This window comes from Numida meleagris, chromosome 10 (genome assembly GCF_002078875.1).
Source record: "Numida meleagris isolate 19003 breed g44 Domestic line chromosome 10, NumMel1.0, whole genome shotgun sequence".
Lineage (NCBI taxonomy): Eukaryota > Metazoa > Chordata > Aves > Galliformes > Numididae > Numida > Numida meleagris.
This window is the reverse complement of record NC_034418.1, coordinates 14,645,466-14,717,554: the sequence shown is the minus strand read 5'-3', so window position 1 is coordinate 14,717,554 and position 72,089 is coordinate 14,645,466. Positions and strand designations below refer to the sequence as shown.

Genomic DNA, 72,089 nt, shown 5'->3' with positions numbered 1-72,089 from the left:
AATGCACAACTAGTGCTTTGACATGCTGCAGAAGAGAATTTGTTGGACACGGTAATACCGATAGAAAAATGTTCTCTCTATTTGGATGTCATGACTATTTTCTTTTTCAAGTGAAAATTCTAGTGTCACATACAAATGTTACCTTTTCCCCTGATTATCTTGTACAAAGCTAATAGTTTTGGAATAGATACAGATTTTTAATGCAATGCTATGGTTCTGGTTTATAGAAAAATGGATCAATTACCAAGGCAGGCTTCAAAGAGGGAGACTGCCCTAAGTTATAAATGGCTCAGTCCCTTAATTCTGTCATAATCCTATTTGATATATAGTTCTCAGTGCTGCTGAATCCTTTTAGGGCTCTTTGATCAAGTGAGTACTTTCAAATGTGATGCCTCCTGTCATCTAACCCCCTAAAAATAACACAACTTGCCATTTAATTTCTGGAAACATTCGTTTTCCCTACTCCTTTTTTTTTTTTTTTTTAAGTAGAGAAGACAAAAAGCCACACTTTCATATCGGCTGATTTGAGAGAAAAGACTGCTGGAAACAACACTTCTTTCTCTGTTTGTTAAATCAAAGGCCCACTCTAATATTTCTGCTTTGGTTGATGGCCTGAGCTCTACCAGGGTCAGGAGCAGACCATTGCTACCTGTGCATCAACCATTAGATGCTGATTTTCTGGGCTTCACTGAGGAGCTAAATCATGGAGAGCATTAGATGTGAGAGAGGTGCCAGAACACCACAGAAAGCCTCTGTTTCTGGAAGCAGCAAATGATTTAGCACATACATCTTATTGAATGTCTTGAAACTCAACCCCAAGGAGCAGATCTCAGATATGGCTTTTTTCAGCATCTTTGGAGTCTTTTCCAGATCAGGTTGTGGGACTCACTAGCTGTGCACATATGACATAGATCCTTTTTTACTCCTCATTTTTAAAGGCACACCAGGAAATTGTTCAGTTGCTAAGTTAATATGTTTTACATCATGGTTCTATGTTGCCAGAACTGCTGCTTTTCTGTGGGGCACTGTAACTGTTGTAACTACTAGTCAAAATCCAGCTCTGTAAAGAGAAAAGTGTTTATGCATTGGGTTGTTTAATATTTGGCACAGAGAAAATCTTAGTTTTCCTAATCCATTGCAACTGCTGCTACTAGGTTACATTCAGTATTGGTATTCCTTATTCCTGTAGAGAGGTGCACCCAGGTTAGCAGGTCCATTGACTCAGCAAAGACAGTGCAAAAGAGTAAGGGCCTGTAGGATCAAGCTTTCCAGCCATGTGCAGTGTTTCAGCTTCTCCTGTTGGAAATGGGCAGCTCCTGGTGTTACACTTGGTAGTTTCCTGCAGGAGGAGATCAGTCTGGGGCACTAGAATCCCAGGAGGAAAATGTGACTCGCACACAGAAACAGCTCTGCACCTGCTTTCTGCCCAGCCCGTCAAGTTTTCCAAGGGGTCATTTATATCCTGGAATGGGAAAACATGGGAGGAGTGTGCTTGAGGTGAGTCTTGCAGAGCTCTCATGTCAACACGAAGTGCACTTGAACTCTGTACTCTGGGAAACCGTGGAGTTGTAGGCTTTGTGGGAGCTGCAGCTCAGTCTGTGCACATGCATCAGTGGCAGCATACAGAAATTGACTTATTTTTTATCCCTGCACCTCAGCTGAGAAGCCAGTCTTGGCTCTCCCATGTGTGACTGTGACTTATCTTCTCACAGACCTCCCCTCTGAAAGGTGAAGAGGACAGGTTAAAGCTTCAAATTCCATGTAAATTCTCTTAAAAGGTAGATTAAATGTCAGTATTTGTCCCTTACAGCAATGAGGTTCTCATGCAGCCTTCCAAATGAAGTGATGGGGTCACAATAGCCAACTGCTGTTCTGATGAAACAGGCTGGCTTGTAAAAAGGCTGTGCAATGACGCAGCTGCCTGTGGCTGCATGGGGCTGGATGCTTTCTTCCACAGAAAAGGATTATCCCAACCAATTCTGTGTTCCTGTTTCAGACCAGCAGTCCCTCAGCTTTAAAGAACAGACCATCCCATGGTTACAACCTGTTCAGATGTTATTCTGCTTCTGCTTACAGGTTATTGTATGTTCAGCTGGAAACCTGAGCATTTTGAACTCCTGAACCACCATCTGCTCAATCTATACAATCTGTTTATCAAAGGGTTTAAGTGCACTGTAAGGTCCAAACCGTTTTATGGAGTCCTGCCAGCTGAAATGAAATATTAGTTGGTGTATATTTTGAAAAAACTATCGCTTTGTAGGCCAAAAGAGCTTGGAGATCCCAGCTGCTAATCAAAGAGCAGAGTCACATTTTTCATGGTTAGGAGCTCCATTGGTCTCCAGGTTCTTTAGAAACCTAGCTGATGAATTATCCAATGTAATTTAGATCTGAATTGCTTCCAAAGCTCCATCACTGAGGACCTGCATCACCAAAAATAACAACCACTGCAAAAAGTTAAACCTTGGGAAACACACGGAGCACCTATGTGGGCTGTTTGGCTTCACGTTAGAAAACAGAAGCTAAACACATGGTGATCCTATGGGCACCTCTTCCTGGGTGAAGAGGTTCTGCTCTGTCACCATGAAGATTGAAGGGGTTTGCCATTGATGTCTGGGGTGAAATGCAAAGGCTTCTCTCCATTCCCTCAGCCCACAGAGCAGATCACTGCAGATAAGAGAGAGCAGCCTCTAGGAGGCTTCGGTCCTTGGCCCTGTAATACAGTTAGTGACAATTAAGCCTGATTCTGCAACTTACTCAGCACTCTGGCTAATCCTGTTAAGGCTACACTCTGAGACGTTGCGTATTGCTGGCAGGGCTGGCTGAGCCTTTTAGCCTGGCCTAGCACCAAGTGAAAAACTCTTCTGCACCCTTCATCGCTCTGGATCTTGTACTGGCAGCGCGGCAGCAGCGGCTTTGTCCCAGTCTGTTCTCACGCTGCCCGTGCGCTGCCCTGAGGCTGGGTCAGGTATGCAGGTCGGGACCTGGTGTTTGGGTGGAGGAGAAGGGGAAGCATGCTTGCTCCCAAGGCGAGCTCGGAGCGTGCAGCTGTCCTGCTGGAGACACTTGCCCGCCTGCTAAAATACTCACTCGAGCCACTCTTTTCTGATCAAAGAATGAAGTGGCTTAGGCTGGATAAAGCCTGCGTTGGTGACAGACTTCACTGCTAGGGCCAGCTCGTGCATTGCCTTCATTTAGCAATAGCTTTTAAGGATTTTGATTTAATTCTTTGGGTCTTAAGCATAAGCAGAAAATTCTTAATCATGCATTTGTCTTTTAATTATGGAGTTTGGCAGCTTTAAAATACAATGCCATCTCTGCAGTGTTTCCTGTAAAATGTTCTATTAAAAAGCATTGTTCTATATTGCATTCCTGTTTTCCTGCAGCTGATTTTAACACAGTGTAGCTTAAGAGACCACAACAGAGAGCAGTCTGCTCATTACTTTTCAAGGAGAAATTGTTTCGAGTGAATGTATAACCTCTGGAGCCCCAGAACACATCTGATTTCCCCTCACCTCTGCTGTGACTCGTCCCATGACATGGAACTATTGATAATAATGTATCTTCTTACTGTACTGCTCAGTACATCCTCCTGGAGGTAGATCTGGTTAGAAAGCACTTGAAGTTTCCTTACACATCCCCACTTCCCCAAGGGATCGATGTCTTGATGGATCACATTCAAACGCATTCAACATCTCACAGAGGGTGTGCAAAAGGACAACAGAATCACTTTCTCTCTATCCATATCTGTTTCCTACTGCACTCCCTGTTTTACAACTATTGGCATGCTGGGAAGGAACAGCTTCTCAAGGTCACAGGAGGTGGAAAATAGCCATTGTCAAGGTACAGAAGGTACAGAAACTTTGACAAGCTCGACCTTTTGCTGACTCCAAGGAGAAGTTAGTGGGATTTGCTGGCGGTGGCAGTGCTTGTGTGTGTTCAGTGGGGCTGTGGTATTGTAGGGATTTTTTTAGCTCATTTTTTAAAACTCTTGTAGTAGTCTTTGCATTTGCAGGGTAAGAATAGCTTCCTAAGTTTCTTGACTTTGCATTACATGGGTGAGGGAGAATACGATTCTAGCATCATTATGGAGGGCGGTTAGCACCAGCTGATTTTAAGCTCTCTTCCAACCCAAACCATTATATGATTCTTAGAGCATTTTACATCACTTTACAGTGGGATCTGTAGATGTACCTGATAAAAGTGCAGTAGTTTTATGCCTTGTACACTTGCTGTTTCAGTGAACTGGAGTTGTTTCATTAGTATGAAAAGAGGCTCTGCCAGACTCTAGCCTGGAAGCACGCTGTGGTTAACAGTCTATTGTAGGGTGAGTAACAGTCTACTGTAGGGTGAGTTTTACTGTGATTCTTGCAGAAGTGGGAATTAAACTTGAATCTTCCACGTCTGAGATGAGATCCCACACCATTTGCTCTCAGAGAAAGCAAGGAGAAGTCAGCAGGTTCCCGCAGCCTTCAGATGGAATGTAAATTCCCTGTGAATGTATCCTAGCAGACGTTCTCTCAAATCACCGTGATGCATTTTGGAACTGCCAAAGGAACGTTTGTCAGTGTTAGTGCAATTCACTTCGGTTCTGTGCATCTGAGAGCGCATGCAATATAGGGCAGTGCGTGCAGCGTCCCACGATGCATCCAATTACTGCTGGAACTTTCTACCGCAGATTTTTCTAAATTTTCTTTCGATAAACAGCATGATTTAGGGAATTTTCTGAAATGGAATTTCATTATTGTCAGAAAATATTCATCCTCCACCGGGGAAAGCAAATTAAGTATTTTGTTTCCACTTGGACTTCTCGCGGTTTGCGGTTTATCAAACCAAATTGCATTTTGGATCCCGTTGACAAGTCATTGCCTTCTACCTGAACGTTCAGGGTGTCTTATGGGAGTTGTAGTCTTCTAGAGCTGCGCGTACCAGAGCACCAAGCTTCATCATCATTAAGCCAGCCTTAATCTTCCACAGCCTCTAGCTGAGCTTGTGCTCGTGCACGGGAACCCGATGGCTGGCAGCTGGGTAAGGGGATCTTGTAACTCGGCTCTAGCGTCCGTGTGCAATAAAAGCTGTATTAAACAGGGAACAGCTGATTCTGCTCTGCAAAGACCCGCAGATTTCATAGCCTTGTAAAAGCAGGAACCAGATGTATATTTTAATGAAATTTAATGAATTCAATATTTGCCTGCCAGCAAGGGAGGGACGCAGAAATGATAGGAACTGAAGTGAGGTATTCATTATTGTGCAGAATTTATGGAGTCAAAACCAAGAAATATTTAAGCTGAGCTTCTCAAAGGGAGGTAGGTTCCCAGTTCCAACTGATGGGAGCTGCGGGGTGCACTCTTTCTTGGTTTTCTGGAAAACTGAAATGGCCTCAATGGATCTTTTCCTACTTTATTTTTAAGGGTAAATCCTTCTTTCTTTAGAAAAGTAGTTTAGATAATGTATCACATCCTACATAAGGCTCTTAAAGTGCCAGTCATAGGGCATCTCTGATAATTCCTTAGCTTTACAGACATGGCAGCCGGGGATGTTTATTTTCCTCATTTTACAAACTGGAAAACTGAGAGGCAGAATGAGCCGTATGTAATCACACAACTGGATCAGAAAGATACTCTGAGTTTTGCAGTAGATTTATTTTTCGCGTGTTCTGTTAACGCCAGCTAAAATGTCTCTTACAGCAGCGATCCCATCCCTATTAGCACATGGCTGAATGGTGGTGGTTTCCATACAGAAAAACCTGAACAGATCTCTGCATACCGCATGCGAGGAGAGCTGCTTAAAATCAGCATGCTGCGTGCGCGGAAGGTGGCATTTCCACACATATTGCTTTCCACTACTCACACATTTTTTTCACTTAGCAAGTGATTTTGGGTAAATATTTGTCAGTTGGCCAATGTTTGTGCTTCCTGCAGCCCTGAACAAAGCTTGTTACTGTTAGTGAATATGTCTGCCTTCCTTGGCATCCTTCCATTTCATTCTTAGGATTCCATATGTTTTTAACATACTACAAATAAATTCTTCTTATTGCCATTAGTTCTGCTGACCCTTACATCCTCTCACTCTTGTATCAGTTTCCCATGATTCTTAGTTTCTCATTTTTATCCATAGTTTTCAGTTCTCTTCCTCATTCCTCCCCCATTTGTTATCTACTTTATTTATACCTATTTGGTATTTGTCAGTAGCTGCATTTCTTTCACTCTTCATTTTACCCGCTGGATCCTTCTTTAGTAATTGTGTATTGCTGAGCTAATTAGTAATGCTGTTGGTATCAATCACAACTTTTCTGTTTATATTCTGAGTACTGGTGTAGGGGGCGAGATTGCTTTAGCCAATAACCCTGCCAGACCAGCTGGATTCAGGGCCAGGACAGAAAGGAACCTAAAGATGTCATCTATGTTTGATTCTGTTCTTACTTTCTCTGAAGGTCCCAGGTTGGTGACTGACAAATTTCCACTTGTCCTTAGGCTGACTGAGGTAGATATAAATACACCAAAACATGTGACCCAGCAGGGAGCATGAGGGGTTGAAATCCCATCCCAAATAATCAATCCCACTGCAATTTCCTAAGTAAGATTGGAGAAGGGATAAGTCAGCTGTACAAGCAGCAGTCATTAGCTTGGTTTACCTGAGTTGCCTAGGAATGGAGAGGTTATTTAAGCGACCAGCTGAACATAGACCTGGAGGGAGGGGATGGACTGATGGCCTGGGTTCATTTCTCGTGTTAGAAAGTACTTAGATGTGAGCTATATGACCCCAGAGTATCTATGCAAAATGCACACAAATCTGTGTGGAAACTTCTGTGAATGGAGGGGCAGATCCTTGCTCAGTAACTTGTATTTTTTTTTTTTTCCCCCCATGTTTGTATGTTTCTCAAATGGAGACCCTCATGTTTCTGTGTTGAGTTCTCGCAAACAGGCATAGCTGGGCTCTTGCAAGCAGAGCTAAAAATGCCCTTAGGTTCAACCAGGGCTAAGAGAAACAGGGTAACCCCAGCCTGATCTCCAGGATGCTGCTGGCTCACTTTTTGGAAAAGTGATGTGTGCTCTGGCTGGAGAAGCAGGCTCATGTTAGCGGGGCTGGCAGCACGCAGCAGGTGCATTGTTCGCTGCAAATGAGTTCCCCTGCAGCGCGGTGTGGGGATGTGTGCCTGCTGCTGCTCAGGGCTGGGCCTGGCTCTCGCTCCTTCTGCCAGGCTCTGCCTTTCTGAGTGCTTCAAATCAATATAAATTAATAAAAAGAAACCCAGCAGCCCATAACAACATTAGCTATGGAGCTGTTAAAATGCAAGCAGTCATACTATATTTAATCCACTTTCTCACGTTAATGCAGTGGAAGGCTGCATATTTAAAATGGTGCTGTTAGGTTAGTAACAGTGCTGCTCAAAGGACCCGGTAACTGGTTCCTATGGAGAATCCTTTTGGAAAAGCCTTCTTTGAAGCCATCTGAAGGGGCCAGCTGGGCCTAAGTGCTGTGTGTGCAGCAGCAGATCGGTGTAGAGGGAATGAGCTGTGTGCTCCTGCAGCCAAGGGTCCTGCTATAGGTGGAACACGGGAGCGCCTGTCACAGGGAGCAGGGCAGCTGCACGATGCAGGGGCTGTGCATGGAGTGATCCCATCTGCAGCACTAATGCCCTGTGCAGCTGCCCAGTCAATCAAATTCAGGACAGCCTCTGAAAGCACAGGTCTCTGTATGCCTCAGTTACAGCATGCAAAAAGTATCTACAAATATGTGTGCTTCTTTTGCTACACAAAGAAGAGGTGTGATATAGACAGGCTGGAGCATCTACCCAGCAACATCTGTGTCACATGGATGGAGATAGGGTAAGGGGAAAGCCACCTCATATGTCTCTGCAGACAGAACTCAAGTTTGATGCCTTGCTGCCAGGTCCTACCTCAAGAGCTGGTGTCTGGACTGGTCAGGACCTCCCAGCACAGAAGAGCTGTCTAGAGAACAAGGCACAGCTGAGAACCTCTAGTAGGACAGCAGGTTTGGAGCTTTCTCTTTTGTAGAAGCAGAGGCCAGAATTTCTTCCCAGTAGCCTACATGTCAGGAAAACATCCTTCTGCCTGAAGTACACACATGCATATTCAGACCTTTTTCCTTTTTCTCATCTATGTGTATATATGGGTGTTATATACATATATGTACCTATAAACCACATCCACCCTCCCCTCTACCTTCTGGAATGGTTTTTAAACATTTATGATTATACAGCATCTTGTAAAGAATTATGAAGTTCATAATTATTTATAAAGTTAATACTTATAATGAAATGGTTGTACTTTGATGTCTGTATACGTTTTCTAAGTGAGGATGACCTATATTGTAGAGGTATTATGTATACTAGGTGATGTAGGGATTGGCTTGGGAATTACCCATGTTTAATGAACACTAAAATTAGAATTTGACTGAAATCCACATAAATGGCTCGACAGCAAGTTCGACTGCCCCTGGGGAGCTGTGGGCAGCTCAAATTTACCCACAGGCATTTTTGAAAATGTTTTTTTTGAATCAGCATAGTGTGCTTTTTGGAGCAGAGAGTGCAGCTTGCACTTTAAACTCCCCTCTCTTCACCTTGTCCCCTGTTTTGGTGTTGAAAAGCCCTCCGTGGAGAATAGAGCATGAAGTATGTTGCAGGTATGATATATGTTACCCTCTGATGCCTTTTTGCAGTATGTGCCATAGGAAGTCTTCTGCTTTCCCTACTTGGTGGCCTTGTTGTTTGGACTCTTACTATTTGGAATTTCCAAATATTTGGTCTCTTCTGTAGGTGTGTGTACTTTGGATAGCGTGAAACCTGGCCTAGCTGTTTTATACCTCGTTCTCTGCCACACTGCAACACTAAAAGCATGCAACCACAGTATTGCTAGCTTTTAGAGGCAAGGGTTTTCTGTTTTCATGTTGGATGCTCATTCTGTAACTTTGGGGCAAGATGAATCTGCCCACTATGCTTTCTTTTACCATAGGAAAAGCATTTAATTGACCTTGTTTATATCCTATCGTGACTATTGGTTACCAGTGAGAAGGGAAAAAGGTTCCTCAAAGATAATAACACAGCACTTCCTGTTTTGCACATGCCTGGCAAAAAAAAAGGCAACTCTTATTTACCTTGCGTTAACCTGAAACTGGAGTCAGGAGATGCCTTGTTTCAGTCCAGGTAGGGTGAATGGAAGCAGGCAGTGCTTTGCTCCTTCTACTCACTCTGCCCCACAGTCTCCCTCACAGACTCCCCAAGTCTGTGTGCTTGATGTCACAGAGCTTGTGACATCAAGCTCTGCCGTGGCCTTGTTTTTGGGGCGTGGAGGAGAACAGAGCTGTGCTGCTGTCATTAAGCTCACGGCCTGCTGAATTTGCAGCCGACTTGGACAAGTTCCTGTGAAGAAAAATATTGCAATTATTATTGTCACCCACGGTCAGTGTGAGAACTCTTCTCATAGCTCAGTGAGAGAATTGCTGATTTAAGAAGCCAGAGAAAACTGCAAGGGAAATGAATATTCTACATCATGAGGGGAGTGCATCGTTTTATTGGTGGGTTCATCTGTGGGACTTTGGTTTGTCTCAGGAGGCATTTCTCCTCTTAGGAATGTACCTTTGAGGAAGCTCTAGGTAAAATGGAAAATGTTAACACAGGTTTTGAGCTGTTTTACTGGGGTTTGTGACATGACAGGGCTGTAAAGAATTCAGTCCGCCAGTGCCTGGTTAGTTGGTGTGCTCTGAATTTTCTCTTTGCAGCTTTATGCTCATAATTGTGCTGTACCTGGCCTACATCGTTGCTTTTCTTTCCTTTTTCCCTTTCTTCTCTTTCTCCCCCTTTCCCCCTCTCCTTTCCCTTTTCCCATTATCCTTTCCCCTTTTCTGTTTTCCCTTTTCCCTTTCCCTTTCCATTTTGTCTTGCCTTGTAGCTGTGGGATGTTGACATGGCTGGAAATAGACAAGCCTTTTTATTTCTTTTGACTGCTTCTGCAAATCTTGATGGGGAATTTACATAATCAATGAGGTAACCCTGTCACCCCAAACATGGAGTCTTTAAAGAGAATAGTTTTATGCAAATTAGATATTGACGGTGTAATGATTAATTGGCCCCAAGCCTTTGTTAATATGCAATTGTTGTAGTGCAACATGCATTTGTAATTATTTTGGTTTGGTTGTTCAAACAAGTGGTGGGCACTTAATTGCTTGCAGCAATTGAAGAGGCAGGATATCAGAGAGAAAAACAAAGGACTGGTTAACTAGTAATCTGATATAACGTTAGATTTCCTCTGTATGTATTGTATTACAACGATCACATTCTTAGGTGATAAAAATCAGCGCAGCTCTCTTGGTAGATATAGAACTCTTCTGACTTATGGCAGCTGGAGACGTGATTTGAAGTGTTTCTGAAGTCCAATTTTACGGTTGCATTTGTTGTTGGTCATCTGGGAGTTAGAATGGGGAGCAGTGTTTTTTATTGCTGGTGGTTATTATTATTAAAAAGAAATCACTTCGGTTCCAAAGGTTGCAAGGAGTTAAAAGTCTGCATTAGTGAGAAGCTGCTTGGAAGGCTGTTTCAAGCAAACAATTAAGTATCTGAGTCACTTTATGTTCTCCAAGGTGCTTGTCTGCTCTGTGGCTTCCAGGCTAGCTTGGTATCTTTTCCTTTCCTTTTGCCTCTATATCTGCCTTTATCAAATGGGACAAGCCTGTATATCTGGAGGTGAAGAGTTAATTCTACTTCTCCAAAAGTGTACTTAACTTATTGTCTGTGTTAGTTTTCTGTAGCATATGAATTCACTACATTTTCATTGTACATCTCAATAACCTAAAGAACAAATGATGCCTCTTCACCAAATAAAAAGTTCCCTGTATGCAGAGGTGAAAGCAGGAGGTTGAGCAGCAGCATATCTTATTCCAGACATCTACAACAGCAAGCATCTCAGAAAATGACTAAATACCAGATAACAAATGCTAAGAGATTTTCCATGCCAAAACCAGATGTTTGGATACATTGCAGTATGTCTCCTAAGAGGCACTCTGTACCAGGAGGCTGTGGACTGGGCATCTGTGGGCTCCACACAAGGAATCTTTTTTTCTCAGGGACACTCGTGTCAAACTATGTTAGGAAGCAGGCACTGCTGTTGGTCACTGCTCCAATTACTTCTGAGGCTCAGACCTATAAAGGACATCAAGTTTTAAAGCAACACTTTTAGACTAAATGCAATGAATGTCAATAAGTTGCATCCTAGAAAGGATATAATGAACGCTTCTGCCATAATCTGTAAAGAATTCACCATTGTATTTGGGGATGCCACTGTACATCTGAGAAAGTGTTACTGGAGTGAATGAAGTCTTTCAGTTTACACTGGTCCAGAAAGACTAATCCACAGTCTTTATTCTCTCTAACTTTGTATGTATATTTAAAGTATAATATATAATTTTTAAACTTATATTATTTATCCCTAGCAGTGTTTGTAGGATAAATAAAAAATTTGCATGATAAAGCACATGAGCAATTCAAAGATGTTCTGGTCTCCTGGGTAAATTTGAATTTAAGCAGGTATTGTTATGTATTTTACAGAAATGTACATTGAAAGAAGAACTTTAAGTATTATACCAATACCCCAGAACAGTTATAAAAATTTAAGCTTCATAAACTGCTTAACTCGTGTTTTCTTAATACTCCAGTAGTTTAAAGGAGCTCAAGTGTTTTATTATTATTATTATCTAAAATTAATGTTCTCTGCAACTTCTCGACCAAACTTTCAGCAAATGTTTATGAGCAAGTTGCAGAATAAACCCCCAAAGAAATATTTCTCAGCGAAAACATGGCACAGTACTTACTGTGGCAATATGGTGCATTCAGCTCCTTTTGTAATCAAAGTGACAGCCCTCACCTATCCAGAACATTTATGAGAATGTCATCTCTGACATCAATCTTGGGCTAATATTTCATCAGAACAAGTGTATTCTGTGTGTAAGACAGTCCAGAGAGCTATAATAGTTATTACAACAAACCCTCATAGATTGTTTTCTGCTAAAAGAGTAGTGACAGGTTTTCATGTAAAATCAATCTCAGGATTAAACAAAAGATCATTATAATAGCAGAAGAAAGATAATTCAAATAACTGATTATCCTTTCTGTTCATACTCTAAATAGCTCTATAGGAAATATGTGGAGTGTGTGGTCAAAATGTTTAAAATGCCAGACTGTCATCTCCCTAAGGCAGGATGGCTATGTCTTTGTTTCCGTCACTGTAGCGATTAAAAATCTTCGTTCGCCCGGAGAGCTAATGAAGATGGGAGTATTGTGAAGTTAATCATGGAAAAGATTGGAACGCACAGTGGTAATGACAGGGACAGAGCTGGGAGTGGGAAGTAAATTCCAACTGCAGGTTTTTTTTCCCTTTATTTCTGAAATCACAGAACGAATGTTGTCAGTTGCGTCATTGTTTCTGCTGCATCCTGGTGATGCTAAATTACTTCTGCAACATGGAATAAGGAAAGTTGTGATTGCTGAGCAATCACAAGTACCCACCTCCCTCCATGCTTCTTACTGCTCCCTAAGGGCTAGAGTTGATGTTGAGGTTTCCAGGGCAGGAGCACTTACCTGTTGTGCCACAAAGCAGACCCTGCTGATAGCATGGGAGCTGGACACATGGCTGTAATCAAACCAGGGCTCTGTCTGTGATAATTTCCTGTGGCTGGAGAGAAGGAATGCAGCTGGATGCGTTGTGGGGAACGCAGAGTGGGAGACCAAGCGTTTAGCTTCTGATTGATGACTGCAGAGATGTGATAAATGTTAGGATGGTTGCAGCAATAATGATCCCGTGTTGTCCAAGAGGTGGCATTAATTTAATTAGGTTTGCTCTGGAGTCGGAGGTGACCTGCCTGACGCAGTGCCTCCAGCAGTCAGCTCACACTGGAGGTGTGTGTGGGGGGGAGCTCTGCCTTTTTTTCCTTCGTAGACAATACATTCCAGATCAAAGTGAAAACAAGCAACGATACGTGTAATTTTTTAACAGAAACGCTATAAATATTCAGTGCTTCTGTTTGGCAACATTAAGAAATCACTGAAAAATGCAGTCATTGCTAAATGCGTTCATTTGAGAGGTTTGCTGTTACAAATGTGAATCTTCAAAGGCCGTGAAACTTAACAATAGCTTTTCAGCATTAGGCAGAGAGTTAATTATAACATCTATCACACCAGCAAGGTAACTCAACCTATCTGTACACCTCTTTGGTTTTCGGCTTCCTTTCAGAAGGAATTTGCCTCAGCATGTGTGCTCTGAGGCCTGCGTGCACACGTGAGGCCTGCGGAGCGGTGGCTGAGGTGACCGCAGGAGGTGCTGGCGCTTTGAGTGCAGTTACACCGTGCGGTTTGTTTTGGCTGAGGAACACGGCATGCAGGAGCCAAAGGAGAAGCAAAGAAAAGGTTAAGTTGCCGAAGTTTTAATTGAGCTCCGAGTGACTGTTTTTGAATAATTGGTTGTGTCAAAACGTAATGATTAGTGGCTGGGGAAGCTGCAGCCTTTCACCCGTAGGTCACTGGCTCAAATCTGGACCGTGCCGGCTGTAATGACTGATGTTCAATACCAGCTAATGTGAAATGAATTGCTGATCTCTGCCCGGCTCCTACTGGATAAGCACCTCCAGCACCCACGGGCTATACTGGGAGTCTCTGCTAAGACGGCATCCCGAAATAATCTCTTTTTATGTGAGTTCCCTGCTGAGAGTTGGCTATCTGGTGCATGAGACCTTGCACTATTGCTACAGTGGCTTTATTAATACAGTGGAAAGATGAAAATTTCACTTTTCAATGTTTCCTGCCCGGCAATTTTTGTGTGAAGCCCTAGCAATCCTTCACTGACGGTGAGGAGCCCTTACAGCACTAACAGGGCTACTGGCAACCAGGGCGTCAGTATTAATCACACAGGATTGTTCTCTGGGGCCCGGACATGGTCGTTTCACTCCATATTTAAAAATATTTTTGAGTGTTCATCTTCCAGAGACAGGGAAATAAAAATAATAGCCATTGCACAAGACAACATTAACCCACATTATCACTCCCTGAGCTGTGTCATGAGCCATTTTTTCTGCTGCTGGAGTTAGTGTGAGATCTGTCACTGTAAGTCTCCCAGAGCGCAGTGAATGTGTCTGAATATACCTGTGCCTGTGTATGCCTGGCCCTGAGCCACTCCTGCTGAAAACACACTGTTCTGTAGGCAATGGGGGCTTGGAGTGGGGATTTGCTGTGATCCCTCCGCAGATCAACTCAATCGAGCAGTCATGAGGGTTTAACAATTAAAATATATGTTTCCTTGAACAAGGAGCAGATAGCAAGTTTATTTGTGCATCCTGGAATAAGTAAGATAAAGGTTCTTCTAGGCTTCTGGAATATTTTCTGTGAATACAAACTGGCCTTTAATAGTGCTATAATGACTACTTTTTGTTGGCACCTTTGAAAAGTTCAGGACAGGCAATGCAGGTGAGAAAGTTTCATGAACTTTTAAGTTGATGTTAATTGTTTCCAAAGAAATCTGCTCAGCTTTAGCTGCTTAAGGCCATTCCTGGCTTGTGTTTTGGATGAATTATTTTTTCCTGCTGTTATTTTATTACTGATTTCAAAAGAGAAAGGAGTTCTACCCTACCTGGCTCAGGAGGTCTGAAGGCTTTGAATCAGCGTCAGATTCATGAGTTCATGAAATATTTTTTTGTATTATCTGAGTTATTTGGTGATAAGTTGCTTTATACTCTTCAGCGGGAGTCTAGGAGGGTGTAAGAATGCATGTTCTCCTATTTCCTATTCCACTGTGCTATCCAAACAGCTGGATCTTCACACAGACTCTCGTGGGAATGACGAAGGTTATGAACCAAGCTGTTCTACTGGATCGTGGGCCCTCTCCAGACACATTCCAGCTGAGAGCGCTGGCATTTGAATGAGAGAAGGTCTTGACATCTTAATTCTGGACTAGCAGGTATCACTCCCCATGCAAATATAATTTCATAGAGCGTGAGCAAGTAACATATGTCCAGCCCCCGCACTGTAGAAGCCTCAGGGAATGGGCAACTGAAGTCCAAAAGCCAAACATATTTCCTGATTAATTGGGCCCTTGAGGCTTTTGGGTGACATTAAAGAATCTGCCAGTCATTTTTTCCCCCTCTTGCCTCTTCCTTTAGATAACAAGTAATAAAATAACAAAATCTGCTTTCAAGAACTCATTACAATGAAGCATTTCACTCCAGATGCTTTGTACCTTCTGTGATACCTCATCCTGCAGTGGGTAGGATGCATATCTTGAATGCTTACCTTATCTACAGAAAGAATGCAGTTCAGGTACTCTTCTTCCAGCCAGGGGGACTGGTTTACACTGTGCCCACCGTGTTCTCAAACTGCAGTGGATTGAAGAAAAGGCCTTTGAGATAAAAGGTTGGGATTGGAAAGGGAGCCATTTTCTAACAATGGAAGATACCTTCAGATTTAAGAGGTTATTGGGATGTTAAAAACCTGTGATTATAACTCTCTTTGGCTGACTTCCTGGGGAGCAACCTTGAGCCTCAGAGGTCAGGGAGAGCACTGGTGCAGACATTTTATCTGCTTTGTGTCTGCAGTGAACAGGATGCATGCAAGGTAGAGTGCTGAGCGTCTTCCACTTAAAGTCAGCATGGTTGTAGTGAACACTGGTGGAGAAGAAACAGCTCCATCTCTAAGAAGGCAAATAGCACCATGTTTTTGTCATTTTCTTGCTTAATAAATTTCCCCTGTGTGGCTTGGGCCAGGAGTAGTGGCTCTCTAAGCAAGAACTCAAAGTCTGTAGAGTTCTATAATTTTAATTAATTTATTTTTAACTGATAAGGGTGATGTGATTGGCCAGCATCTTGTGTGATGAATCCTGCCACTTTCATCTGTACCTGAGAAGGGCTGCTGTGCCATCCTGATCCCAGAGGAAGATCAGGATGTTGTAACTTCACTAGAGAAATTGTCTCTGTGGTGTCACCTGGCCAGTGGGATTCGGCCCATGGGCACTTTTCCCCACCCGTGGTGAGACAGGCAGTCCCAACGCTGGAATTGGATTTATACATGTATTACTGAAGAGAAAGACAGTGGTTCTTTCTCTTTGCTGTGGGATGTGGCTGTGTTTTCACGTGGGGCATGTTATGGGGAGCTCCCCAATGAGGGCTGACTCCAGCGCGCACAAAGACTGACAGCCCCATGGTATCCTTGTGAAATCCCACCCAGTTTGAGGGAACTCGAGAGGAGCTATATGGCTATTAGAGTAAAACATAACTGCCTGTCAGGGAAAAGTAGTAACAACATGCACGGAAAGCTCTGCCATCTAATGCCTGTCAGCGGGAACGGGCAGTGTTTAACGTTGTTCATATTCCTCAGCGAACGTGCTCGAATTGGCAGAGACAAGGATGGAGCCAACACGGGCAGGTCCTGTCATCTCGCATCCTGAGGTGAACTGTGTGTGTCCCCAACCCGGTCCTGACAGCTGCATCCATTGTTGGGAAGCCGGGAGTGGTGGGAGGGCAGCAGTGCGGCTGGAACTGCATCTTGTCCCAGAGATACACGGTCTGCTTGGGTGTAAGGGGAAAGGGAGGAGGGAAGAAGGAACAACAGGAAACAGTGCCTGTTATGTTCCACGTCAATGTTGCTGTCATTAGGTAGTCAGAAAGATTTCAAACAGATAAACTCCCCTTTGGGATGGCAGACCGCCTTGGCAGCCAATTTTAGGCCTTGATTTGATTGATAAACTCTTTGTGACAAGGAAGGATAAAAGAGGCCCCTAGTTTGGTACATATAAATAGGAAATTAGCTGGCAAAGTTGTCAAAGATAATTAACTCTCTGATTCTGTGTGTCTATTCAGGTTGACATACTGAAATTATTTAGAAATGCACATGTCAACGCTCTGACAGAATTTGGTGCTGATCAGATAAACAGTTTTTGAGATGCCTGATTGTAAAATGATGTAAGAGCTTAGCTGGTGGTTTTATCATTATGCATTCTCTTAGCAGCAGCAGGTATCAAACGGCAGCACCAGCCTTTAATGTGCTGGATTCAGAGATCAGGAGGCAAAGTTAAGCGCTGTGCTTCACAGCACTTAGCTCACTGGTTTTCTTCCTTGCCCCTAGGTTAAAAAAATACTAACAATGTACTAAATTCCTGAGTGTTCATCTGCTCCTCATCCTTTCCCCAGGCACAATTGGAAGTAGAAAAGATAAGGGTCTATGAGATAAGAGGTCTGAAAGCCATGGCATTTTGTTACTTCTTCAGAAGAGATAACTACTCACTGCTCTAAGCCCCAACTCCAAGATTGGCAAGGTTAGGAAAGTGCAACAGGAAAAAAATCTGACTCTGAACACCATCGTTATAGTGGCTCCTATTAAAGTGGTGACAGAGAGCAACCAATATATTTAGCATTGCAAACTCAGCGTCTTACCCAGTGTCCCTTGTTTACATCTTGTCTGCAGTGGTTGGTGGAGCACTAACTTCCTGGAGTGTACATTTTGAATGGGATTGGATTTCCAAGTCCCATCGATGCCCTTGGAAATGCTAAACTAGATGTGTAGGTGTTGTACAGCGGACGTGAGGGCACTGTAGTCTGTCAGAGTAAACTGACTTTGATTCTTTCTTGGATATTTCCTCCCTCTGCTAGTGTTTTCCACCTCTAAAACAAAGCTGCACCTTGGCAGTGTGAAGGAATATAGCCACCGTAACACCTATCTCATTCAATAGAACAGAACTATCTGGCTTTCCTTAAGTGCTAGGGCTTTGTGTGGGGTATAGGCTATAATGCCTGGTGCCAGAAAGCACCATCACCTCGATTGTGTGAGCAACTGCTATGGCAGCATCCAGCCAACTATCCATGCTGCTCTCAGCAAATTGGGGTTTGCAACATAGACTCTGCAGAGTCGAAACTGAAGCTAGACGCTGACTGTAGAGTCTTGCAGCTTGCTGTCTCATCTTGAAAGCTGGTACTTGGTCCACGTTTGTAAACAGACAGCTTTGCTTGAATGCTTCCCTTTCAAGAGGCTTGTCTAAGGTGTGACTGCATGAAGGAATTGGGAAGAAAATGAATAAAGGATCAGTATGGCACATCGCTGCATTTGCTTAAGGGATAAAAGAGGCAATGTTAAAAAACCACTGGAGAAATAATGGGCATCTTCAGTTCAGTCTCTGCCTTTTTTGTTTGTATGCAAATAGCTCCCCATAACCTGCTTGAGCTGGTGCTGCTCTCTGAAACACTGCCCACTGTCCGCCTCCTGCCTTTTTGTGCCCTTCCAGCCACAGCTTTCAAGGCAACTTGAGCGTGTAAAATGTCTCTGCCATGCGGAGAGCAAGGGCTGGCACTTCCACATCAGTACTCGTGTTTTGTTGTCCCTCTGCCAAACCTCCCTCAGCACACACACGCCCCTGGCTTTGATCATGCTGTCGATGAGAAACTCCAGGATCCTCCACAGACCTACCCCCAAAACATACCAAGTGCAGAACCTTCCACAGAATTCACAAACGATAGGCACGGATTCACTGCAGCTCCACACCAATGAATGTGCTAGTGTCAAAGAGATAATGATAAGTACATTATTCTTCCTGAGAGCCCTGCAGTTCCTTTTTATCATATTTTGCACTCATTTGTACAGTGAACAATCTCCTGCCTCCCATCACTTACTTACACATCAAGAAGCTTTTTGTCTGTTTATAAATTGGGTCTCACTTGACATAACACAATTCATGATATTGTTTCTTCATCCATAAGCATTTCTGTAGTGCTCATATCAGCATTTACATTCTGCAACCATTTTGTACAACTAGGCACCCTCAGGGCCAGGAATTGGGCTTTAGCAGAAAGATCTTATTTTTCCCTTTTTTGCTATTCACCTTAACAAGAGAGTCCCAAATTGAAGGTCTGTAATGGTTAATAAGGGAATGGATGCTACCGATTCTAAGTGCAAGGACAAGCAAGTGCTTTATAAAAAGATATCCTAAACACTGACATCTTGGCTTTATTCTGTTCATCATGTCTAATTCATACCTCCCAGCACATGGCAGTGGGGGTCTGTTCATAGAGAATCTTGTATTCTCATGCATTATGCAGCATTATCTAACCTTCCACATAGATCACTGTTATACGATGAGTTATCTTAGAGCTGCATGCCCCTATGTTGCATGGTGTCTATCTTACAATAGGTTTGTAACTTATCACAATTGAAACCAAAGGAATAATCCAGAAGGAAATGCACTTTTCTCTTGAGTGGTTCTTGTTAGAGCTTAGTTGAAATGTAGCGTCTTACAGGAACTCTGTTTATACAAAATTTGATGATGAAGGCTCTGCTGCAGGCAACCTGGAAACATGAAATAGGGCTTTAATCATAACACATCCACTTTTCTCCATTGGGAGCTGTAGGTACATAGTGCCTTGGAATAGCAACCTGCTTTCATTTTGATGCCCGCTATGGATTTATGTGCCTGGGACTAGATACGCAGGTTTGAAAATGAAGTCCATGCCTACTGGAGCTACCCAGAAGCCAGAAGTCTCACAAAAGGGCCTGGGGTTTCTGGTAGATGACAAACTGAACATGAGTCAGCTTTATGTCTCTGCAAACAAGAAAGCCAACAGCATCCTGGCCTGTATTAGAAGCAGCATTGCCAGAAGTTTGAAGGAAGAAATTATTCTCCTTTGCTCAGCACTTGTGAGACATATCCTGGGCGCTGCGTCTGGTCGTGAGCACAGGAGCGTGCTTGGGGAGGGTCCAGTGAAGGGCCGTGGACATGAGTAAGGGACAGGAGAATCTGACACATGTGTCTGATGGGGGGGAGTAAAGGAGAAAGAGCTGGACTCTTCTCAGTACTGCAGAAATTGACATAGTTCAAGTTCAATTTAAACATAAATATGTATTTTTATCAGTGTGAGGGTGGTCAAGCAGGCTACCCAGAGAGTGTGTTGTCTTCATCCTTGGAGATAATCAGAGCCCCTCTGGACGTGCTCCTGAGCAACCTGACCCTGCTTGTGCACAGGGGTTGCCTAGAAGACTTCCAAGGGTTTCTTGCAAACCCACAGTCCTGTATTTTCCACACAACTGGAAATACATCTTATAGTTTGGAGTTGTCTTTTCTACAGAAGACAAGCATTCTTCTAAGAAGAAGTGCATAGGTTATTATGTCCTGAAGCAGAAGCAACTTCCTTATAACTTGTTGGCAGATGCCGTACACATCTGTTTGCTTTCGACTTCCAGTGAAAATGCATTTCTGTTCCTGCATCACATGTGTCAAATTCAGCTTCTGGGGAAATGTACAGATGTTCACACAATGAGAAGAAAAAAACGTGCCATAGGAGTATGTCATGATTGTTGGTACATCATACAATGTATTAATGAGGAAAATATGTTTTCTTTAATTAAAAAGTTTTGCCTAGAAGTAAGATATGTTTTGATTTCAGCAGGGTTTTATATGTGTGTGGTTAAATAAACACATTGGATGTGTGTGTGTACGGTGATGCTCATGTGCTGCTCTTTCCACTGAGCTGTAAGAATGAGCCCAGTGTTGATGGTGAGGAGTCTGCAGGGATTTTTTTAGGTAGCTGCCTGCCAATCCTTCTGTTGCCTTTCATCTGCTACTTCTTTACATGGTTTACTTTACTACAGTAAAGGAGTGAGAGTACTTATGGAACAATCTGAGGCTTCTGAGATAAATGGCAAGTATCTGAAAAACAGGATAGGTGCTACACATGCTGTGAGGGCTGGAAAGCAGTGGGGTATTGAGGGAAAGAAATGGAATGGGAATGAAAACTTTTGCTTTTCTTCAATTCATTGTCCTTGTGAAACTTAAAAAACAGTAGCTATTCCATTTGATTTCCATATGTTGGCCATATGAACGTGCCGTCTGTGCATATCCTTTTTCCACTTCTGTGTATTTGATTTCAATGCAGAGTTCTGCTTATTTCTAAGGTGCTGTAAATTTTACTTTTAGTGGGTTTGGGTTCTAGAGTCTTCTCTGACACAGCATCTAACCTTTGTTTTACTCAGTTCCAGATCTGACAGCCTTCCTACCTGTTCTCCTCCTGTCTTGTAATCACAAGTTATTTTTTCCATTAAATAGGACAAAATATGTGGTCTTGAATGATCTGAACGGGCAATCTCCGACAGTTCTGCTTCTGCAATCCCATCATCATTTGGGACTTCTGTAACAAGTCTCCTGCTCTGTATTTGGAATGGAAAGAATCAAGAACTCACTCTTCCCATAGTAGTCAGGTGCCTACTGCCTTGTAAGCTCAGGGTGCCTTTGCGGTGTCTGACGTTCATCCCATCCATGCCAGAAGCCATTTCCACTTGTAAGGAAGCTGGTGTCCAGTGCTGGACTCCAGGGCCAGGATCTGAGCCTGAAACCTCTCTGTGACATGACTTCTAGACATCAACAAGAGCAAATGGTAAAATTCCCTTCCTGTGTCACGTTCTGCCATCTGAGATTTTGTAGCTAAATCATGTTCCCCCCAAAAGACAAATACTGAGGCATTTCAGGTATTATATTCTGATAAGTGTTGGCATATACATTTGCCTAAAATTCTGAATCACATTACACAGAGTGAACAAAAATTTCAGAGTTTGAGGCCCACATCTGCTCTGCAGCTGCACCAAATAGTGAACTTATCATCAGCTTTTGTGGCACAGGGTAAACTATGACAAATCTTGTCTTTCTAGCTAATTAGTGAAAGGTCTTGGGAATATCTCAGCTTGAGAAAAGGAGCACAGGAATGGAAAAAAGGAAACAACTATGATTTTTTGTTGCAGGAAAAGGAAAAGGAAAAGATGAGCCTTAGCAGCAAAGAGAGAATAGAAAGTAATTTTTTCAAACTTCTATAAAAAAGCAAAATTGCAAAATTATTGAGTAAAAGGCAGTTTGCTGGATATACTGTTGATGTTGATCTTAGTAATATATTTGCTGTGGTTTCTCATATACATTCCTATTTGCAAAACAAGTTTACGTGCTAGTTTGGGTATACACGTTGTGTCATAAGGTCTGCAAACTGGCTGGAGGATAATTATTAACAGCAGCATCTTTTGTTTTGGGAGTTCTTTAGCATCAAGATGGGATTTATGTTGATTCCTGGCTACTGATGTTGACTTGAAAGAAAGCTGTGGTAATAAAATCTTTAGATGATAGTGACATGGGAGGTTGAGTGGACAGTGAAGCTGCTCGTGTGTGTCCAAATAGACCCACAGAGAATGGGCAGAATGCAACACAATATGATACAGAAAATGCAGCGTTAATACATGAGGAAAACCTCTTTCTGGGGAAGAAACAGAGAAGAGCATTTTACTTATAGAGACCTGACGTGCTTGATGAGTGCAAATAACATAGATATTAGTGACACAAGGAAGAAATTCTTTACTCCGAGGGCTGTGAGGCCCTGGCACAAACTGGTTAGAGAAGCTGTGGATGCCCCATCCCTGGAGGTGCCCAAGGCCAGGCTGGATGGGACCCTGGGCAGCCTGGTCTGGTGGGTGGCAAACAACCCATGGCAGGGGGTTTGGAACTGGGTGATCTTTAAGGTCCCTTCCAACCCAAGCCATTCTGTGACTCTATGATTCTATGACACGGCAGCAAGAAAGTGTCAGGTGAAATGGGGAACGGAGGCAGGAATAGAGACTCTGATAGGCATTGCCCAGGATAGTGTGCTTCATTCTGGGCGCCTCAAGACTAAACTGAATGGAAATTCAGAGAAAACCAGCACGTTTCTGTGTGCATGTGAGGATGTGTACACGTGCAAGCAAATGGCAGTGGCACCATCTCTGCCAGTCGCTGCAATGAGGGCATGAGTGTGAGTGAGTAGAGACAGAGTGTGTAGGAATGCAAAAGGCATAAACACCATGACATTAGGAAAAAAAGATACAGCGTTTTATTAAGGGGTTGCTAAGAGTAATTCAACTGAAACTATCAACTGGAAAATTGAAGCAGGATATTACTGAAAATATCCTGAATGAATGAGATCATTTAGGCTGGAGCATTCTCCCCTGGGTCTTTTAAATTCGGTTTGGGGAACGCCATCAGCACAGTGCTGTGGGGATGCAGCTCTGCTGTCGTGCTGAAGGCTGGGTGAGTGGGACTGCTCTTTAGGTTGTATGAACTTCTCGAGTCTGCAAGGAATGGTGCTTACAGGGTTTTCACTCTTGCAGGTTTTCCACTGAGCAAGCCCCATATCAACCATCAGTGAAAAGTTAAGATTTTATTTGCCATTTGAATGAAACAGTCTGAGCCTCAGTGAGTTATACGCTCGCAGAAATTTCAGCATGTGTGTTTTCAGAGATCTGAGCAGTGGGTGAGCAGTGCAAAATGCACCGTGGCCCTTCTGCACACGGATGTGGAGCCTGAGACCTACAGGGCTGCTGGGTGCAGAAACACAGGGCCGTGCAGACAAGACTGAGGGGTGTGGATGGACAGATTAATGTGAATTTACGTGGTTCATTGGCTGTGCAGAGCTCTGAACAATCAAATCCCTTCAGTTCACTCTGCTAACTGGATTGCTTATGACAAAATCACAGCTTTTTCTCCAACCCTTTTTAATCTCTGTTTTGAAAAAAATTGGAAATGACATGGTAAAGTAAGTCCAATTAACATTAACAATTGCAGTTTATTTGCTTTTGCTGTTTTACAGCATGCAGTCTGGTAGAGCAACATGCATTAATTTTTTTGAAACATCAAAATAAATAAGTAAATAAATACATAACCCTGTGGGCTTACAGATTGAGTCAAAGAGCAGAGATTATTCCTGGCACTGCACTCAGAAAAAATTGTTTCCTTTGAAAACACCAGACATTGACAGTTCAGCATCAGGACAAAATTAGGATGAGGTGAAATCTCTCCATTCGAATTGTGCCAATTCAGCAGATGTTTCAGACAATTCTGGAAGATAGAAAGAAATGAGTAGAGACTAGAGACCAAAAACAACCCCAGATCCCTTGAGACAAAGGTTACTATTTCTCTCCCTATCAACTCTTCTTTATTTCTACTGAGATAGTGTTATCTAGGCATTTACATTAGTATTTTAGTTCTGCGTAGCACTTCCACATACAAAAGATGTCAGAGCTTTTAGGAAAGAGAGTAAAGTGTCATTATCTCAATGTTACAGGTAAGGAACAGAAGCGCACAAGGCCTCAGACTTGCTGGCAAAGCACACAGCAAACCAGCAGCAGAGCCATGCACCTGATAGATGATCTGTGCGTTTGCCTTTGGGCCATGTCATCTGTCATCTGAATGGCGCAAACGTTTTGGATTTAGTCATACTGTAAAAGCAAAGGACCTGGAAAAAGAAAAATAACAGTCCAGAAAATTGCCAACTAAAATTAAAACATGTAATTTAAAAACTTCTAAGAAATAAGTGCCATGTTGTTGTTCTGTGCTAGGGAAATGCTCTCAGAGCTTTAGAAACGTTAAGCTATGCCCACCCTCATTCTACAAATTAAAACCAGCTACACTTGAGAGGAGCTACTAAGGAGAGCTAGTCAGTAAAAACACAAGTGATTAGTCTAACATCTCATATTCTTTTAGCAAAACAAAATAACATAAGCTCGGAGACTGACTGACTTGTATCATAAACATTAGCATGCTGTGCTTGGACCTCTCGAGATCTGGTGAAAACCAAAATGTTTTGTCTCCATGTAGGTTTCTGGTAATGGATTTTCCATACATCCCTTGTTTCAGTTACCACGTGTGGGATGCAGAACCTCATTGCTGCTCTGGGCAGTATCAATTCCTGCTACTACTTTAGAAACATCAAGAGGCTCACTGCACATTACTTTTTTTATTATGCTCTGTGTAATTTTGGGGGACAAAGGAGCAGTATTTTCTACCATTTTTACTTTGTGTTCTGAAAAGGTTTTCAAGCTGGGAAAGAACAAGTTTCTCTTTCAACCCATGATGTGCTATGCTGATAGGTTTGGAGCGTGCTCCCAATTTGTGTGTATGAGACAATTTCATCCTTTATTGACGTACTGCATTTGAATTATATGAATACTTTGATCCCCAATCCCTGATACTGCATGAATTCCTCTACTGCCAGTGAGAAAGGGTACAAGCAATGAGAAGGAAAAGAGGTGATCGCTGCCTGGGGAACTCCAAATCTTAGGGGAAGCATTGTCCCTGCAAGAGAGCTCGTAACCAGAACCATCCAAACATGTTTTCTTGCAGCTCCTATGCATTTTATCTAATCAGTTGTCAAACAGTGCCCTTCCCATTCTTAATTTGACAGTATTTAGGCATTGCTGGGATTTAAGAAGCTGCAAAGATTAAGCAGAACACCTACCTGCCTTTATCCCACCTGCACAGCACAAGAACCAGGACAAGAAGGTAACACAAGCTTTGTGAAACATGCGAAAAATGTTCTCTTCCCTTATTAGAAGAGGGACATATCCTACTGCTACACCCTCGCCTCCTTTTCAGTGCTGCTAATTGTAGTGATGCTGGCCCCAGTTTTCTCCTGAGGCCGAGCTTTGCCTAATTCAACACTCTTTGAGTTTTGTTCATTTCAGAGAGTTAGGAACATATTCTTAATGTTTTCTTTATTAGATGCTCAATTTGAGCAAACACCTCTCACAAATAGAAAACATACATGGGAAATACAAAGAATAACGGTTTGGAGATTTGTTTAAAATTGATGGCTCCTCTTCCACCATAGTGCTCACCTAACGTTTCCCAATTTTTCTCCACAGCCATATGGACTAGAAAATCAAGCTTAAGAAAATGCCAACACAGAAATCACCCGCCCCAGCTTAGGTTCTCATACACTCTCTTGATTTAAGCCACACTTCAAAAAAACATTAGTGATTGCAAGACTCAGTAAAATCACTAGAGGTTGCAATACAGGGTGGGAGGAGCAGCTCGCCCGCTGTAAATTTGCCTGCCTCCATGAAGTCGGTAGAGCTGGGGCTCTGTACCAGCTGACATGGCCGTCCCAGTGTTTTTTGACTTGCAATTGTTTGTTTGATTTAAGGGAAATGGTTAAAGTGTGGCCATCTGGCTCGCGCTGAAACTGGAGAGGGAGAGTCTCTTTGCCTCTGTTTTCCTTGCAAAGAAGTCAGCCTCTGAAGCTTATTCAAAATATTTAAAAAGCAACACAGACATGAATAGAATGAAACGGCAAAAGGACACGGAAATAAACCCTGTAAAAACTGCATGCTGGAGTGCCTGTGTGTAAGATGCAGCTATACTTACGTGCATTAGAGCAACACGTATCTGCTTCCTAGAAAGATGGGGACTCAGCCTGGTGGCTGTTGTCCTTGAGTCCTGGGGGGCTGAGGGCACCATGGTCTGGGAGCCCTGGAGCAGATGAGAATGTGCCTCTCCAGTAGAAAGGCGAGCGCTGCAACCTGGCTGCAAGGACATGGACTTCTCAGCTTCACTGCTTATATACAGGACTCCGTTTTAGTGCAGATTCTTTCTTTAACCTGAGATTTTCTTATACCAAAAGGGGAAGACAATACTGAGATGTCCCCTGCAATCCCAGCACAGCCCAGTGGCACCCCTCTCCCTGCTGCCTACCTGCGTGAGAGGAACAAAAGCCAATAAACAGTGAGGACAAGCATGTAATCCAGTGCCTCGTAGCCCTCTGTCATGAGGAAAAAGCTGTGTCCTAGTGCCACTAAAGCACAGGTGACTGTCTGATGCTGCCTGAGGCTCAGCAGGAGGCAGAGGTACTTCCACGGTGGTTCTTTTACACTGAGGTGCTGAGGACTGGTAATATCCAAATCAGAATAACAGCCCTTTTCCTGCTCACTTTCGTCACTGAAAGCGAAAAGCACCAGCATGGCTTTCTGGAAGGCATGTGCAGATCTCATAACCAGCATGTCCCAAGTGTTTTTCCCCCCAACTCTGAGTTACCGCTTTCTCCCTGCTGCAGAGAACTGCTGGCAGAAGTTCTGATTTTCTTGGGTGACACTAATGCCTCATTTCCAGTTATTCCAATGCTTTCACTCCTGGTGAAGTGCTTCATTGTATGCGATGCTCTGCAGCCCGTCTAGATTGTAGTGCCTTCCTATCCATTAATCTTTCTTATTGTTTCCAAATTTCTTTTGTTCTCATTATCAGTGCAGACCAATGAAGTTCAGCCCTCAGCCAAGATCTTAAAATGATCTAAATAGCTGTGCAGACACCTGGTCTTTGAAAGAATGATGTAGTTTTCTCCTATGAGTCTAATTATAGTTGCTAATGCATTGATCCATAGGAAAAATGGTCCCGCTTAGAATCAGTATGGTCAGAGCTACCGCAGGGAGTAGTTAAGGGAAAGCTATGCTGCATTAGATCGAGACTTGTAGCCCTGCTTAGCTGGGAGAGATCTCAGACTCCTCTCTGTTCACTGTGCTGCTGAATTGCTGTTAAGTCTAACAGATCTTCTTTGTATCAACCTATAAATACAGCTGTGTCTACTGGATTTTGCCCAAGGGCTTGCACATCATAGTTTGCTAAATTTTAATCATGCTTATGTTTGCATTTGAGTGGAGTTCACATGTCCCATAAAGCCCTTAATCCTCAGTTTGCCATCCCAGGCAAAATGCCCAGTCTCAGCTGAGGCCTTCCTACAAACTGCTCTGACTCTACTGACTTCTCGCCACGCTCTCTAATGCATTTATGGATCTGATAAGAGCTCTGCTACAGACCCACACTCCTTATCCCAGCAATATAAGCTGCTGTTGATACTGTTTGTTAAGAAATACTATACAGACGTTCTGTCAAACAAATGAACTTCATCCATCTCTCCCAGTGATTTTAGGAAAGTTTCTTCATATCAGTGTGCAGGCACAGTGGCAGCTGGAAAATATTTTAGCCCAACTGCATGGAAACACTGAGTTTGCTCTAAGAGGTTTGAAAAGCATGTTGTAATTATTGTTTGACTCCTTTGTATACAGTGTTGCAAGATTACCCCCTTTTAAAAAACAAATTAGCTGTGCAGTTTGCATTCAAATTCTGCATGCAATTACCACGATTACGTGTGCAGTTCATGTAACCGCACATAAAACCCATCAGGATTGTCCGCTGGCTTATGCAAAGTGGGCAAGCTGCTGTGGTTTGCATGCGTGGGCTCAGCTAGCTGCTGTGCAAATCAGCCCCTACGCGGGGCCTGCTTTCCAGAGCAAAGTACATGCTTCAGTTTAAATAAGTGGCATGTCTCAATCATTCCTTAAAATTAATAGCTACATTCATTTGACAAGGACAGATCTTCTCCTAGAACAAATTATTCAAAGGGATTCCGTTTTTTTCTTTTTTTTTTTATTCTTCCCTTTGATGTAAGGTAGTACAAAGGAATCCAGGACATGGCTTTTCAGAAAAGACTTTTGAAATATCCTATGGGCAGCATTTCATTCACGTGTAGTTCTACTCACAAAAGATTTCTTGAAACAGTTGCGAGCGTGCTTGTTAAGATTTGCATGTGCTAAGTGCAGAACATTGAAACACCATCCACAATCTGTTTTCAAGTTAAAATATAGCATCCTCATGCATCGCGCTCTGATGAAAATACATGCAAAAACTACGGGATGTCCAAGTCCACGATCCGACTCTGAAAACAGAGCAATTGTTTGACTACTGTTGCTTTTGAGGCAGTTACAGAGTCGAAACAACCCACTGAACAACATTTTATAGTTTCCATTCTGTTCTGCTTTTATTTTTATGTTGTACCTTAAGAGCTACAGCCTGCAGCAGAAATTGAAATCCCTAAAAATATGAAACATAAGTAAAAGGAGAGACTCTTCAGGTTGATTACATCTGAAATACACGTGTGAAGGAAATCTGTGGCTCAGAAAGAGTGATTTTGCCAATCTCATACACTGGTTACACCACGCACCGAATCAGTGGCACAGTTGGCTCTGGGAACCAGGTTTTCTAGCTGTCAGCCTTCTGCCCTTATCACTAGACCGAAAGAATAATATATTGTTTCCGTACTTTATTTTCCATTGATTTATTTATCCCTCTTTCTCCTTTCCCAGATTCTTGTGAAAACATGCAAAATCGTTGACTTATTTTTGAATTTTCTACAAAGAGGCTTTTTTACATCCACTTAAAAACTCAGCACCTTTTGTACTAACATCCTTTGGCCTATGCGAGCCCTCTTTATCTTCATCTAAGGCTCCAGAGGGAAATACTATTCATCTTTATTTCCTTAATTTGTCCTTCTCTTAGAAGTTGGCCAACTTCTTCTGATTTCCTTTGTTCTAAGTTAGATTTGGATAGTTTGGAAGCTTTAGAGCTTGAGGATACTGCTAGCACAGTTAGAGCATGAAAAAATTGAATTCCTTAGAGGTGTTAGTGCTGGATGGAGCCCCACCACTGAATGTGTTAAAGGAACTACAAAACTATCTTCTGATGCTGCTTAAATAGTACTGGTAAAAATAGTGCTTCTATCGCCTTTGAGCAAAAATGGAAGGGATTATTTTTGCTCCTTTGAGTCATATACCAAAATTTTTGCATGATGAACTGAGATGCATCACATTTCTCAGAGCTGAGGATGTGAGATCTGTGCTGAGTTGCTCCTCAGAGATCACCCTGCCTTGCTATGGGACTACAAGCCGTAAGTCAATCAGGGACTCGAGGATCCTGGCAGTGAGAATCTTTTGGTGGTTTTCTCCCAGTGATAGGATTCAGATCGCACAGAAGCCCTTGATCTAGCAGAGCCTTGCTGGGTCACATGACAGCCCACCACAGGTTGTCCACTTGGGAATGTGTTGTTGAGGAAAGAGATGTTGAGCATGGAGAAAAGGAAAGGGAAAAAGGAGCTCTGTGTCAATGCCACAACTGAGAAATTACTGCATGACTTTTCTTGGTCCCTATAACAAGGCACAGAGCCTCCGAAGAAAATATTTATTAAACCACAGATGGCAAAGCTGAGCCTCTGATTTCCCTAAATCCTTAAGAGGATTGTGGTACAGCTTATAGGAGCATCTTAGTGGCTAGATGCTCGGCTTCGTATTAGATATGTCATACATATATACACCCACAGTGGCTTGAGCAGAGAGAGTGTTTGCATTACAGCTTTACTAATTGCACACCTTAAATTAGGCTAGCAGATAACTGGTTTTTCTTTTCTCTTTTCTATTTGCGGAATGCCAGGCTTTCGTTTACAACATGGTAAATGGCAAATCTATTTTGTCTAAGTGATTTCCGATAGACGTGTATATGTATTTTCTTGATTTTTAACTAGAAAATTGAGAGCTAATAGTAATAGGAAGGTAAATGATCAGAACAGTCATACCTTTGTTTTAAGTAAGCTTAAGATAGCAGAGGAGCATACTAGATAACTAAAGAAAAAAAAAAGGTGTAATTACTTTTATTGATATGCCCTTCTGTTCTGAGATATTGTTTTCTTTGTGCTCCTTTGTTGTTTCCCACATTCCCAGAAATGCCTATCTTTTGTTCTCCTGCTTTTATTATCTTTATATCTTCATATTTTACAATGGAAAGAGATGAGGACTGACTGAAAACGTGCTTGGAAAAGATCACGGCAGTCTACATGCAAGCATGGCACAGACTATTCACATCCTGTCTCAGTTGTCTTCATCATGCCATCTTACATTCTGCTGAGATGCTTCTGTCTCTCCACCAGTGTTGGGAGCAGTGGCTGTGAAGCAACACGTGCTCAGACCAGACATTGACACCACACCAGAATTTTGTTGAAAGGCTTCAGACTATGACTTGTCTAAAAACTGCCAGATCAGCTTCTCTAGTGGAGGATGTGGGGGCACTGTGGTAAATGATATTTTTAAAGGAAAAAGCAGTGCAAGAGATTTTCATGTTTGCCAGTTTTTAGATGAAGGTAACTTGCACGCTTCCTGAATGAAAGAGAACACTGGTCAAAGTGAGTGGGAGAAGGAAAGAAGACATACAGCTGTCTGTGATTTCCCCAGACTGAGCAGAAATGATTATCCTCTTCAGCTGTACCATGTGTGTCTCAAGTTATTTCGTAGAGCACATCTCTTTGTCATTATTACTGAGAGTTTTTGAGCTACATGCCGCCTGAAAAAGGGCTTGGAAGTTTGACCATGCAGACCAGCTAGGATCATTGAATTTCTGCAGCATTAAGGAAACAAAATTTTCTGTATTGCTTGATGAAAGTAATTGGATTACAGAAAAGTAACACAAGTTTGCATTAGGGTTTTCTTCACACTGAAACAATAGATTCCAAAGTATTGCTAGCAGCCAAATGCAAGGAAGATCATCCTTTTAGAAGCAATCATGCACTAAATGTTGACAAATCACAGTTAACCGTTGAACTTCAGCTTCTTATATGACGAAGCAGTGCAGTGTAGCAACTCTGCTCTTATCTCTTCTGTATTCTGGGCAGACTAAGGAAGCAAACCAGTGCAGAGATTTAGACAGAATCTGGCTATTCTCTGGGAAAGACCTGGGGACGGTCCAGCATGGATGCAGGGTGAGCAGGAAAGCAAGATCTTGGGTTGCAACAAGGAGTGAACATGGACAGTGTGCACACACATGGAGAACTCAGCAGCGAGGACAATCACTTTTCAATTACCATGACACTAAAACCAGCAGTAACAATGACTTTGAAGTGCTTTTATAAGTAGCTGAAATAAGATCAACTGGTGTAAAAATAAAGTGCGTAAGACCATGACTTTTCCACTCCATAATGGAGGCACACCTAGCAAATTCATTACTACCACAAAGATTAATTCATAGAATGAATAACATTTTCTCTTTACTGACATACCAGACTTCCTATTTTATGTTAATACAGAAGTACAAAGGCTTGGTGTTTTTTGTTGGTTGGTTTTTTTGTGTGTGTGTGTTGACTTGAAGGATACATTCCTTTTGAAAAAAATTTCTGAAAATCCACTGGAAAGTGATACTAACTGCCCTGCCTCGGGTATCGGCTAAAACATGTTGGCTGTCTGGAGAGGAAAGAAAGCGCTACATACTTTGAATGGCAAAAGAATTTTGTGGTTTCTGGTTAGCTCTGAGTAAGCCATCAAGGATGAGTTGTTCCTTAATGGCATGATTGATTATGTCATGAGAAAATATACTGTGCCAGACAGAGATCATCTGTGATGCAAAGCAACCATGCAGTTACCCCAGTGAACTGGGTCAGCTGAAGGGGGGAGATGGTGAAGTTGCCATGGAATTTAAAGGCTGACTTCTGTAAGGATGGACTGTGATCACAAACCCGTTCTGATGGATAACTTGTGCTGCAGAAGAACCTGAATATTTATTGGTGGTAGTAGGGTTCTGGAATTAGTAGGAGGCTTACTAGATCAGCTGCTTCTCAGTTTCATTTCAGTGTTCATAGGATAGTCTGGGGGCAATTCTGTTCCAGAACAGCTGGATGAAACTGGAGCAGACAAAAGTTTTGTCCCTGGATAAGGTGTCGGTACGGTTTGCTCAAGACTTTCTTCCCTAATTAAATGGGTGTCTTCCTTGACTTTGATCTTATGAGTCATTCACCTAGAAACTACTTAAGTTCCGCAAGACATCCCTGAGTAATTCTTTCAATTTATTTATATCTTTAAGATGATTTAATACTAAGTTAATGATTTAGGGACCTATCTGATTCCCAGAAAAGCCAGTCGGAGACTTCTCCCTGTCCCCGTCTAACCAACTGGGTATAATACCTACTTATATTTAAATACCCTTTACATTTCCACAAAAGAATTTATATTGCTTTCTAATACTTTGAATGCAGAGCTTTTTATAGATTACTACCCCATAAATTGTTAATCCTTACTTTTAAATTTATTTATTTTTATTAGAAGTGGAAAACAAATACAGACCTAAACTCTTCAAATGTTGAGAGGTACCTTGAACACAAACTTCATTCTGTGGCTTTGGACAAAGACTAAACAGAAATGAACACATTTTTGGGTTCCAGTATGAACACATGGTAAATTCTGCTAAGATTAGTTGGCCTGATGGGTTTGTGACATGGGAATAAGGTTGAAATCAGGAAAGGTAATTCCTTGCTTTCTATTGAAAAGATGTAACATTGATTTGTTGCTGATATATTGGAGAGATTTGTTTTTAGAGACAGCAGAGAAGAGCTCTTTCAGCCAGGAAGTCTTCCTGTTTTCCAGGACAAATCGATGTGTTGCTTCAGCATTGTCTTCAGTAGATGGGGAAATGGTAGCCAGGCAGTACAGGAGTTGCTAAGTAATTCTGCCCTCAACTTTACAAACCTAATACATAGAACATTATTTTTTTAAATTGGGAACTGCTCTTTTATAAAATCACTGGTGGCACATGACTTCTTTGTGAGAGAATCTTGAAACCTTGGGAAATTTAGAAGAGAAGCCCATGCCTGCTTTGCCTGCTCGTGCCACCGAGGCATCTAGCTGCACAGTGCCTACCTAGGACCTGCCTGGCAGGAGCTGTGGTGATGAGCATGGCTTCTTGGTGAGCGCATATGACAGCGAAGATAATAATTAGCACAAAGTCATGTGGTAGAGCAGCCAACCCACACAAGGGACAGGCCGGAGCCATACCACCCACGAGGGATCTCCAAGATGATAGCTTAATTGAAAGGAGTTGCTCAAGCATGTGCCACACCTGGCGCAGAGTTAGGAACTTCTGCTCCAGGTAATGTTTTAACAAGTTGTTTTCCTTGTTCTGTTGTCACCTGAACCAGAAGATTCTGATGCCTGCTTATTGCATAGGCACACCCCAGTTTATGCACTGAACCTATTTTGGTTTTGTTTTGTGCTTTTTAAAAAACTAGTTGTGTTCATGTACTCAGGCTTCTTCTGCACTTCAAATCCCAATCCAAACAGTAAATGGGAGGATGCAGGAGAAAGCCATCAGGAGTGCATGGGTGAGAGGTGGAGTGTTTTACTTCATTCCTAAGAACAGACTCATAGCTGATCTCTCAAGCTTTGTCCAAGCTCCAAGATTTGTAGAAAAAATGAATACTGGATGTTAGGCTCCTAAATCTAAATTATATGGGATGAATTATGACAAGTACTGGAAGCCCAAGCACTACCTTAACGACCGTCACTTCAAGTTAAGCACAAAAAGCAGCAGTCTTATCAGTGGAATACACCAAAGTAAACAACAAAAAGCGTCCTAACAACTTGTCCTCTTTGGAAGATACCTTTGCCTCTTTTTCTTTCCTCCAGAAAAGAAAATGTGAGCACATCTGGAAGAATAAGTATACTGAGGCACTTTGGACAAAGGAGAGAGAATCAACTGCCTACAGCAGATATCTTCAAATGACACTGAAGTTCCCAGTCTTAATTAAGTATAGAGTGGGCTGGAGCTTGAAATGGGTGTTAAGTGCCGGGGCTCTCTCTGTAGTGTCAGAGCCCACAGACAGGCAAAACTTCATGCCACTGTGTGCTGCAGGTGCTAAGTTGCTGCTCTGGTACGGTCAAGGTCTGTGAAGGGACCTGTGGCTGACAGGAGAACTGATGCCTTTTGCGCAACCTCCAGTTTCTGGGTGACTTCAGGATGTGACTCCCAGGAGATCATTGCATGAAGCGTGAGTTGTGATAGCCAGCAGGAAAGATCTTATGTCATTGTTGGTGGAGACTAGTGAATTAAAGCTGTGGGAGGTGGGTTCTCCAGAGCAAACTGGGGATCTTATCAGGTTCTGTGAGTTGTGAAACCAGGTGGCAACCAGCACCCAGTAACTGGAGCAGGTAATGTGAGCCCTCCCTGGTTGCTGTTCACAATCTGTCACACTTTCAGACCTGATCTTACCCTGCAAGGTCAAAGAAAGACACAGTTTTCATCCTGACATCATTGGGATTGATGTTATCTCCTAATAGCATTGCATACGCATTTAATGAAAGGAAGCGTAAAGCTGGAAGTTTGCAAAAGGCCAATTTAAGGTTCAGAAGAGTTGATACTGGTGTCAGATAGGTTCATGTGACCTGCTAAGGTTTGGATATCTGAGTGTGAACATCTATATTTTCCTGATACCGCCCTGAGATCATCAACCATCACAACTGCCACAGCCTGTGCCATACCTGTGCTGGCACAGACTGACAGAGGGCAAGGTGATGTGAGCCCATGGAAGGCTGTGAGTCATTTTCAGCAAGGGGAAAGACAAGACAACGTTTAAAGCAAATATCCTATTGTCATTTACCTGTTACTAGTCCAAGATGAAATTACAGCCTTGTTTCTTAAGGAGAGCATGCAGTAGTGCTTCATTTCAGTGACCTGCGGTGTGCTGTGCAGCAAGCAGGCTCAAAGGCTGGCTATATTCAGCTTCATCCCCTGAGGCCTAGCCGCTCTGGGAAAAGTTAAGCACTGCTCAATGCTTCTGGTATTAAGCAGGGAGCCTACAGCCATCCAGTGAAAACCACAAAGCAAAGAGACCGAGGGGGCCTGGTCACAGCCCCTGTGTGTTAAAGCTGCAAAGTCTCCATGCGCAGTTCTGTTGGATGTAAACAGCATTCCTCTGCTGTGGTGGCAAACGATGCCTTCCTCCCTGCTGGGCCTCGAGATGTAGCCAAAACTTGTTTACTCTATAATTTAGAGTTCATTGTAATCTAAATGGAGATTTTTTGCAATGCAAATAGGGCTGTACAGAATGTAAGACATTTTATGTATCGCTACTGTTTATTACGGCTATATAACTTATCACTTATCACATAGACTAGATTGCAAAACACAGCATTTCAAACACACTTTAACTCTCAGATTGTCACTAGTAAAAAGAATCTATTTTACTTATAATACGCTCTTTCCCTCACAGTATTTTATGACAGTCTGCAGAAACTCCATTTTGCAGGAAAGAATTCCAAGGAATAGAAAAGATCTTAAGTGCAAAGGTTTTTTTCTGGTTGTATTAAGAGGGAATCTAATTGGTCTGTTTATTTGATTTCCTAAAGCATTCTATTGTACAGTCTGATATGCAGTATATGGGTAAGCCTGCTAGTAACCCCAAAATTCAGAATGCTAGAAGAGAATCATAAAGTCATAGAATCACAGAATGGCTTGGGTTGGAAGGGACCTCAATGATCATCTAGTTCCAACTCTCTGCCATGGGCAGGGTTGCCATAATCTTCCATAATGATCTAATGCTGCCATAAATAACCACAGTTCAGCATTGCTAGAACAGTCTGCTTGACTCAGTGCTCTTCAAAGCCCAGCAGGTCAGGAACAGCAGTGTTCATGGCAAGGAGAAAGGATTTCTCCTCTTTGGCCTGCAGGAGGTGATCTAGGTTTATGTCTTCTATAATGTACAAGTGTTGTAAACTGATAATTAGGCTCAATAAAGATGAAATTAAAATAGTGCCCTATGAGGTGAGATGCAATGGTTAATGTTTGTTACACACCCCGATGCCGGACCTTGATCCCCAGACAACACCCACCCTTCTCCAGGTGACACTGCTGATAAATGATTCTCTTCAGCGAGGAAAACAAGTGATAAAGTGATAAATTCTTCAGTCACTGTCAATGGAGTATCGTGCCTCTTGTGCAGCTCAGAGATTAGAAATCTCTCATTAGTTGATTACAGTTCTAAGCATACGTGTTTGGGTTGTGTCTAAGAAACCTGGTCCAGCAAGCACTGCTGAAGCACCCAGCTTCTCCTGTGTCCTGCTGCGTTTGGGGTAGGATGGTTGGAGCCTCCTTCCAAGGAGGGTGGAGGTTGACAACAGCACCATGGTTGGGCTGATACTGTGGGCGGTGGTCCTGCTCCGGGGACACAGTGGGACTATATGGCAGCAAGAGGTGTCCTCAGTCCTTCCAGTGGCACAGCTGCAGTAACTTGATCAGTGCTATGTGCCCTGGTCCTCCTGCAGCCCTCGTTGCTGAGGCCATGGTCAGTACTGCACGGCTGCACAAGTGGTGGTACGCTGGGATCTGAGCGCCACAGAAATTCCTTCCAGCACACGCATCTGGGCTCCTTCCCACAATAAAGTGAGCAAGAGGATTAGGCTGGAGGTGCTTTTGGATTTTGGCCTAAAGTGGGATTGGGTGCATAGCTGAAGAATACGAGTAGATTGAGGAAATGCTACTTCATCTACAGTCCAGCCCAAATGTGGAAAGACACTGCTGATTTTAGCCGAGTGTTGTCACAAGTTGATGCTCAGCAGTATCAGGAGGTGTAAGAATGGTCACCATAAGAGAGAGTGATCTGGAGGGAGACACTCAGAAATGGGTGCAGGCACACTGGAATATCTGACAGTATTGGAATTAACAGAACTCTTCCAGCATTTCCTTTCCAGGTATCCACTCTGATAAATAGATAAATAAGAATCATTTTTTTTAATGTAATTGCAAACAGCAAAATGTTTTGTAGAAAGAGAAGATCTGTGAATTGCGTGTTTCTGCAAGTTTTTCTCTGATACAAATTTGGACTGGATGTGTCATTTTGCTCTGCTTTGACTAGCATGCAGCAGTTTGGTCTCAGTGAAGTAATTTGAAAGAGCTGGCAAGTAGTTGTTTGCATCTGACTGTATTATCTTAGGGTTCACCACTAGCAGAATTTGCATTTACACAGGTAGGTGGTAGCAAAGGAGCCACCAGTACTGACTGTTCCATAAGATAAGTTTTTCACCATTTGCATTTGGTAGGCAGTGCTCATTGAGTTAGTAGTGCTAGCAGCAGCATGGGTTTTGTTTTCTTTCTTTCTTTAAGTAAACCCTCAACATCTTCAGAAATAATAGTCACCCTGGAGTAGCTGGTGGTGAAGATGGCAGCAATAAAGCTGTCATTTTTGAAAATACCATTCAGGAACTTCCACCATTTATTTGCTGAATGATTCGGGAGACTGTCAAGGTGTAAAAGATTTGGAAGCAAACAGTCCAGCGTTCAAAGCTTCATGGCTTGTCACAGGAGCAGTTACAGTACGGCTAAATCCTTGGTGATGTAAAGAGCTGTCAGCTCTCAGTTATGTAGGGATCGCTCCATAGCAGCATTAACCCTGCCTTTTAGATAAGTGAGCCCATTGTTTGCAGTGCCAAGGCAGCTCCTGGATGCAGGCAGTGCTGCTCCGAGCATGCTGCTTGCACCAGTTGCTTTCAGCACACAAACTAGTGAATATTAAGAGAGAAAACATCTCATGTTTTTTCCTCTGGGGGAGGTGTATTGCTGTACAAGGGTCAGAAGAAATACTCCTGGCTGAAGTGCGGCCTGGTTCACCACAGTCGCAGATTCGAGGGAGGCATGTCTGGCACTGATGGGACTGTGGCCTCTGTCTCAAGCTTGCTGCAGTTCTTGGTAGCATCAAGCAGCATTTTCATGATCTCGGCTGAAAAGAGGCAGGTTGCCTCGTCTGCTGCTTGGCCCGTTTCTTTTTTCTTGTGAAGTGTGCATAGTCATGAACATAAATGAATATTTGCAACCATGTGCATGTGTACAGGGCAGGATGGATTAAAACACGAACTGAACAAGCCTTACAGTACTTTCTCCAAGAATCCAATTAAAAAAATATGCTTTCCATCACAAAGATGCTATCAACCCCAAAATGATACTTTAAATTCCCAAGACAGATCATTAATAGTGTTTCAATCAAAATTTGATTATAATAATCCTAAACCATTTAATACAAGCCATGCAGAGCCTTGTATTTTTTTTTTTTTTAAACTGAATGAAACTAATAACGATGCCATCATCAAAAAGGAACAAAAAAAAATTCAGTTGATAACGAGGTAGTTTAACTCATTTCAGCACAGACTCTCTAAGCTAAGGGCAAATGTTTTCTATAAAGCTGCTCTTTCTGAACACTAGCATTTATGAAAGTCACATCCACTAAATCTGTGGGTCTTTCTCATGGATGTTTTATCTAATTCCAGCTTTGCTAGCACGTCAGAGGATTGCGCTTTTGGTAGGTTTCCAGTTGTCTGGTAGAAATCCAGTTGCTTATTCAGGGATGAAATCTGAACAAGATGGAAGATAGTGCAATGAGTGGAATTACCTTTCGGCTTTGATGAGCTGGTCTGGAACCAGAGGGAGAAACAAAAATCTGTTAGAGATAATATTCCCTCTCCAGCTTTATTTATTTCCTTTCCCTCTGCTCCATCCTTACACTTTTCTCTGGGCACTTGGCAAATATACAAGGGCTGTTAATATCGCTCCTTGGCTGAACATTAAATGCATATTTTCAAACATGACTGCTAACTCCTCCCTATCTTGCACCTCACTGATAGGCCTGGATCCGTGCCTGGGATTGTACATGTTCCTGGAATATCCCAAGGGAGATCCCGTCAAACTTCTTCTGTTCACATGACTTAATGCTTGTTTGAAAGTGCTTGTTTTTTTCAGCTTCTTTCTTTTAGCATTTGAATTTTGAAATACATTCATTATATTGGACTTTGGAGAACTTTGCTTCACACCGAGCAGCTTCATTTTGCCTGAGCATGAATAAGTTTGCTGGAAACTGTTGTGTTTACGAGAATACTGAGATATAATGGGTTGCTAGACATTACCTTAAAGACAGAATACAAACAATGAAAATACACCAACCTTTAGCCTACAATCATTATGTGTGGTATCTCTGTCATAAATATAATGCCTTGTGCAGAGTTCAAGGCTCACATATTTAAAGTCTGAGGGATTGTCCTTCCCATCAGGTTAAAAAGCAAAATGTTACTGTTGTAGCTAAAGAGAAGTTGTAGTGGTTTCTTTTTTTTTTTTTTTAAGTTTGTTTGCTTTTAATTTAGAATGTACAGAAAAACCCACGTACAAGCTAGTCAATATAGTATATTTTTATCTACCATTGCATTCTATATCACTTCTATATTAACCATCTCAAGCTAAAATATGCCAGACCATTTGGGCCTTAGTATAATGATGTTGTGATTTATTGCACTCTCGGTTTCCATCCAGCAGCAATTACCAGAAGAGCTGATAATGGTCTGCAATTTGTTTTCCAGAACTGGGAGTAGCTGCCAGCAACAGCCGCTCGTAGGGAAAGGCAGTGGCTGTTTACCTGCATTGCTCAGTGAGACCAGGAAGGACAGGTCAGTGACAACCCTCTGAGAATACAGAATGAAATACCAACCCGTAGAACTGATAACAGCTGTTTCTTCCAAGATGATGCAGTGGGACTCAACAGAATAAAATCTGCCTTGATGTTAAAATGCTATAAAAAGATGAGACCCTGCTACAGTAATGGACAATGTGCCTTTCTTCCTCTCCTCCAGTTTGCTCATCTTGATTTGTTATTTAAAACATGTCCTTGATGCCACAGATCAAGCGATACACCCCGTTTTTAAGAGCTGACAGTTCTAGCTATTGGTGGAGGTTCCTTATAATGGAATTTACTGTAAGCACCTGTTATAGTTATATGGAGTCTTTATAATCCATGGGGTTAGAGTTGTTTCCTGTTTTGAACCGGTTTCTTGATGACCTTAGAGTCAATGTATTCAAGCTCCACAGATATTTTTCAGAATTTGAGCCTGCCCAGCTGTGACAACTGTTTATCAGCTGCCAAGAGATGAGTTCCCGTGAATCTCATTGCAAAGGACAGATATTTGTCTTCAAATATAAGATTCTTCCAAATTTGCTGAAAGCATTTGGGTTTCCTTAGCTATCAACAAGGTTAGTGTAGTTCTTTTTTATAGGAAAGGGCTTGCTGACAAGAGAAAAGTGATTTGACAAAAGGTGCCGTAACCTAGATCTTGGTAAACCTGCAAAGTAGGATTTCAGCAGATCAACTGAGGACATCAGATAACTTCCAAATATTTGGCAGACTGAGAAAAAGCTTTTTGTGTTCATCGAGAAAAGGAAAAAGTCTATATTTTGCCATTGGAGGATGAAATTAATTTTTAAAATTGCTGAGTTTCGTTTCTTTGTCTTCTGTCCCCTCCTGCTAGTTCTTGTCTCTTTAGACTGTGCTCTGGAGGGTACTGACAGACTCCCAACCTCTGTTCAGTACCTGGTATGTTGGAGGAGCTGCCATGTAAGTAACTGTGCTATTGGAACATAAGAAGTACTGATTATATTCTTCTCCCTTCTTCATGCATTCTTCATTAGAGTCAATGTCTTCAGTTGTAGAATGGTAAAATGGATTTCTGCTGTGCTTTATTTGAAGGAACAGTTAAATGGCTTGCCCTCATCAAATTGGGCCATATCTGTTCTTGTAAGATGGTTGGAAAGAGAGGAAGGATTCCTAATAGCATTCCCAGATCTCATGCTGAGCAGCAGGATCTGGTTCACATCCATTAGCAGAACTAAAACCTGTCCTATATTGAGACAGTGTAACAACCAGAGGATTGTAGATGGCAAACATAGGTAAATAAGGACTCTGCATTATCACTTCATTCTTCCCTCTGCTTTTTTTCACATGTATACTTTTGTTTGCCAGCATTCCCTCCTGCTGTCTCCAAAGTCAGTGGGATTCCTACTGAGTTTTCAGCAAGAACAGGACTATCAGCAGTTACAGGCACTGTAATGCATTCTCACTTTGGCAAGGGGCCACAAGTATTTTCCCACCATCCTTCCCTCCAGTAGCAGCAGCTTCCCTTTTTTGGAGCTCATTTTACTCCTAGTCACTTCTGAAAGTCACTTCTCAGTGAGTGACCAAAATAACCAGGTATTAGTTATGGCTAAGAACAAGGTCCAAAGTGTGATTCGTTATTATTTCTTCAGTTCATCTAGAGTAAATAGGAACTTATCTGTGGGACTGTCTAGGTTTTGTACTTCTGTGATATCTGAAAACTATAGCTCAAGATCTCAGGGGAAACTTTGAACCCACTATGCAAGTTTAAACAGGTTTGTGGCCTTTGGCTTTTTAATCTTTTCCTTGCTTCGCTGTTAGATTTGAGTGATTGCCGAGTAGTGTAAAAGCCTGGAAATTGGATATTAATCTTGAAACTCTACTTTAGATTCTTTTCCCATGGAGGATGTCACACATTAAACCTTGCCCATCCAGCTGGGCACAGAAGAAAGTTTTCCGCTATTATTTTAACTCTCAATCACAATGAGAATGGAGGAAATGCATCACTTTGCAAGGGTAGACACTGAAGCAGCAAAAGACCTTTATGGCTTATTGTCATTGAGAATATGGCTTTGTGCTCGTGTCAAACCTATCCAGTAATGATATCAAAATGTTTTTCAAATCATAATTCACAAAAAATACATACTTACATCTTATTGTTAAGATTGCAAGGCTGTGATTGAGGTGGGAAGAGGTTATGATATTTTGATGCCCCAGCTGGCCTTACAGAATATATTAACTACTTGTCTACTCTGTTATTTTAGTTACTGTTGGATTTCTAACACCTTATTGAAGAATCAGAAATTTGAATAATCACTCCATATGGTTTTGTAGTATCTAAGAAAGTTTGCTTCTGAAAGGATATGTGTAGGTCACTCCAAAAGTAATGCCTGCTATTAATTTCCATAGAAACAACAACAAATACAAAGAGTGTAATAATACTATTTAACAGAGCAAATTCTCACCTACAAAACACTATTTTTCAATATAGTCACCACCATTAGCTTTGCATTTTCACCACCAGTGAACAAGAGCTGCATGCCGTACTCATAAAAATCTGCACCAGCGGAGGTGACCCACTGTCGCTGTCCGCCACTGCTTGAAACGCACTCCCCACTGTGCTCACATCGACTGTTTGGTCTCCATAAATGTTCAGCAAGTGTCAATGAATGTCAGTGGCTGCAATTTTTTCTGCATGGAGGAATTCAGTGACACGCTTTTGCTTCGTACGCACTTCGATGTTAGACTGCATTTTGTCAGCCTGCCCCTCAGCTGCCGTCTGTCACGTGGCACATAATGGAATGGAATATTGGTGGGAAGGTTCATCTTCTACTGCCATACCTCCAACATCTGCCTCTGATGTTGTGGATCAACAGAATAAAACAGGAGTTGTTGCTTTCAGAGCAGCCCCCATAAAATAGTGTTTTTGTAGAAGAATATGTAAGACTTAAGAATACATTATCAGAAAAAAAAAATTCATATGGGAAGTTCAGCTTGTAAGTCACATAATGCTTTTGAAAACTCCATCTTGCATGCCAGCCCTTCAGTCTTTTGCCCACATCCTTCCTTTTGGTTTAAGAATTTCACTCACTACTCCGTACAGTACTGATTTCACTCAGTACAGTATTTGTCTGGTTGTCAGTTGATATGAAAACCAGACAAATAGAACAGATTTGTAATACAAGTTGTTTTTCCCATGTATATATGTACATATAAATAATACTTAGATTTATGCCTTGTAGCACTTTTTATCTTCAGCTGTGGTATCTGGAGAAAGTGGCTAGCATAACCACACCCTGGTTATTGAGCTAAATTTCATTTTTACCTCTTTGTAGAATTGACAAATTCATCCAGAGGTGGATGCACTATCAAGGGTTCTGTGAGAACTCCACAGGCCTTGAATGTACTCCAACTTCAAGGATAACAACATCAATTTTTCTTTCTGAAAGATTTTAAGATGTAAAGGGAGCTGTCACCAATTCCAAAATACTGAGTGGGCCCAGGTCAGACAGTCTTAAAGGTGATGTCTTCCTCCAGTGCAAATCAGAGCTCATCCAGTACAGTTAGGGACTCCCATTTGGTTTCTTGATTCTGTGCTGATTTACACCATTTTTGTGTGACCCTTTGCTCCTATCAGGCTTGCAAAATATATCTGCAAGTCTAATAATGTGGCTGAAACTGTTAATTACTGTACATGCTTCTGAAAGATCTATAATATAATTAGCAGCTGCTGTGAGTTTCAAGATGACAATGAGGGAAGAATTATGTGTTTCCTTTTAACTCAAACGTAGTTTACTTTGATAAATACAATTCTGAGATAAGAATAAATGCATATTACCTTGGCCAATCTCCGCTGTGACACTGAGATATGTATTACCTCTTTGCTCCAATTATTCAAAATGATGTTGCTTTCCCTTTTTCTCTGATTGCCTTTTTAAGTGTTCTCTACCGCCCTTGCCAAAGGGGTGCAATTATCCCTACAGGTTAAACCTCCCGATTTTGGGTGGAGAAGTTGTGTAAATGTGCTGCCAGTGTGGCGGCTTGGTGAATCAAACTTTCTGCTCTTACATAACTTCTTTCATTATGAGTTCCAGCTGATCATCTGCTGTTTGGGCAAGCAAATGAGCGAAACCAGTGAGCAAAAGAGCTTTCACTGTCCTGGTGTTGCCTGGTCTCTCACCATTGCTGCGCTGCCTAAGCTTGCTGCAGGCCTGCCCCTTGAGATCTCTAATGTCATAGCAGAGAGGGTATTCCCTTTCTGTGAGACAATCATTTGCCATTTGTCTTGACATCATTGCCCAGAAACTGGCCAAAAGGGAAGCAAATGACTATGAGCAGGGTCTTCCCAGGCCTTGAAACTCAAGACAGGAACCTGGCTGGCACTAAGCCCATCTCTTTGAGAGAGAAAACAGGCAAATTCTACTGACTTTCAACCATCTGTGCTTAGAGGGGATCAAGATTTGCTTCTTCTGCAGCCCCCTCAAAGAAGGTGCAATGCCCCTCAAGATAGCAACGCAACTGAATGTATGACTGAAGCTAATAAAAGCCCATTCTCCTGAAACATCCTTATTACTGAGCTCACTGTGTGAGGAACACCTCTGTGACCTGCCAGCCTTTGTACTTGGTGTTGTGCAGTTCACTGATTAGAAACAATACTAGATGCACTTTCGATAAACTCTTTGTTGGACCTCTAATCTCTGCACAGCTGTGCTCATTTGAAACGTGAACTCAGACTATGTGCTGTGCAGCACTGCATGTTGGTTAGGCAGTGACTAAAACGACAAAGAAAAGATTGTGGCAACCATAATAATCATGATGATGGTAAAAATAAAATGATGTAACAGGAAAATCTCTCCTGTTACGTTTATTTAGTATTAGCATTGCAGAGAAAAACTCAGAGTTTCCAAAAGATGGATTGGGAAACAAATTCCCACACAGCAAAACTAAAGGCATAGTTGTTATTTATTTAATTTTGAGGCTGCTTCTTTGAGGAAAAAAAAGGAGACACTTCAGATTTTAAATTTGGACATTGACTAAAGCACAGACAGCACTAAACAGTGATGATGTAGAACTCCGGGTTTGATTTCTTATGGATGTAAGGGAAGTAAACTCTCACTTCAGCCTTTTATAACAATATCCCTAGTTTCTTCATGAGTGTTTCCCAAATCCCAGATTTTTTTTCCTTATTTAGAAAGAATTTAACTGTTTTTTAGAATGGAATTAGATCTAATTAATGCTTTTCTGCTGATTTTGGTAGGATTTTGGAAAAAAGCAGAAGATAATGAGCACTAATCACTTTATTTTCGGGATCATTCTTATGGCAGTTACGCTGCTCTCCATAATATTGCAGGATGCTCTGGGACCTCATCCAACTCATGCTGAAGTCTTTCCACTCAAATAGGATCCTTGGAGAAAAAAATTAGAGCTGATTACTCAGTAAATACAAAGCATTGTCTGTTACAGGTCTTTCATTTACTCTTGCATTTGTTCCAAAGCTTGGTACAAGATGCTTAGGAGAACTGCACAATATTACAGCCCTAAGGTTGAATTCTACCCTTCTAATTTTATAGATTTTTTTTATTAATATAAAAAAGGAGCAGGAAATTTATGAAAATGCAGGCCATGTCACCACAGTTCAATTTTTCAACTTGTCATCTTGTCGCAGTTCTAACGGGAAGAGCCCGAAGAAGGCCCTATGGCCAACTTGTCAGATCTAATCTTCCCTTCTACTCTTAGCGTATATTTTATTAACACTTTTTAAGACTGTTTTTTATTTATTTTGCAGTCTACGTGCTGAGGCAGCAGCCAGTTTGTTTTTCTTCATCTTCCTCTCGCTTTTTCTCTTCTTGCTTTCTGTTACATGAGAGAAGAGTTGGCTCTTCTGGCATCAGAGTCCACAAATCACAGCAAAAGGGATTGTTGCAGTTTTCATAAATGTGGTGTTACTTGAAAATTATAGACTGCAACTGCTTATTGCAGTTCTGTACTATGGCTGTAAATTGGGCCCTGTATCTTTCTGGTGACAGTCATTCCTGCAACAGACCTTTTAGGAAATTGGAAGGGAAATTAAACAAGAGCAAAGGGTAGCTTTCTTTTTATCTTTGACATGCCTTCCTGAAATCCTTATCTATCATATTCAGGCAGAGATGTTACTGAATTGGTGGTGGATTTAGATGTTGCCTGTTTCTGAATCTGCAGCCTGCTGGTCCTGCACACCCTTTGAGGTGGATCTGTTGACAAGGCCTAGACGCACATGAAATGTTATGAGTGATAGACCAGGATGATGCGGCACCAAGGGAATGCATTATTTCTCCATATTCAGTATTAATTCATTTATAAATCAGCTCTCTCAAACCAGTTTAAAAGGGTTGAGCTAAACATGCTATGGCCATAAGTTGGGAATGGTTTGCAAGAAGGTTGAGTGGTCAGAAAAGGAAGGCTACACAGTGACTTTGTTTCTCTCTTGCATGGGAGAGAGAAAAATGTACTGAACTTTCCATTGTCCCCTTTGTTGGCTACCAGGATCATGTACTATTGACCAGTTCTGCCTCCATGGTTACCCACTCTGTGCAGGATAGACATGGCTAGAAGCAGAGCTGTGACTGCTCATGCTGAGCCAGGGCAAGGGATGGTTTAGTGGGCATGGTGTTGATGGGTCAGTGGTTGAATTAGATGATCTTAGTGGTCTTTTCCAACTTTCATGATTCTCTGATTCTATGGTAGCTGGTGCACAGAAATTTAGTTAACTACTAATCCCCCCTTCCCATCCCCTATGAGGAAGGGAACTGCAAACACAAGGTGTGCTTCTACAGCTCCATGCCTGCTTGAGCTGATGCATCTTACTCACCACCCTATGTGGCGGGATGTGCCCAGTCCTAATCCAGCCCTGCAGACCTGGCCTTCCGTCAAGTTTGGTTTGATGGGAAGGCTTCTCACCTAACCTTACCTTTCTCTTCACCACAGAACTCACCTCAAATGAACTTTGTGTTGACACTCATGCAGGTGAAAAGCCTCTGTCTGGAAAGGTCTTTTCATTTCTGTGCTCCAGAAGAACATGTATTAATTCTGGCTATGGCAGTTCCTCTAGGCCCACACCTCTGACACACCCAATATAAAGAGAGTTGAAACAAGCACTTACCCCTGGGTGTGGGAGGGGTGCTCAGATTTATCACCTTACCACACCCCAGATGCAGTCCTGGCTTCCCCCAGGCCCTGCTGGAGAACCAGAGTCTTTCCTTGTGTGCGGTGAGGGCCATGCTGTTGTTCCTCTCCCTTAGCAGGCTCTTGTTCCATGATCTCTGCTGCAAGAAGATGATCAGGTACAGTGCACCTTCTCTCACTCGTCGATGAGAATCAGCCAGTGCTGCAAGTATTTTAAGTCATGTATTTAACGTCCTCACACGTGTCAGACCAAGCCAGAAAGCTGACCTTGAAACACCTGTACCCCTCCAGAGCTTCTGGTGTAGTTGCCAGTGGAACAATAACCTAACCCAAAACACAGAATGACAAATCTGCAGGCACGCCTGGTGAGAACTGGCACAAATCATGGTTTTGCTTAGCACTCTGCCAGGGCAGTCTTTCTCACTCCCTGTGCCATGTTTAAAGGGATACGAGCAAGTTAAAAGACACAGTAAAAAGCATTGATTTCCTCATCTTTGCTGTGAGTCTTGCTTCTGATTATTCTGAATAATAGATCCTAAGAAACCAAATTTGCTTTTGATCTTTAACACCACATGTTTACTTTTCACTAAGCTGAAACAAGAAAAAACCTGGAGCTCAATTTCACTTTTGTCTGTCCCCTATTTTTTTTCACGTATGAACACAGTGTGGCAATGTTCAGGCTGTAGATGATGCCAAGGAAAACTGAAGTCCAAACCAAGAAGCTGCTTTCACTGGAATTTAGAAAAACAAATACAGAACACTTTCTGTTACTCATTTTTATTTCATTTTTAATAAATCTAAATTTTAGGTCAACTCACCCTGACAGTATTTATCTAAATAAATGTACATTATTATGGGAATGAGAGCTGAACCCTAAATCAGAGGAGGAGGAGACTTTGATTAGTATTTGGCAAGGAAGAAGGAAAACTTCTAAAACAGTAGGATTTGAAGGCCTTGCCGTATTTGCACTCAAGTGGATATAAATTTTATGAGTGACTTCGAGGAAAGTAGATTCAGACTCTAAATTGGTGATTCTACATTACTTTATAACTCTTACGCAAATCTGGTACTTCCAGCTAACTTGGAGAGCTAGCTGGAGGGGTTATTTGGAGTTGCCTTAAACCTATACGCTGCTAAATGATTTACTGGATATCTAGATACCTATAATCCTGGAATTAGACCTACTGGGATATAAATCCCTGAAGTGCACAAGCAGTTAAATAAGGACTAAAAGGAAAAAGAAAAACCCATCTAATCCTTTCCACGCTAAGGTATGTAATAGCACAAAATTGGAAAAATCCATCTTCCACACCGAATAAAGAGTGATTACAAATGAAGGCAAGAACATTATGCAAAAGTATTAGGAGCTTGCGAAGTACTGTGATCAAATAGAGCAACAAACAATTCCTGAAAGAAAGGGAAACTTCATAAATAAATAAGTAGAGTTCCTTTTGTATGCACTTTATCAAAAATCGCAGTGAGTCCTATTCTGCACCTTTATTGCAAAGCTGTCCTTTTTGTATGCCAGAAGAGCATATGCAGAGCTCTCCTAAGGAGAGTGAAACCATGGGCTGTGAAAGAGCTGCATATGGTGAGCAAACACGGACTGGCCTGCCTGTGATGGGAGTCAGCAGTCTGCCTCCAAAACCTGCTTTGGGCAGGAGAAAACTCCCTGAGGAGTGGCCCAGGCATCAGGCTCTGTTGGTGTCCTTGTTGCTCCAGGTGGGCTGAGAGCACAGTTCTCATTTCAGACAGCCAAACTCAGGAATGAGGTCCCCAGTTCTGGCTGCACTGTGCAGGAGGTGAACGGACTGTATACGCTCTGAAGGGGTAAACGCCATTGTGTGAAGGTAATGGAGTCAGGAGAACTTATTCGGAAGGACCTCAGCATGAGTGAGTGCTGATACAAAATACTGCACAGCGCTCTGGAAACTGGGAGGGGAAGAAAATAAGTTTAAGCTTATAGAGTGGCCTACACAGCAGCTGCTGAAAGGGGGCAAACGATGTTCATTTCGTCGAGTGTGTGAGGCTGTGAGGCAGTGTGCAAGGCAGCGTCTCTGAGAGCAGGGGTTATTGTTGTATTCACTGCAGTTATCTGGTGGGAAAAGGAGTAATGTGCTCCCATCCTAATTCCTGAAGTGTTCCTGGAAGAGCCAGCTGATGAACTGACTGTGGTACTTCCAATGCCTTGTCTGGTCCTTCTGAAATTGATTTCACAAATATTTCATGTGTGTCAGGTGGGCTGATGAGCAAGAGAAGACATCTAAGAACAATTGATCCTACCCTTGCTCTGCTATACATCCTTATCACCTTAATATTGCAGGAGTCGGGCTGCATCCTGCAGTCCTGGTGTTAAGTGATTAGAAGCAATTCCCTCACAAAGATCACTTGTGTGTGAGTAGTGATGTATGTTGCAGGATCTGGGCCTGCACCGCTACTAAATGGACGTGATTTTGTACAAACAGTCGCATTCATGAGCAATGAGTGGATGGATTATTTTTGATCACTTTGATCATTTAACAAAACAAGCAGAGACAGGTAATTAGTTGTGGCTAGTAAATATTTGCCCAGTATTCACAAGTATGAGTGGATCATGGTTATTCTGCCTCTGGGGCTATCTTTGCATAATTTCCTTTATTTGGTAACATAATGCGCATTCCAGACTCCAGGGAAGAGTGGTATAATCCCTTTGTGGGGGAAGCTTTGTATTTACTAACATCCCTGTGCAGTTTGTGGCTCCTTTCTGCCCACCTGCCTGGTGCTGTGTACCCGTGAAGAAGCAGTGGAGGACAGCTGCCCATTCTGGGAGCCTAAAATATGACTTGGCCAAATGAGGTCTGCTAAAACCTCTTGCTTCCCAAACCACTCTGAGTCTCAAGGCAGTCGCATATGTTTTGCCCTTCAACAGACTATTTCTATTAGTGCGTTGTGGAGTCAGCATTTTCCTCGATAAATCTTATTCTACAATAGGCATTACTGAAGTGGAGAAGTTGCTGGGCTCCCAGACCAGTTTCTCACGTCCCACACATGACGTGTGCGTCCTACGCTGGCGCCTTCGCCTTACTCACCAGGGCCTGGCAGAGCCCAGAGGACATGCAACAGTTCCACCGCTGGCTCCAGTCCTTCTGAAACCTGCTGCTATGTCCAAAGAGCTTCCTTCGAGGTTTTTTTCCTTGGAAATGCGTGTTTTAAGTGCTCCTCTACCAAATACCAAGGAGAGCTGGCAGATAAAGGTTAAGCTTCCTCTGCATTCCACCAGAGGTCCCAGCTGGTCTTTCTCTTCCAGCAGCGACCCTGGGGCAGAAGGCAATGCTTTTTATTTCCTCTCACATATGCAAAACAAAACCTTAATCAGGCTTGACATAGCAGTTCTTCTCCATGTGTAGTTCAGGGGGTTTTCCCTAAAAATCTCACTGGATGCAGGGTGGCCCAGAACTTTCTAAGCACTTTGGCTGAAATTCTATTCAAAGTTTTATCGCAGGGCTTTGCATTTGGATGAATTTCACCCCTACTTTCTATTTCACCTATATTACAGATTTTTATGCCAGCAGGAATCATTTTAATCATCTTGGCTGATTCCAGAAGATTTCAATTGGCGATTGCAGCATTGTGGTAGAGCTAGAGCACGTAGTTTAGAAATACATTTGACCTTGATTTAAAGACTCCAGTGACAGGGAGTTTGTCCTGGATAGTTTACTACTGACTGTGGCTTGTTTCTGTGGATCAGTTACCTGGCTTACAGAACCTGAGCCCTACGGGAGGAAGCAGCGAAATCTCATGATGCCTCCCTCCACAGTTCCCATATGACCTCAGACAGAACTAAGGGCTGCAAATGTTGAGATTTTTTGTTTACAAATCAGTGCACAAGTATTTTCAGAATTTCAAAGAAAGGGTACATTAAAGCAATACACCCTGGAGTGCAGGATTTTTCTCTTCAGAGTAAAAGACGTAACTTTTTGGCAGTTAAAGTGTTTCTTTTTATTCTTGGAGGCCTCAACCTGGGAAACAGTGAAGTTGAAATATATTAATGCTGTTTAGCAAGCCAGCACAAAGCTAGAATTTAACAATTTGCTTTTTAAGAAAAAGATGTGTATTGTGCAAGCTGAAAAGGCATCTTGGAGCTATGTTGGTTGTGCTGCAGTTAGATCTGCGCAATTCCCTGGGTCTGCAGTGGTCAAAGCCTGTGAGCTTATTCTTCTGAAAGTTTGCTGAATCCATTGCTCTCATTTCTTTGTTGAGGAATGAGGTCCCAGGATGCAGATTTCAAGCCTTGCCATGCACTTGTTTGCTCAGTACAGGAGCACATGGCACATGCTGCAGAGCGGGGCTCTCAGCCTTTGCTTATCCATTAGCAATAGCATTTTGGCAAGCAGCAAGCTTCAGGTAACATCGCATTTTGCCTTTCCTGTTAATTTACACTATTGTAGAAGTGTTCTTTGTCTCACAGAGCATAATCAAGGGCTCCTTGGCCATTTGCTGGCTCTGAGCCACGAGCAAGCTGGCACTGCAGTCATCTTTCTGCTGTGCAAACAGAGAGCAGGGCACCAAAAACAGGCAGCGTTAGACAATCCAAGTTAAGGACCTGGGATAGTGAAATACAGGCTGTCCATAGCAGCAATAATTCTCCTTGGTTGTTTCTTTTTCTTTTTTCTTCTGTGTCTTATCGAAGTTCAGAAGGGAAGCTTGTACTAACAAGCATGCTGAAGAAATCCTGATCACTTGGAGCCTAAGTTAATATTTGTCCATTTATTTTAGGTTTTGCTTGTGGATCAGGACGATGATTGTATCAATAGCAATTGATTTGCCATTAATATCTGTAACAGCTGCTAAGCCACTGTGAACTTGTAGATGGGACAACTGGTACAAAGCTGGCCAAGTGCAATTTGACTTCAACAGACCTCCAGGAGCAATCAGCAGGAGGTGGATGGGAGCACGAGGGTGTTTTGCAGGTGCTGGGCTGCATCTGTACAACATGCAGAGCCCTTGAAATGGGAGGCAAGTAGCAAGTGGTTTCCAAGCAATAATTTTCTCATGAGTTGCAATGAAAACTCAAAATCATAGAAAATTTGTGATTATAGGAAATTATCTGGAAAAAAGTCACACACAGGCCCCATTTTGACTGGATCAATCATAATGACTTTGGGAAGGCTAAACCTGTCCTCTGCTTTTCTATTCAATTTTTTTACTAAGTGAAAAATTGTTCCTATCTGAAAAGTGCAACTTCTTGAAACTATCCAAACTTGGGCACTTGAAGTTTCTTTGAGTTTCATTGGCAAGAAATAAAAAAAATAATCAGTTTCTCTGTGGTTTTATCTTACCACCTAGGTACTGAGTATTTCAGTAGTTAGGTGATACTGATGCTGTAATCTGTGTCATTAGTAAAGAATATTGTACAGATTATGTAGGGTACTTGCTGTTACAATGCTTTCACTTACTAATACAGTTGTTGGCTATGATTATAGTAGAGAATATCTGAATCAAGAAATGATGCTAATTCACTTTTAATGGTATGTAAATGTCAACATAGTGCATACAAACATATAACACAAAGAAGTTTATAGGACAGAAAAGTGTGTTTACCATAACTGACTGGTAAAGGAGATAAAAATCATCTTCACATGGAAATAAGAAATCAGAGGGAAAGAAACAAAACCAAACCCTCTCCTTTGCATTTAATTTCAGGACTGAAGTTTGTCTTGGGTAGGAGCAAGATTTCATTGCCTCTCAAAATGTTCACTGCTGGCAATAGGTAGCTTTATCCTCAAGTTTCACAACAAAAGTCCCATTGACACCAGTGGGACTGTGATTCAACCCCGTGTCTGTTGGCCTGTGGGACGCAGTGCAGCTCTTCTGCAGATGTGATTATCTCTGACCCATTCAAATGACAATAAGTGAGAACTTTCTCAAGGCTCCAAATATTTCCATCTGGTAGGGGAAGGATGCTCTTGAAGCAGGTGTCTTCTGGCCTTTTCAACTCTAGGTGGCCAGTCTCCAGCTGGCTGAATGGTGGGACTATTCACATCAGAAGGGGAAACTTCCCTGCATGCACACTTCCTTTTACAACTAATACCCATGCCACAAAGAACCTGTCTGAGACACTGCAGCATGCTTCAGATTCAACTCTTCATCTAGAGAAAAAGCTTCACAGAAGTATTTGCTGCCTATTTCATCTTAAAGAGCCTGGAAGAGCTGGCTGCCATTTCTGCTAGACTCTGAAATCGGTAGTCCCACAGCAAAGTCTTCTGTTTGTTTTTTTGTAACCTGAAAAAACCATTATGCCATAGCTTTACTTCTCAGTTTTTGCCCTTTCATTTATTTTTTTTCCTAACAGCGACAAGCACAGGTGGCTGCTGTGGTTCCTTATTTCTGCTGATAGCTATTGACCTGCCAACTAGTCATTCCCTTGGTAATAGTAAACAGGTTCCTAATGGTTAAACTTCCTTCCATTTAAATTCTGTAGTCCAAAAATAATCTAGTATTTTATTAGCCAGGGAACATATTATTAAACACATACATCATTCTTACCAGACTGTACCTCTGTAAACCTTAGTAGTTTTAAGTCAATATTTTAGGTTTTGTTGTTTTTTCTTAAATTTTTTTTTTTTTTTTTTTTTAGGATAGGACTCCAAACAATGGAAATTAAAAAGTGAATTGAGTGATTGGTATGTGAGTAGAAGTCCTGGGAGCTAGAAGCTATACACAATTTTGACAGTGTGTTTGAAACTATATGAGAAAGAGTATCTGATGAGTAGCAGACTCCTTGCTGGCTCTGATAGGCTCAGAAGTCAATAGTTGATTTCTGGGAGTTTATTTCTCTGGATTATCTCGGTTTATACGAGATATGACACCTAGATTTTTTATTTTTTGCTATGTACTTGTTTAAATTGTAAAAATCCATTACACTTTCTCAGCAATTAAAAGAAAGGGCATCAGCTGGATGACCCCTTGAGTTATTACTTGATAGGAAACTATCAGAGTTTTCATGTGTTAATGTGATCTGGGAAAAACCCCTCCTGGTATAGCCAAACCATATGGAATTTATATCTCTGTCGGTATATGGGAAAGCGACGTTATTTACTCCAGGATATGGAAATGCTCTCATTGACTTTCTGAATCTTTGTGAATGAGTGCTAGCACTGGCAGAGCTGACAGGACGATAGCGCAGACTGGGCCAGTGCACGAGCCAGCAGGCTCTGGTCAAACTCTTGCACACGCTGCTCTGCCAAAGGACTTCAGGCTTCACCTCCAGCACCCTTGTATTTCCATTACGAAGACTTTCCTAAGCACGCAGAGCCAAGGAGGCACATTAGCACATGCCTGCATGCCAGCAGGCACGCTGTGTCTCTGCAACCAGGAAGCACGCCGGGTGTATAACAATGGCCAGAGCTCTTCACCTTTGTTTTTCATCTGAGTTAATCTGAGCCACCTTACCTAATATCACTTAGGTGACCTAATTCATTATTTAAGTGAACTGTAACTGGCCAGTGTATCCACATTTCCTTTTCCCATAATAATGGGAAACGACAGCTTTACTTTTCCTCTTGTTGCCTCATTTGGATGTGTCACAGGGACAATCTTGTCCTGTTGTGCTCTTTTAGAAATGTTGGTGAGTTCACTCTGGGTGGCTCCACTACCCTGGAAATCCCGCTGCATGGCTTTGAATCACTGTTATTGACTGTGAGAACTTTTACCATCAACATGGCTGCTGCTTCTCTTCAGTGAAACTCATTCCCTTTGGTTTTCAAAACGTGTTCCAGCCACGCTTTGGGGGGAGCTGTGTTTTTCTATCTTTAGAAATTTTAACTTAAAAAAAATTATAGCAAAATGGGGTTTTCTGGATTGTTCAGTTCTTGAAATAGCTTGTGGTCACAAATGGGCAATCTCTTGTTTCTCAGTGGAGAAGAAGGCTCAAGGGGAAACTATCTGCCCTTTCAAATCCATGTAGAACTCAAAAAGTAGATTTCTCATTTTTCAGTATGAAACTTCAGGTCACACACCCTTTTCTTTTGAATAATGAAAACCAACCTCAATGGAGAGAACTAGAGAAGAGAGGATGGGAGAGCAGAGCCAGAGAAGGGGCTCTTTCAGAAACAGTGTCCTTGCAAGGTGTCCCAGCAGTGGGGCTGTTCCTCCCGGAGCCATCCATCAGGTAGCTCTGTTTTCCACTGCTTTTCTTGCAGCGTCCCTCGCAGCTGACTTGAGGAAGGTAAACGCGGTGTTGAATTGCATCACTTCCTCCTTAAAACTGCTGGAAATTGGTGAGCTGTGGGGCAGCCAGCTCTGCTCATGAGCCTGCCCTTACATCTCAGCAGCAGCCTGGCCAAACTCTGCTTCTCGTGCCTTTGCTGTGCCCCAAAGACCACAGGCACAAACAATTTTTGAGAAGTCTGTGCTGAAGTTTGATTCAATAAATCCCTCTAATAAGTGCAACAAAGGAACAGAAAAGATCCCTTTGGTGGCTGAGCCAGCTTAAATGAACAGAATGCTTTACAATTAACAGTCCAGCGGCTGACTTTACATGCATGGCTTTACAAAGAGCAGAGTGAAAAATACTTTTAAAACATTCAGGTGAACTCTTGTATTAAAGGGTTACAGAAATGCTGTTATGGCCACTGACCACCACCGACGATCATAAGGCCATACTGCTCCAGGTCACTCACAAAATGGTTGCCAATATTTTCTCAGCAAACTCCCCATTGATTGCATAAATACAGTACAGTACCCATGAGGTAGTGTTGACCTGTCACATAGTAAAGATGTGGCAAGCCCCATAATTCATTACCAGTTGGAAATAGAACATCATTGGAGAGATAAGGATAACAATGACTTTCCATCCAATGATAAATTACTAGCAGCTGCATTATTTTCCCTCACTTATATATGGCTCTCTTTATTGAATTTAGCTTGAGATAAATAAATGATCTGCCAGGAGCCTGGTTAATATTACTTCTCTGGGACCCATTTCAGGCCCAACTAGGCTTTTGCTGATAATATCTTTAAGCTTTTCAGTAGGGAGAGACATAACATTTGTTTCTGACAAGAACCCTATGTCGCCTTATCTGTTTCATTTGAGAGGCCGTCGACCTCAGCTTCTTTACTTAAAATGAGAGCTTTACTGTAGAGGCTAAGTTCTTGAACTTGACTCTCTTCTTACAATGGGATTATATGTCCCGGTTATAAATTTGAAGCCACACATGATATACAGTTATTCTGAGCATTTCCTGTTGATCTCAGGGTGGTATTGATTGCCCTGCTTTTGAATCTTTCTTCTATTGGTTTGGAGATTCCATCTTTTTTGTATTATTATTTTTCACCGCATGATAATCTGTGAGCTTGTCAATGCTCACTTATATTTAACTTCATGCATTTGTTCCATCTGAAAAAGACAGCATTTTTTCACCATCTCTCCCTCCTCCTTCCTCCTTAGGAAGAAGCCAGCTTAACAAACACAGATCCACTTGGTTAAAAAATAAAAAGACTGGTGTAAGAACAAAAGATTAACTCTTTCTGTGAGTCAGCATGCCCAGGAAGGCTCTTGAATGCCTGGGATATTTTTTATTCCCATTAATAATTGATCTGCTGTTTCAGTGGTTCTGGCCTTCGCAGATCCTATTGGAAGAGACGAGGTAGGGATAGGATGGAGGGGAGGTGTGAGGCAGCAGGCATAATCAGCCTGTGCTGCTGTGTTACAGTAGCTGTTTGGATACCTCAAATGTGGTATTTTTGTTAGTTCTGGGAAGCCCTATCATCAGGTTATAGATTAAAATCAGACAGTTGCCATTTTTCATGCAGTGTGAATTAGAGAAAATTAAACTCGACCACTTCTGATAAATCCTCTCATAAATAAACTAGCTGGTGGTGTTAAATAGAAGTCCAGCCACAGTTTGAATCACATTTCAGAGAACAAAGAACACGTTCTGTCTGTTTTAACACTCCATCATCATTATTGTTATTTATACTATAGTAATGCCTGAAGGCTCCAGCTGAGTTTGGAGCCCCCATCTGCTATAAGCATAATGAGACTTGCTCAGAGAGCTTGCAGTGGGAGCAGACAAGATAGAAAGAGGAAGGGAAAGCACTGTGATACCTTCCTGCACCTTCTGCTTTCCAGCTGGGAAACTGAGGCACAGAGAAGGAAAAGAGTTTGCTCAAGGCAAAATCTTTGGCAAAGTTGGCAACTCCCAAGTGATCTTGTGGGTTTTTGCCAATTGCCTTCATTTAAATCTGTTTTCTGCAGATTTTTTTTTCTGGAGGGTCACCTGTGTCTTTTATGCTTTCCCACTGAGCAAAAGTTAGAAGATAGAAGAGGAATATGACGATAAATCCATTTTATCTGATGTTGGAAGAATTTGTTGTTAGGAGAAGAGGCACACCCTAAATAGCATCTTGCTTAGATTTGTGTAAGAGAAGATCTAATCTGTATGTGTATTAATTTTAATTTGAAAAATATCGTCTTGAAAGTAAATAAGGAAAATTTGCCTTTTTATATAACAGGAATAGTTTTGGCATGTACTGATCATTTCCCATGTCAAAGCAGAGATATTGCACAATGCTCCTAAAAGACATAAAGATTAGTATTTATTAAATCAGAGAAGTTGAGCAGTCACGTGGCACACTGTCAGCCACAACCATTTCCTGTTTGTCTGGAGGGACTGACAGCGTCTTCTCACCACTAATTATTAGCTAAACTCTTCAGAAATTACTTTCACATACAATCACAAACACAGCCAGCAGGAAAAAAAAAAGGAGGGGGGATGGCGGATATCAAATGTATTATTTGCTGCCAATGAATGATAATACATTTTCCATTTCTGCTGTGCTGCCATTCTTACGTTTACCCAAGTACCCTGCAAGTATCAGGATGATATTCACACATGCACACAAAGCCCAATTAAAGAGGCTTCATGCAGAGCCTCCCACGCAGACTGGATTAACTCCTGTGCCCTTGTGTGTGCACCATGTGCAAGGAAAAGGGGACTGCAGCGAGATGCTTGTGTTGCACCCTGAGCCAGCTGGGACAGCATTTCCAGGGGCTTCTGAGCCCACATTCCAGTAACTTTGTCAGCAAATTACTTTGTTCCCCACATCTTCTGTGTGATGTCCTGTTTGAGCCTGGAGGTGTGTTTGCTTCTTGGTAAAGCCATCAGGCACCTCTCAGTTCCAGTGCAACTGTGTCATTGAAGTGGGTAAATGCAGCCTCTCTGTTTTGTGAGCCCAGAAACCAAAATGCTTAAGTGACTCGACCAACTCAGCTGGGCCTGAGACCCTTTTGGACTTAACAGAACATCCTTCCTTGCTAAGTACAGACTGCTGGTTATGTTCCCTGTAGACCTGGCAGTGACTGTGGCCTTTATCTGCAGCCTTGTTCTTGGTTCACTCATCCTGGTGGAGGCCTGACGCAAAAACCTTTCCATAGAGGTGGTTGTACTGCACAAACTGTGTCAGTTAGACAAAGTGGTTTCTTCATCTATTGGAGACAACCAGAGAAAATAACCTTTGGCGTATTGCTGAGAGTTTTTACAGCATTGCTGTCAGTATGTCTATGACAAGGATTTTTGCAAACTTTGGCAGAAGAAGGGTAGCTTTTGTATCTACTTGTAAATCTGGCCTGGTTCCCTTGGACCACAGGCTTCTTGGTTTTGATACTTAGCCTCCCCTCTGTCCACCTGGATGCAGAAGCACCACAGTAACTTCCTTGCTAGCCATCTGACACAAGCTGTGCCTGATGTGGCTAACAGTTGGCAGAATGTATCTCCATTTTTTGCTGAAATTGTTGTGTTTTTTTTTGTTTTGTTATTTCAACTCCCTGGTCTTGGAGAAGCAGATCTCTAAATAGTTTAGCTATTTCATTAGCCAAAGGCACCACTCCATGCTGTGCTTGAACAGGGCTGGAGAACAAGGCTGTCTTTAAGTGAAGAAGCCCTGCCTTTTCCTCCCTGCATTCATACAAGTTAAACATGACTTCTTGTTTCTGTCATTCATCCTATTAAGCAAAGTCCAGACTGCCAAGTGAAACCTCGTTTGCCAATTTCCAGGGATGGCAAGCATATATATATCTGAATCATAAACCCTGAAGGAAGGGCCTTATCTGATGTGGTACACCAGGCTTAATGGGGCTGGTATATGCAGCTGCATCACCTTGGGTAAGAACTTCATCAGAGCATCTTATAAATAGCATGCCTGACGTTACATGCATTGTGCCGAAGGACACAGGTGTTTATATTTACAGACCTAGTACTTTAAGTGATTCTTTGGTGGTAGGATCTAATTGAGCAATACTCTAAGCTGGTTTAATTCAGTTTGAAATTCCAGCTCTGCAGGAAGATTTTGGATCAAATGCGGTTTGACTAGTTATCGTCGTCTCAGCCTTCCCTGTAGGATGGTGGTGCATTGTGTTGATGATCTAAGAGCAAGAATGCAAGTGAAGAAAGGCTGTCTTCACTTGTAGCCATTACTGCTGAACATGTTGTTCTAATGTTTTACCCACAAAGCCCTAAGTGTCCTTATAAATGTAAAATTTCCTTCTTTTTCCTTGAGCAGATGGAAGACTTAGATGGAAACGAATAAAAACATAATTTGCCAGAGCCCTCAATTAATCATAATCAAGTTTGTGCATGTTATGCTCTACAAGGGTAACAACAATGAAACACAGGGAGAAAAGGATGCTTTCCTCAGGCAATTCTGAAGACATAAAAGCAATAAAGGAGCATACTTCAAAATAATGTGGAGATATATGACTGCACTAAATAAAAATGCTTCTTTAACGTACTGTAAAAATAAAGATGTTTAGTTAGATTTATCATTCTTGTTATAAATGCAAATTCATCCCCTGGACTGCGCCATTGGCTCTGAAATCACCCAAGGGATGGTTAAGGCCCACTGTTTTCTGTAATTACTCTAACGCTGTTTAATTTGTTAAAGAGCTAACTAGATTGTTCATTCTTTTTACTCCAAGGTAATGTATGGGACACCTTGTTCCTGCATATACAGATGTTTTACTTACGCGCTACATTTAGGCCATTTTTTATTTGGTATAGTGAGAAGTACTTGGACTTGTACAAGGCCTTTGACGTGGTACTGCACCTCATCCTTATCTCTAAATTGGAGAGATATGGATTTGAAGGCTGGACTATTCATTGGATAAAGAGTTGGTTGGATGATTGTATCCAGAGGGTTGTGGTCAGTGGCTCTGTGTCCAAGTGGAGGTTAGTGACAACTGGTGCCTCCCAGGAGTCTGTCTTGGGACTGGTGCTCAACATCCTTATCAATGACCTAGGCAGTGGGATTGAGTATACCTTCAGCAAGTTTGCTGATGACACCAACCTGAGTGGTGCTGTTGACACAGAGGGTGGTGAGGTACTAGAACAGGTTGTCCAGAGAAGTTGTGGATGCCCCATCCCTGGGGACGTTCAGAGCAAGGTTGGATGGGGACTTTGAGGTCCCTTCCAACCTAAGACCTTCTGTGAATCTATGATATGAGTCTAAGAATGGTTTGCTTGTTAGTTTGCATGTGTTGCCTCCAAACCTGTGAATATGCATTTTTAAACTAGCTTTGCAAAGAACAATACATGTTAATTGAAAGCAACCCCACTCCCCAAATTCTCCCTCGGTTGACTTTGGAACGTTCAAAACCAGTGACATTCATTTCTGCAGCCTCATTCAACCATTGCAATGAGCAAATGAAACAATTGTTTTATTTGTAAGAGGAGATTATCCCTTGAAGGCAGATAGAAGGATACTGCCTACAGAACCCTATTTGCAGGCACAAAGAGCGCTTAGTCAATTTTTGGCAGTAATACTGAGCCTATTAGTTTTGGATATGAGTTCACTGATGTTCAGTGCTGTAGATTTCCAGTTAGTTCATGAAGAGCCTTTAAAATTACACACAGAGCTTCATTAATCGCCTCAGAAAAGAAGCAATGAACGTCAGGCCCTCAAAGTGTCTGTGCACAGAATGGCCATTGATTTCAGTGAATATTCCTCACTGGAGGACTGGTCCTACCTCCTGGGAAGGCAATCACAGCTTTCCCATTAGTTACAGCAATATGAAAGCTTTTGCAGGATCGGGTCCTACTGGCTGCTGTCTGTCTGTGTGTCCGTCTATCTATCTATATGTGTTATCTAAATACGTGTTTTATATACACATACACATGTACATACACAGAACCTTGTTAAAAGTGTAAGTCAGAGTGGAGACCATCACAAGATAGCAAAGATGGGATCTTAAAAAAGAACAAAATCTAAACATAGCTCTGCGGTCCTGAAGTTGTTATTTATTTATTTTTTTTTTCCCATCCTTTCTCCTTTTGATAGAGGAGCGTTTCAATATTTGCTCTACACCAAACTATCCATAAAAGAGAATTTCCTGTGCCTTCCTTGCAAATTGCACAACCCCATGTGATCCCTGATCACAACAAATTGATTTATTTAAATAAAAGTAATGATCTTCTTTCCTTTAGCCAAGCCCAAAGGCAAAATCCCATGTAACCCTGATCAGCAAATTGATATGCTTATCTTCTTTTGCCCTCCTTTCTCAAACCCAAACAATACCACTCTGATCCCCAAGTAACAAGAAAATGATTTATGCAAACAAAAATAATTATCTTTCTTTGCTGTCCACCCTCTAACTGTATAATCTCAGCAGCTCCTTGTTTAACAAATTGATTTATTTAAATTAAACAAATGGTGATCTTCTTTTAACCTCTGTGGAACACCTCGGTGGCAGACTCCTATCATCATCACCACCTTGCCCATACAGTTAGAGGGACATATTTTGAAATACTGCAGCGTTCCTAACTAACCTGGACACTTTGTGATATGCTTAATCAAAGTTCACAGAAGCTCTGCTTCTATGCCATGAAAATAGGTCACATCTCCTCTGAAAAATATTAAATGTAAACGGGATGTACCTTCCTCAATATTATTTTAGGGCAAGTTATTCGTCCAGTTCCATAAGAGGAACTCGACAGAGGGTGACTCTATGCAGTTTGTCTGCACGCATCTCTCCCATTTAGCTACCCGTAAGCGCCTTTCCAGGCAGAGCTTTCAAACCATTGGCAAACTCAGTGCTCACATACATGCTTTGCTGCCTCACCTAAAACTCTGACAGAGCCATCTAGTGCCAGCCAGATGGTGACAAACATCAGCAGCAGCTGATGGATGAGATCATAAACTCAAAGGACTTCATCCATTAGGTTTTAAGGATCTGTCAAACCACAAGTTGTATTGTAAGGAAGCAAAACTTTCCTAGGAGGAAGAGAGGCAGAGTCTTGCTTAAGAACTGTTAACTCAGTCTTTTTGGAAAAAAACACTCAATGTGTCTACATTTGAAAAACACTCCATGGAAGGTGCATAAGTAAATATGTATATATACTTGTTTATGCATTTATGTACTTTTACTGTGATGGTTTTATTTAAGATTGTATTTTCTGTGCTGTCCAACCAGTATCTCTGTTTTGTGCAGCTGCTACTTAAATAGTCATTTTGGCATTACACAGAATTACATAATTACATGTGTTATAAGCAAAAGTGCAAATAGTCCCACTTAACACCTAATCATGTGATATCTGTTGTGAAATGCTGGTGAAAGAGCCAATAGATATGACTGTTACTTTGCTATTAGCTCTGGTTCTTTGGAGGCAAGTACGGTCTGCAGCTGGAATTTGGCATAGATGAAAGAGGGATTAAGTGATAGTGGGAGACTAAGTGTGCTGTATATAGAAACATTCTTCCCTGGACCAGTTTCTGTGGTGTATGTACTCTGAGTAGGACACTGCTGTTAACCAGTCTTCCAGATTTTGAAATATTCTGGCTTTTTTTTTGCAGTTCATTCACACTAAATGTCTGCTTTGGTTTCAGACTCACTTGTGTCCTCTGCCAGAAGACAGTGACATGACACGAATGGTAGCACAAGGCTCTTCCATTCAATAAGTGATTCTCCATGGACAGACTGTGACTCCCCAAAGGTTGCAAAGAGAGGTAAGAATGACTACAGCATCAAAAGTGTTGTTTCATTCCAAAGCCAGCAGGTTTTTGCTCCCTCGAATCCTTCACCTTCAAGGCCTAACACTCTTTGTGACCCTCTGAAAATGCATGGGAGAACCAAAAAGAAAGATTAATGTTATTGTTATTGTGAAATCATTTCCTTCTCTTTTTTTTTTTAGTAATTTTAAGGGAGTTTTAAAATGTTGGGCATTGCATTGAGAATCACAGTGTGAAAAACTTGAGCATGTCCATTTATATGTGAACTCTTCATAGGAAATTCAACTGAAATGGAAGAACCTTACACAAACTAAACAAGAATTTGTAGGATTACAAACACTTCAGAAGCTTTTCAAATCTCACACTTGTCTCTTTCTAGTTTGAATATATTTTTTGTTCTCCTGGAAGTCAAATAATTGAGGTTTTTGCATCTGATCCTTTGAATATATAGTCTCAAAATATCCTTGTGTATCTGCTTCAAAAAATTCAATTTCATAGAGCTTTAGGCTCTGATCCTCATCATGCATTACCTTTACCCCTGACTTACAGACATAGAATTGATGTGAAGCTTAGAATATAGCGGTATGCAAAAATGTTACCATGGGAAAAAAAATATTAAAATTCTGAAAGACCGTGGCAGCCTTTTAAAAAATTTGGCACTCTCAGTTGTCTTGCCAGAGAGGTAAGTATTCCTCCTGCAGATGGGTTGGAATTAGTGGAACATGAAATAATGTCAGTGGTAATGGTAAGAGGATTAAACTGCAGTTCTGCTGTTATTGAACAGTTTGCAGAGACCATATTAAACAGCCACATCAGTCCGCAGGTCAGCCCTGCAGTTCCACTAAGCAAACACAGATGCAGAGTTCCCTTTCATGGTCATCATTCCATGCCTCTGACATTCTTAGGCTGTTGGGACTCAGTGGCATGTTTACAGCCTGAACCTTAAAGATTCCTTTCTTTAGATCTTTAGTGGACACCAACAATTAAATCAGTAGTAACGAGGACACTGGGATGGACTTCAGTGCAATACAAACAAATAAGAGGGAAAAATTAAGCTGCTAGAACATTCCCTGATGGAGAACCTTGGGGACTTTTTCAGTTGCTGAGAAAAATTCTCCTTCAGAATCTAGTCGGTTTTAAATCTTTTTTTCTTTTGGGCTGATATCTACATTTTGCCAAAGCTGATTATGAAGTTGCAATGGTTGGATTTCACAAGGCTAGGGCAGTTCAGCTCATGTCAGCGTTGCCAGGCCTCTGTGCTTGTTCAAAGCTTGTGTGAGTCCGCTGGGACTACAAAAAGGCCAGAAGAGATTGAGGGAACAGTCTGTCTTACAATATTCCTTTTCCTTTTCCATTCCAACAGAAACTTTGGCAGTTCTTTAACATTTTCCTTAGTTTTTTTGTTTGTCTGAGACCAGGAGTCAGAAATGAAGAAAATAAATAAAGCAATTATATGATTTTTTTTTTGTATAAACAGAGACATTTATGTAGCAAGGACAGAATAGGACAGATTTTTGTTTTGTCTGAATGGTTTTACATGGCTCAGTCCTGCAGTTTTCAAGTAATGATAGAAATTCAGCTAAGCTGTGTGTCAAGGTACTCCTACAGAATGTAAAGGTTATTGACAAAGAGTTCTTATAGAAAGGAGAAAATAAATCAACTGGTGAATTACAGAGCCTTTGGTCAATAATTGTTTAATATGACACAAATTTTAAGTGAAATTTACAGCATACAAGCACTCCACAGGTAGCCACTTCTTCCTGCGAGATGAAATAAACATGCAACCAGAGAGTGTAGCAATGAATTACATTCAACCTCAGAAATGCTTTAGCATGTCTTCAAGAGCTGCTGCCTGCTTCAGTGATGGATTATAACTTAGCATGGGATCCCACAGACATGGCAAGGTATTTATGCAGTCTTCTCATTGCTCAGACACTTGGAACAAATGTATAGCTGGTGCTAACAGAAATCAGAGTATCACTATCTCCCACTTTATTTCATTTATTTTTATTTAGCAAGTGTTGGAATACAGCAAGCCACAACTGCAGCTGGAATATGGTTTCCAGAGCTTATTTACAGTAGCTCTTATTCACAATGGGTAGTGGTATATCACCCCATAAGTAGTTCCATTGATTTCAGGGGGTCCATTAACAGAAAGGGGTGCCATTCTGTGTAGCTGAGTATATGTCAGTTTGGTCTCATGTTTGAAAAGCTTGTATACTGTTCTGTTTGTAAATGCATGGACAGCTTGAAAAAAGCTCTATCCCTGATCCTCACTAAAAGGCTAATAATGCTGTAAAATACTGATGAGGTTGGTAGGGTGCTGGTTTTGCAAGATTTCATTGCTTTGCAGGAAACAGTGCTACATGTGCTTCATTTGGTATTGGACAGATCTGCTTTCCATGTGCTATTTTCAGCTCCGTACTTAAACTGATCCAAAATTCAAAGAGAAAAGAAAAAGCTGAGATTCACTTCAGTAGCAAAGAATGTCAGGTGATGTTGATTTAAAGAAAACATTAATCAATCCAGATTTGCTTGGAACTGGGCCCAGGTTCGCTCAACAGGTTGGTGAACCTTAGCAAATCTTTCAGTGAATCTGTTCTGACTTTGTAACACGGTCTGAAATCATCTGAGTTGCATGTGGTTTTGTTGTGCACATTTTGGAACGCTGGTGGGGGAGTGAATCTAGGGAAACATAGAGATGCTATGTTTTGCATGATGCGACAAGGTAAACTGTATTTCACTCTTCCTGGCGCTCCTTGATACCAAGTTGAAGAATGGTGTTGATGCTGTCAGCTTAGTATTAAAAGAGGAGACTATCACTATCTGTCAGTATTCCTGTCTCTACAGTAGTCTTAGATTCAGAGCCAAAATAAAGTCTTCAAATTGTGTTCTACATGACAGTATAGTGAATTTTGTGCTGTTATTTTTTCCCCTTGTTTGGGGTAAATGCCAGGATTTTTACTGCATAGGCAGATTCTGGAATTGTGAGGAGGGTGTTGGGTCTCTTGATGTATGCCGGTTTGAAGAAGTTCCGTAGTGCTAGAAAAGATTAGCATTTTATTGTGAGCCCGTGGATAAACAACTTATGCTTTAACTTTCTTCTGCTTTAGTCTGAATTCATAAATAGGTGTACCCAGCCTTCATAGCTGAATATGAAATATTTAAGGTCCATCTACCCCCATCAGGTCAAATATATGATAAGGTGACATTTTCTATTAATTCTATTTCTAGTCTGAGCTAGAGCCCTGAGCAATAGAGATGTGAGATGCTCAACACAAGAAACAAAACCTGGCTCTTCAGTGCATGCCAATTTTTTCATTCTGATTGTGAATGAGCAACAAAATCTTTTTGCTGGAGCTGGGATTTTAGAGAGAAAGGCTGATAGGAGGAGCTGTGAATGTTTTGGCACTGATTTGTTGCCTCATACTTGAGATAGATCTGTAGGTCAGTATTATGAGAGGTGGCCTAGAGAGAGGAGGAGGAAGGTGCATGGAGGGTGGGTCAGTGAGTGTAGCCTATTGTCCAAGCATGTATACAGGGTCAAACTGGCTAATTTATGGTCTCTTCTGGCCTCAAACATGAGAAATCTCTTAAGAGGGAAAAATCAAAGTCTGCAAAGGTAATAATTAAGAAAAAATGTAACAGGCTACAGTGTCCTTCAGTGCCCCTGTGGTTCTTCCCCTCCTAACCCATCAAACGGTCAGTGATTCAGCCACAAATTGAGTTGTCCTGTCAGTCAGCTTAGAAGTACAGTAGGAAGGAAAAACAGTTTGCCAATAATATTCAAGCTGAAGCTGACATCTTTATTTTCCTCTAAAAGGGCTGTGTTTGCACCCGCTTGTATCACTGCATTTTTCCACTAAGGTTGTCTCACTTATTTAACTTGACACGCAGAGCACCCCTCAGAGGTCTTTGAGATTCAAACCAGCATTGGAAGTGACAGCCCAGATAACGTGAGTAATCATATTGGACCTTGTGGGACTGCACTGACTACTTTTTAATTGATAATTCCAAGTTTCTATAATAAATTCATTTCTTAATTATATTCACCGTGTCATACATGGTAGCTAATGATTACCACTAGTTTAAGTTTGCAGCCTAGAAGACATGTTCCCCTCCCCCAGCATTTAATCACAATTTTCCTTCCGAATTAATGTTTTCTGACAAAGAAAACAGACAAAAGCTGCACATTAAATCCAATTCCTCCCAAATAAAGGAAGGTAAATTTTAGGTACTAAATTAGATAAGTGATTTTAATTAGCTGATCATTTCAGGAAGATCATAAAGCATTTAAATAACACTGAAGTTATGTATATTTAAGCAGTTTTATGGAGAATTAAAGTCGTAAGTGGTAAATTTAAAATGTAAATACAAAAGTCAATGGAGGAATGTTAATTGCTTTCCCTGAGTTTCTCACATGGCCTGAGATGTTACAAGAGGTATCAAGAATTATAGTCATAGTAATAATGTGGCCAATCGAAAGCTTACTAAAGTCCTTGGAATTTTTCCGTGGAGTTTAGCAACCACTGCACCAAAACAACAAATGCCTTTACATGTCTGACTTACAGTACTATTAGATTCTTACACGCCAAAATTGTGTATGTGATGTCAATATTCTAAAATAACCAACAAGCGTAAGCTTCCTTTAAGAAGCCAAGAAATTTTAGTTGACTTGAAGAACTTTGAAAAAAAATACCTTGGTGGTACCAGCCATCCACACCATCACATTAGTTCTCATCAGAAGGAAAGCTTACATACTAGGAGGAGCTTATGTGTTTGGGCAACAAAGCTCAGCAACAGTCTGGGTTATCATACTTCTCACATGCCTGTCCATAAGTCAGTGAAACTTTACACTGGTTTTGATTCAAATATTTAAAATTAAAACTTAATTTTACAGTTTAGTTGCTCATAGTATTGGAAACTAATAGGTTAAAATTAGGAAAGTAAGGCTGACAGATCATGATGTATGTCTTTATATAATTTCCTCATTGTAAAACACTTGGAAATAGGTTTTATATCCCATTGGAGGAAGGAATGCAGGAAGGGGACCTCAGCGGAAGGTTTCCTTGCTTCCCTGCAACTATTTGATCTTCTAGGAGAAAAGAAAGAATCATAGAATCATAGCATGGCCTGGGTTGAAAAGGACCTCAAAGTTCATCGAGTTTCAATCCCACATGTCCACATCTCCTCCTCCTGCCCTCATGCAAACATTTTGCTCCACGTAGATGCAGGAATTCCCTTATGGGCAATCTCTCCACCAGCAGTCAAAAAGAAATGGTATTGTCATAATCTGTGTCTTCCCGTGATTGAGTTGTGAACTGCTATGTGCAAGGAACAGGCATGCCAAGGGCCCAGTACCCAATTTCAAACGTGCACTGTCTTCCAGTGGCAAGCTGGGGCTGTGCCTGCCCTTAAAGGCTGAGGACAAGATTGCTGGGCAGGTCAGTCAGGGTGTGTGGGTCAGAAATCCTGCAGTGCTGCAGAAGGGCTATGTGAGAGGATAAGCCAGTGTGAACCTTGTCAGTTCATCAAAGCACCCAACGTCCCCATTACGCACCATCCAGTGCACGTGGTCTAGGACTTTTCCATGCCTCTGTTTCTTCAGCTGTTGAATGAGGATGTTATTATGCTCTTGTCTTGGATGCTGAGAGGGTTAATTAATTATGTTTATGAAACCCTTTGAGATTCTCAGATGAAAGGTGTCTTTAGAATTGTTAGGTGTTATTATAAGAAAAAAGAATGATTTTATTGCTTCATGTTAATGGTTAACATCTGCACCACAAAACCTGCTTGATCACATAAAGATTCTACTAAGCATTTAATCCTAATTTGCAGGCTGATGCATATTCATTTTATTTAGAAGATTAATTTAGTCATCAAAGGTTAATCTGCCTCGGGTTTGTAATTAGGCAGAGCAGTGACTTTGCGTCTCTGGGCTCACCCAGGCTGGGCTTTCCGAGCAGGCAGGGCTGTGACTGGCACCGGTTTTCACTCCCAGCCAGTGCTCTGAGAAGGCTTAATTTTTGGAGAGTCAATGGTGAGTGCTAAGAGCCCCGAGCAGTTCCGAGATTAAAAATAAAAAGAGAAGTACGGGCAGATGAACAGCCCACTTTGTGAACTTCAGAATGCTGGTTTAATTCAACCCCTGGTATGTTTACTCCAATAAATGTCAGAGGACTAAGCGAGGATTTTGTAAAAATAATTAACAAATCTCACACAGCCTTGCTATATGAGTCCTTCCTCTCTTTCAGTGTTGCTGATTAGCAGCGTGCAGAAGGTTTGAGATGAAAGATTGTGGGGTTTTCCATTCGAAATCTCAGGCTTTAACTTTTAGCTGATGTTAGGAGGCATTGTTAGAGGTTATACAACACGACATGTAACTGCTTGTCCCTCAGACAATTAAGTCTTTTGTGCTCAAAGTTGACTTCCTTAATGAAAAGTCACTTAAGAAAATGTGGTCCTTGTGGAGAATAAAAACAGCATTTCCTTTGCAGGTACACCAGAAGACATCTTTAATTACTGTTTATAAAGCTGGCTGTTACTTAAGTTGGACGAATTATTAGTGGCACCACGTTGCCTTTTGAAGTAAGGAGGAATGGTTGCTTCTTCTTTGTCATGTCCTCACCTTTCCCCTGTTGCAGAGCAGAGTGATATAAGAGGGCGTGCACTGCACGCTGCCCTGCTCCAGAGATGTCACCAGATAGCGAGGTCCTGCTGCGAGCACAGGCTGGGTGCTGGGGGCTGGGTGCTGGGTGCTGGGGGCTGGGGGCTGTGACAGGACTGCTCATCCTTGCCGTGCTGATGGGGCTGTGGCAGTGGGTCCCCATGCGACCCGGGGGTCTGGCTCACTGTGGGCAGGGTGCAGGAGTTTCAGTCCGGTAGGTAGGAGTGGGAAAGTACAAGTGAAAACTTTGCAAATTGAAAATTTGTCGTAGAAACTGAGCGTTCTACCCAACATCAAGTCCATACGTGCTGGAAAATAAAAAAAATATATAAATGAAAATCGTAAGACAAGAATTTAGGAAGCTGGCCAAACTGTTTACATTTCAGTGCAGCTTGGCTTTGGTTGGGTTCGGAATCCAAATTCCAGGAGGTTGCTCCCTGTTTCCCTAGCACAGTTCTCACATTGCTCCTATGATTTGCCAGTTTTCCCCTCCTCTTTACGATGCAGAGCCTCAGGAGCATCCAAGAAGGGATTTTGGAGACCATAAACAGTTCTTAATTGAGAACAGCCCCAGATCAAGTTAAGTGCCAACCTGACTATCAAAATATAAATGAAACTGTTTTATTACAGCATTGTACTTTAATTATTATGAGAACAAGTGGCCTAACATGATAAAGCTTTTAACATGGCAGTTATTTTCTTGAGAGCTGATAGGCTGATTTTGAGTGGATGGTTACAGCGATGGCTTCTTTCCTGGTTTCTGATGATCTCAGATTGCTTGAGCTGCTTTATCTCATGCCTGTTATCAAATGCAGATTTCCTATTCCCAGTTCAAAAGGCAGGAGAAGTTTTCTTGGAGCTCTGAAGGACGTAAAAACTGTTTTGGATTGATGATTTGCGAAGCTAGGACCTGTTGCTGGCTGACCTTTACTTGTCACGTTGCTCTTTACAACAAAGATAGCCAGCCATGCAGTGAGAATGCAGGATTGCCCGTCAGTACCATAACTGGTAAAAAAAAAAAAGTGAGGAATACATGCTGTTCTAAGCAGATATTGAAAAACAACGTTAGTTACTGTTATATAGTTCAAGCCTGTCCCTTCTAGCCAAGAGTCTGGAAGTGGAATTAAACACACATTTCCAAAGATTTCAGATTGCTTCTGCTAACTGTCTTAGTCATCTCATCAACCCGAGCCTTCGGTGTCTTCACTTGCATCTTAATCTTGAGCTGATTTGTATGAATGGTAGATAGGTACCTCTAAAATGTGGATCTCAAGCTTCATCTGTCATCCCTGCTGCTAGATCATTGACTTCAGTGAGATTCCAGAGGAGTGAGATTGGCCGCAAGAGGATGTGAACTGTCGAGGAGACAAACCTCTTTCTCATCTGTTTGAGATGTTTGTGGGAAAGAATACCCTAAATATTTAGCAAGTTGTGTAATCTGAGAGGCAATGCATGTTTGTTTTTTTTTTTCTCCCTACCTTTCAATTTTCTTTATTTAATAAAGGAAAAACTTGCCGTAGGCCCAGTGTGCTTATGACAGGGAAAAAATATCTGCCAGAATCTCTATTATTGCTCAGGCCTGTATATGTTCTTGTTGCTCTTGTATTTGTAATAGCAAAAGGTGACTACTCTTAAGAAAAATGTGTGTTTGCAGAAAAATGCTCTCTTCCCTGCACCTTGCAAACTCAGCACACTGGATAGAAGTCCAGGAGGGTGTAAATTAGTAAAGTTAATGCAGCAGTGCTCATAGCAGTGAATATGGAAGGACTGGATCTGTTGGGCTTTGCAGCACTTAAAGGCAGCCAAACTGATTGCTGGTGTCAACGAGAAACAAAGATCTTGCCCCTTCCCATTTTGACTGCAGGGAGCTGCAGTGAGTCAGGCTTGGGTGGAAGGGGAGATCATCCACTCAGATTGCCAGCTCAAGCTTGCCACTGCTTTATCTTGTGGTCTTAGGCAATGCGTTCTGCTTCTGGAAGACCTCAGGGTTAAAATCTTAAAGCAGAAGTGCAGAACATCACAATTATATATTTATGGCCAATTGCTACCTATTGAAGTCATGTGTACTAGGATAGTATTCATGCCCTGGTAGACTGTCACATCTGTACATTACCTGAGGTGTTTTACTCTTGGTCCATTAAAAAGAACAGACAGCACTCATGAATAGTGCTGAGGATGGGAATATTGTTGATGCAGTCAGTAGGGTCATTCATACATGTGCATATAATGGCAAGTACACAGTGTACGTCTAGAAGTACTCACTTGTGCACCATTCATTGAATTTGCGTAGTACTGTCCAGAAAAATCAACATTTTAAGGCTTTTAGAGCATTCTTAGTATTCATCCCTTGAGCTTGACAACTGTGAGGAGGATTCTTGTTGACTGGGATCATCGAGGCTGCAGGTCCCTGGCAGTGGTA

The 72,089-nt window shown here is 41.8% G+C and overlaps 1 long non-coding RNA gene across 1 annotated transcript; it reads right to left on the bottom strand.

Annotated features, from left to right (window-relative positions):
• On the bottom strand, positions 45,141 to 47,403 carry LOC110404197. Its single transcript, XR_002442095.1, has 2 exons — positions 47,000 to 47,403; positions 45,141 to 45,266 (listed from the first exon to the last, which is right to left on the bottom strand). It is a non-coding gene; the product is annotated as an uncharacterized LOC110404197 (long non-coding RNA).